The 72,089-nt window shown below is 38.1% G+C and overlaps 3 protein-coding genes across 5 annotated transcripts; 1 reads left to right on the top strand and 2 right to left on the bottom strand.

The window, feature by feature from the left end:
* Positions 1–4,076: 4,076 nt before the first annotated feature.
* Positions 4,077–6,542, bottom strand: LOC104612187 (GPI-anchored adhesin-like protein). Its single transcript, XM_010279526.3, has one exon. It carries the CDS (start codon positions 6,394–6,396, stop codon positions 4,270–4,272), a length of 2,127 nt encoding a protein of 708 aa, XP_010277828.1. The 5' UTR covers positions 6,397–6,542; the 3' UTR covers positions 4,077–4,269.
* Positions 6,543–33,759: 27,217 nt separating this feature from the next.
* On the bottom strand, positions 33,760–40,823 carry LOC104612185 (uncharacterized protein At4g26450-like). Of its 2 annotated transcripts, none has more exons than XM_010279525.3 (4): positions 37,661–40,823; positions 35,543–35,732; positions 35,303–35,381; positions 33,760–34,061 (listed from the first exon to the last, which is right to left on the bottom strand). In XM_010279525.3, exons 1-3 carry the CDS (start codon positions 39,958–39,960, stop codon positions 35,310–35,312), a joined length of 2,562 nt encoding a protein of 853 aa, XP_010277827.1. In that variant the 5' UTR covers positions 39,961–40,823; the 3' UTR covers positions 33,760–34,061; positions 35,303–35,309. The 2 variants fall into 2 exon arrangements, with proteins under 2 accessions (XP_010277827.1, XP_010277826.1); XM_010279524.3 differs by having other exon boundaries at positions 35,327–35,381.
* A 2,604-nt stretch (positions 40,824–43,427) lies between these two features.
* Positions 43,428–71,276, top strand: LOC104612184 (protein GAMETE CELL DEFECTIVE 1, mitochondrial-like). Of its 2 annotated transcripts, none has more exons than XM_010279523.3 (3): positions 43,428–44,441; positions 58,091–58,280; positions 68,958–69,623. In XM_010279523.3, exons 1-3 carry the CDS (start codon positions 43,729–43,731, stop codon positions 69,174–69,176), a joined length of 1,122 nt encoding a protein of 373 aa, XP_010277825.1. In that variant the 5' UTR covers positions 43,428–43,728; the 3' UTR covers positions 69,177–69,623. The 2 variants fall into 2 exon arrangements, with proteins under 2 accessions (XP_010277825.1, XP_088743321.1); XM_088887195.1 differs by lacking the exon at positions 68,958–69,623 and adding an exon at positions 70,375–71,276 and having other exon boundaries at positions 43,490–44,441.
* Positions 71,277–72,089: the final 813 nt, after the last annotated feature.

Here is a 72,089-nt window from a genome sequence, read left to right as displayed (position 1 = left end):
GGCCCATAGTCACAGAAGGGAATGGCGGAACAGGATTTATATGGCCAACCACATATGGATGCAACAAGCTTCAATGATGACAATATGAAAATATAGAAACTCACACAGGGCCCGTTTGGTAGGGCTGAGCTGCATATCCAACTAAGCTGGTTCAATTTGCTTTGTAGTACTCTGGATAAGTTATTTAAAGAGGCTAAAGTGATAGCCCTTCAGATTTGTTCTCTTTTTATTTTTTATTTTTTTATCAAGTATAATTTATGGACTGTTTAAGTGGAGACCACTCTTGGAAAATTTAAGTTCGCTATACTTCTATTCTCCCAATAGTTGTTCATGGGTTAGGATCGGGCTTGACTTTTGCCAACATTTTAATGGGCCCAATTCCAAACGTGAGCCTAAAAAGTGTAAAGTTGTGTTCAAAACCCGGTCCATAAACAGGTCTATCCCTCCCAAAGGGCCAGAATGCTAGAGCGCTATGGAGACCAATTTGCAGAGCTGCAGTATGTGAGAGTAAGAGAGAGAATTGAATTTAATTATAAGTTTCAGTTTGGCTTAAGAAAAGAGAGAGAGAGAGAGAAAGGAAATTATAGCTTTCAGCTCATGTGGAAGAAAAATCAGAAAACATAAACCGTACAATAAGGTGGCTTTTACTTTGAATAGTTGAAGTGTTGAAGAAAAATAAGACATTTGAGCTGGATAGCTTGAGTGGTTTGAATATCGTATTGAAGGACTTATCAGGTTGAACTCTGGGCAATTCAAAACGGTGGCCCATTTCTTTGGTGAGACTGTGGCCTGGCGCCTTCAATGGAACCCTGTAGAGCCCTGTCAACTGAATCAAGAAAAATGAGCGCGTCTCTCGTGGGTGAGTCATCACGCCTCAAGCCTGGTCCGATGTGGCCAAAATGCTGGCCACGTGGCATGTTAGAAGCCTTGGCCTGAAAGATCAAGTCCCAAACATGACACATCACTCCCCTGCCCTCCGTTTTTAGGATAATTCACACACACTGTTAGCCACATGTCCTCCAGCAAATTCTATCTATCAAAACTTCTCTAGAAATGACTAGAAGTTTTGGATGATACGCATGCCTCCAATTGAAACCAAAATTTGCAGTTATCGATATTCAGGCAACATACTTCCATGTAAATGGACCGGTTTTGGATTGAAACCCCGTCCAATCCAAAATCAATTTGGATGGATTGGACGGATCAACAAGACATATTGGATTGGACCAATCTGGTCCAAAATATTTATTAGATTGAATTGGACCTGATCCATCCGTAATAAATTTATATTGGATTGGGTTGGATTAAGTCAATATCTAGTCCATTGATATAAGATAAGAATATATGTATCAATGGATGGGGTTTGGGTTGAAACCAGTCTAAATCAAAATGAATTTGAACAGATTGGACTGTCTAAACATTGAATCAGACCGGTCCAAATTGATCTAAAACATTCATTGGATTGGATTGGACTTGGTCCATTTATTATGGACTCACATTGGACTGAACTGGATTGGACCAAATCCAATCCAATTGACACCCCTACTGCAGGGTGTTTGGTTCTGTCACTTTAGCAGTTCCCCATTCTTGCTTTTTTGTATGCATCGAGAATGGTAAAAGTGGACTTTGGTTCTTGTGCATGTCTACTAGACCTGTTCATGGGCCAGGTGACCCGACGGGCTGGCCTGGCCTGGCCCGACCCCCGGACGGGCTTGAACATGCTTATAGGCCCGCGGTCTTAAAGTCGGGCCAAAAAGCCCGGCCCGCAATAAATTCAAGCCGGGCTCGGGTTTTGTCAAAATAGCCCGGCCCGAGCCCGGCCCGGCCCGACCTAATATTAAACTTAAAATTAGTTATGTGATTATGTCCATTTAAATAAATTTTTTGATTTAAGAATGTAAAATTGTGTTTTAAAATATAAAAGAAAGGGAAAAATAACATCTTGTAGGTCCATTGTTCATTTAAATAGAAAAAAAAAATACTATCTAAATTTTTAATTCTAATTTGAATAGGGAAAATTGTTTTTTTTTCAATTAGGTCGGGCTTCGGGCTTGGGCCCAAGTTATAGGCCCGTTGGTCGGGCCAGGCTCGGGCTCGGGCCTAGTATATTTTCATTAGTGACAAGTGAAAGCCCGGCCCGACCCATGAATAGATCTAACGTCTACCATTTGGGAAAGTTACTTTTTAAAGCTTCTACAAACAATTAGGAGTTTTTTCATTATTACGCGAATGTGGTGCCTAGTTGTCATAAACGGTTGTAATTATTATCTTTCTTGGTTTTACAAGCAAATAAAGTAGAAATGTTGAATGAAAAAACGTAAACGGAACCAAACACATTCCTGATCTATATACATTGGTTTTTTAGCCCATCTAAACACAAAGGTGATTTTTGGCATTAATGATGATTTTTCTTTGCTGATTATTAAGAAATCGGTGGTTTTTGAAAAATCATCAAAATTATTGTTTGGTATCATTTATGTCATCTAAGCAGTTTGTTTAATACTTAATACCTCCAAAATTTGGAGTTACCTAAAAATCGAGGAATGACCAAAAATGGTGATCCCTCAAGATGGGCCAATTTCAGGAATCATTTTTTCTGCCGTTATCCCAAAGATCACAAAATTCAACCAACCAAACAGATTGAAAATCTCCGGTTCTTCTTTATCCTCGTGTGACTCCGATGTGGCACCAATTTTTGGGAAATCAGCATCAATGCCAAACATCATGTATCAATATTTAGAAGTTAGAACCATGCTCTATAATGGTTTCCAATCAGGAAGCCAAATTGAACTCCATCTAGGGCTGCAAACTGATCAGATTCAATACTCGACCCATTAATATTTGAACTCAAAGCAAATCTTTTCCATTCAGATGCGGCTTGGACAGGATTTGGGTATCTTGTAGCATTAGTAAATCAAAAGGGAGGCTAATCAAACCCTCATGTGAATAGGATTATGGGACAGTCCTTTAAATGTATCCATGTCAAAGGTGTTTTGTGCTTTTTGACATGATGTTGGTTCGATACACATGGAAAAATAAAGGTGTTTGTGCTCATTGGTGTGTTAGACACTCAGCACTTTGGGGAAAAAGGAGTGAAGGGAGAAATTATTAATGGTGCATGACACGGAATACCCAACAAAAAAATCATCAATACATGTGTCATTTCAGGATTAGGTAAAAAAGGACAGGTACTAATGATTAAGAAAACATTGTATATTAACAAAATGAACTTAACATTATATATCATGAAGAACATAAAAATAAATTTTGTAGACTAGAATCTGTGACCTACTAAGCATACAATATTCAACTCTACCTTTAGATAATTGCTTTTATGTAGATATAATAAGCATATAAAAAAACCACTTTTGGACTGATCATATCTGATCAGGTTGGGGTGGATCCATAGTTGATCCAATTATAGACGGATGAAATTCAAATTGCCATAATCAGATCGAATTTGAAATCCGTTATAGCCCTACTTGGATCTTTATCTCGATATTTGAAGGAGAGAATCAGAAATGAGCCAACACAAGACAGGAAAAGGGGATGAGTGGATCATAATTTAAAGCTAAACACGGTTATAGAAGCCTTTTCTAATCTACCCATGTCATCCAAGATTATCAACCCAAATTGGTCAGTTTGAAAGAAAACTCAGCAATTCAGCCCGGATCTGGTTCTTATGCACATATGCTACAGAAACTAACCCAAACCTGCCACAGGATTAACATTACCTGTTTTGAGGGTCCAGAAAATGCAGATTTCTTAACAATGGTAAATATCATCAACCAACCCAGTTCCTGACCTACTCGGATCATCAAGTGTACTGTTATTACCATGTTGGTGATGTATCCATGTACAAACGAGGTCCATATAGAATGAGTACCATAATGGGTTAAGATCTGCTAACTGCAGATCCATAGCCATACCAACAAGGCACTGTCACCACAAGGATGAATGTCCCACCACTAAGAAAGGTGAACCTTTTGTTTACAGCTATTGAGCCTAAGAATAGCAAACCATAATTAGAAATTTCTCATAATACATCTTCATCACAGAGAAACTGGGAGTAGGAATGCATTATATAAGAAATGAACAAGAATGCTAGTTATAATATCCTCAACTGCATCAAAGTGCAAATCAGGTTACAATAGTATAGATGGCTAGGGTGGTCCTCAATTGGTGATTCTCAATCATCAATCTGGAAACCCAGCCTTGTGGGTTAGCTGATTACAAAAAGAAATAATCAGAGACTAAAAAAAGAGGTTTCTATGGTTGAAATAACTGGTTTTTGTAGCACAGAGTCCAATCAGAATCCTCTGATGCCACCAGCCCACCTCCTTCTGTGCTTATAGACTCTGCACATGAACTGGGTATCTGAGGATGAAGCGTCAGTCTGCTTTTTCCCTCAATTACTGGTTCTTCACATACAAATTCAGGAGACCCACAAGCATCAGTTGACAACAGATCTTTTCTTTCTTTCTGATCAAGTTCAGGACTGAAATTGAAGTTATAACGACTGTTATCACAACAGTTAACTTCTTCTTCATCTGACCATCTACAGCAATCTAACTCATCCATCTCATAAATCCGACTAACAAGTCCATCTCTCCATGATATCCTCATCTGCGATTGTGATGCATTCGAAAGGCTAGAACTTGAAATCCCCAAAGCCCAATCATTCCAAGGCTTCCAAATTTTCGAATGGTCAATAGAACTGGAAGGGGTAGATGGGTGTGAAAACTGGAAACTTAAACCAGGAAGTGGCAAGACATCAGCTGGATCGCGCATTGTCATGCAGCTTTCAGGAGACAAACTTGTAGCTGCTAAAGCATCCACCATGGAATCAAGTTCGAGCTGGCACTCTTGATAATCCTTTGCCTTCAGCCATGATGAACCAAGCCGTCTATCTGAGCTTGAACCAGACTGTGGGGTGCAAATCATATTTCCACTACCCAGAGAATTCCAAGAGAATGGGGAATTCTCTGCTGCATGATCATACCGGTATCCTCTCCCTTCAGGTGGCATAGCAGCCTTGAAACCACAGGTAGCAGCAATAGTACCAGTACATGGTGAACTAAAACCAACCAAATTATCAGATAAGGGACTAATTTGAGATACTGATGGAATAGGTCCCACAAACCCTTCAAATTCAGGGAGATCACTTTTTGAAGCAAAAGAACCCCTTCTCCACCTACCACTCCTAGTGGCAGTGGTACCATTGCCATAATCATTGTTACAAACATCTGAAGAAAGCCGATGACCAGATGAAGGTGAAGAAGGTGAATATAGTGCTCTAAGGTCGACCAATCTTCTAGATTCAGGTGACCCATTTGGAGATGTGCCCTTATGATCCTCCTCTTCATCATAGGGGGACAAGAGCCAACGCATTGAAGCTTCAGTAGGAGCAGGAATTAAAGAAGCCCTAGAATTGTTGACAAGCTCTAAAGCATTATCATCATCAGTGCCATTGAAATCCCTAACTTTACTAAACCCTAAACCCTCTCCTACAGTGAGAATGCCTCTTGCCCTGCATTTCCTCTTGTCAGTGACTCCAGAAAGAACATGGCCGGCAGCAAAACAAGCAGGAGTTGAGACCATAGACGACCCACATTGGAGCTCTGGAGATATTGAAACCTGAACAGGAGGAGTTGTGGTTGTTGTTGTTGTTGTTGAGTTCTCCTCCAAGGCCTTACCAGGTGTAGAACCCAAACCCAGCCCAGATGCTACCTTATTTACTGGAGTACTATTTTCATTCTCACCTGCTTCAGAACTAAGTAATCTTCGCTCAGAAGGCTCACCTGTATAAGCAAACATCCCTGTAGACCATTGCTCCTGCTGCTGCTGCTGCTGCTGCATTTTCTTCTGACTCTGAACAGGTTCCTCTTCCAAACAAGGCCCAGAAGTCGATTTCTTTGCAGGAGTGCCAGTGCTCCCCAAACCTGGTGGAGGTTTGAGTTGTTGGGTTGCTCTGAAACCGGGCTTTTTACCATTTTGCCACTGATAGAGACATGGAGTTCTCTTAGCATTCTGTGGGTTCTGCGATATAGGTTTTTCTGGGTTTTCTGAGAAGGATTTGCTCGGTTGCTTTTTTGCCGGACGTTTGCATCTGGGCTTCGAGTTCGAGGGTCTTGGATTTGGGGCTGACTTGGGTGTTTTCTGAAGAGTTTTAGGCCTGTTAAGAGGGGTCCTAGAAGAAGAGTTAGAGAGAAGGAATCTTAAGCAACCTCTCGGGGCTTCAATCGACAGAGAAGTACTGCTACTATCGCTGCTGTTGAAGCTATTGAGTTCCTTTAATGGATCCCGAGGACTCAGTTTCTTCTTCGCGTCATTACTCGGGTCGACCGTTTCTGATGCAGAAGAGCCCTTCTTCCTGAACCTTGAAACTCTGTTCATCTCTCTCTCTCTCTCTCCCCGTCTTGTCTCTCTCTGGCCGTCTCTCTATCTCTCTGATCTGATTCGGAAATGATTTTGAATATCAAAGGAGGGGGAAGTCTCTAAACTTTCACCCCCCCTTCAGACTTCAATTTGCTCCAAATGCCATCGTCCCAACGTCTGCTAATGATATAAAAATAAAATAAAGTAGAAAATACCAAAAATAAGTGGGCCCTAGGCGCATTACGCACCCCCACTTTAGCAACCATTATTGAATGATTATATGATTATATCCCTCCCTCGAGTGAACATGATTCAATAATGCAATGAACTACACTAATTTGCTTCAGATACGCACTTTGCAGTTCCGTTTATCCGTTACTCTCGTAGACTCTATACTATACAGTCAGTTTCATTTTTCTTTTTTGTCCTTCCAATCGACGCCATGGGATAAAGGAAGGAGATTATCATCGATGCAGACCCCGATATTGGAAAGATAAACGCTACGAAAAAAACCCTAAGGCCAAAAAAAAAAAAAAAAAAAAAACTCCTAAGCTCGTTCATGTTTCGTTAAATAATTTATTTAGATAAATATACTTATTTGGACAAATAATTTTTTCAGAAAATACTTGTCCAGACCATATTATTTTCCAGTATTTTATTATTCTCCAAATAAAAGTATATAATAATCATTTATCAAAAAAAAGTGATATTATTGAAATGACAATATTATCGCATGTTAGCAATTTTTGGTATACATACAATTTATCTGAGTCCAACTGCCTTAAGGAAAATATTAATTTTATGAATCACTCGTAAATCATTCTTTTCTGCAAGACCCACCAAAACCAGAAAAAGGACTCTAAATTTATTTCTTCTATATAGGACCTACCAACTTAGATCAAATCAGTCCCCCACAATGTCCTACGGCACATTCCCAATTCCCGCCTGTATTGGGAACATCTCTCGATGATAATATCAAAAATAATGATGTCATCATCGGGAGGTGTTCCCAATACACGGCAAGGATGTACTGTAAGACTTTTGTGGGGCGCTGATTTGAACTCTATCAATTTATTCATCCCTATTTTTCAGAAAAGTGACGGGGCCTAAATTTTTTCACTATTTTTAAAGGCTTAAAACATATTTCATTCATTCAAGAAATTGATACAAGTATATAGATTTATAAAAAGGTCAATCTGAACCGAAATACAATTTCTCAAGAAGAACAAAATATAGAAATGGATGTAGGAGAATAAAAGAACTTCTGCAATCAAACAATGGTGAAAAATTCTTGCACTTTGGTTTCATTTCTTTATTTCTCCATGTATAATTTGAATCATGGCTTTTCAGTGATCTTGGGCTCCAAGATCTTTACTTCCATGCAATTTTCTATATGACACCCTAGGATCCTTATATTGATTCCTGACAAGTTCTTTGCATTCTTTGTGATGTTAACAAATGATGCCATGGTGATAAGTTTAGCAATCTAATCCCACAAAATAAATGTGATAGGATTAATAACGACATATAGAAAGTTCATACAAAGTTGGCCACAAGGAATGCATGGGAGTGCAAATGAAAAAAAACTCGGGCAAATTTATTTGCATTGCAACTGAACACAACCTCATACTTAGTTTGAAAATAATACAAATATAAATATATACAATACAAAAACATACAAAATAATACAACAAAGAAGGTTTTGCAATTTACATATTTGACTATTTGTATTTGTACTCCTTGTTTGAGCCTGAGAGTTCAAATTTTTTGCCTTGACTAGTTATAAATTGGAAATGTAAACATTTAATTTGATTGGGTTGGTCGACTTGATTGATGGATGAATTTGGGCTACAGTTATGAATGAAGTTGTACTAATATAAATATAATTAAGGGTAAAAGACTTGTTTCCATATAAGTTGACTTAAATGTATTTTCATAAAGACTTAAAAGATAGCTTAATTGTAGGCTGATTTAGTCGGCTTAAACATATCCTCCATCGATGAAAGTCAAATGTGAATTCATTAAAAAACCTTTACAATCCTATTTTGCCCTTCTTAGATTAAGTTCCAACTGGTAAAGTGGCTATTTAGGTTGAGGCTCTATAAGAGAGCATCACCAATGACAACCTTTAGTGATAAACCTAATCTCATCTTACCAACAAGTTTTCATAAACAAATGAGCTCACCTAGAACGAGAACACTCCTCCGAGGACCTGAAATCAGTAAGTAGTTGTTTGGCACCGATGCGATTTTCTAATGATTCATTTTTGCTGAGGTGGTAGCAATGATATATAAATAAATAGGGGTGTAAATGGATTGAATTCGAATCGGATCAGGCAATATCCAAATTCAATGTCCGACGGATATTGAAAATTAATATTTGAATTCAAATCTGATTAAATATTTGAATATTTGATTTGAATTCGACTAAATAATTATTTAGGTAATTAATAAATATTTTATTTATATAATTTAATTATTATTATATATATATAGATTATATAAAACATTTAAAACTTTTATATATTATATTAAGAATTAAAAAATCAGTCGAATTCGGATATTTATCGAATTGAATCAGGTCATATCCGAATTCGAATCCAATTAGCTATTCGATATGAATAGGATATCTGAATTTGATCAATTAGATATTCGAATTATCCGAATTCTTCGATTATGTCGAATCTCAAATTTGAAATCAGATTTTCGAATACCATTGACACCCCTATCAGCAAATAAACAGAATCGATGTGAAAATCATGTTTGGCACTGCGTTTTTCTGAAAAATGGTCTAAAAACGTTTTTGCATCGGCCCACCAATTCAGAAACGCAATGTGGCAACTTGCCACGTCAGATAATAATTGATTCAGTGCTTCGCATGTGCACCGAAGAGTTGAATACACCCAAAGGAAACAAAAACCCCATTCAATTTCAGCTTAACCCTTCCTCTTCTTGCAGCCGTTGAGGGTTCCTCTCGTCCCCGTCATCAGTTCCAGTAGTGCTACAGTATCTTCTTCACTGTTTTTTGTTTTCTAACCTCTAGTTAGCCTTCAATTAGTCATTGAACAGGAGTTGTTCTTTAGGGTCTTCTTCTATCTTCCATCGACAAGAAAACGGGAGTTATCTTTCAGGGTCTTCTTGTTGTTTTCTTCACCAAGGTAAACACAGTTCTTCGTTGCTTTCTTCTTCTTGTTATTCTCCAGAAATTGTCGGTTCTGATTTGCTTTTTTCTTTTTGATGAAGGAGAATTTGGCCCTCCAATGATAACACACCATGTGGCACTTCTGACCCATTGTTTGACACCTCGGAGCCACATTGGATGCACCTCGAAGGAGACTCTCACACATTGAACAACTCAGAGCTACCTCGGAGATTGAACCCGGTGACCTGATCACGACCGAGCTAGGGACCTTGGCATTAGGGGTGACCTAATCAAAATCGAGCTAGGGACTTCGACATTAGGGGCGACCTCCCCTCAAGACCGGACCGACCTGATTGGGGCCCAATGACCAACCTGCTTGACATGGCAACCGATCTCCTATAAGTGAGATGTCGTCCCCGACTCCTCCGGGATTACATTGCTTGACCATCAGACCCGTCTCTCCAAGCCACCTACTTTGGAGCTAATCAAATAAGCCTTATCCCTCTACATGGATTCCATTTCCGACTGAGGAACTGCCTCTAAGCATGGTGGGCACGTCTTCCCAAGGATCTCAGAGGTGCTATGTGAAGCTCCTAGTTTCTTGTGCCTATATAAAGGCATCCCCTTTACCACAAAAGGTACATGTGATTTAACATTCTCAACTCTCTTGTTTTCTCGCTTTCTAGCTCTCTTAAACTCTTTGCTGACTTAAGCATCAAAGTGCTCGCACCGAGAGAGCATCCCGGACACTCTAATCTCTCTTTCTTTATAGCCCGGCCAGCCAACCTACTCAGCTCACCATCCGAGCTGTCATCCAGCAGGGAGCGACCAGATCATGCAACATCACTTCTTGTCGTTGTATTCCCGATTTGCTCTCTTCTCTCTCCTCCCAGCTAGATGTAGAGAACACAATTCCTCTCTTCTTGTCGTTGTACACCAACTATGCCATTTTTTTCAAGGTATTTTGATATTGTTGAATTAGAATAATTTTGTGCATCATATGCACATGGGTTGCATGGGATCATTTCAGAGACGAGGAAGTGCTACAAAGAAATGCCATGTTCCCAAATGCATCTTTTAGAAAACCGTTTTTCTTGCTGATGTGGCATGAAACAGAACCAAATGAGATTTTCTAAGAAATGGTCATGAAACGTTTTTTGACCGTTAGGTGATTTTCTGAGAACCGAATCACTTGAAAATCACAATGATGCCAAACACCTACTAAGTGATTGGATGCATGACTTCTAGGACCCATTCACTTTTCAAGAAGTTACTTACCAGAGTAAGTGTTTCCTAGGAAATACTAACCTAGGTAAGTGCATTTATCTCTATTCTTTTATTTTTCAAATAAATAAGAAAATGGCCATTTTATCCATAAAAGCTATTATTAAAAGGGGCAATTTTGTCTCATCCAAGTGTTGGTACTTGGCAACTTCTCCACAAGTGGACAACTTTCCCACCTAGGATGGTAAGTGATATCTAGGGAAAATAAATTTTCAGCAAACCCCACATAAATCTGAAAAAGAACATGGGTATCATGGTCAATGAGAACCAAAATCCCATTGACCTTTTCCCCCACTCAAAATCCAAAAAATAGAACAGGCCCCCAATGCCTGAATGCTTTGGAGAAATCTTTCCAATTCAAGGAGATGGTGCTTCAGGTATAATTTTTTACCACAGAATTAAAATTTCTATTCACTAACAAAACAATTTGATTCAGTACAACTATCACCAAAATGGAACTTTACGAAACTCTTGATACCATAAGTTATCCTTTTTTTTTTATTTTGAGTTGGTTCCTTTTTCACCATTTCCTTCCTCTACCATTTGCAAAGCTGGTTAGGGGCAGAGTCAATAATTTTTTATGAGGGGGCCCAAAAACCATATTGACGGGCCATTGGGGAGGAGGGGGGGGGGGCAAACATTTGGGTGGGGAGGGGGAAAATACAATGGATAAGTGGAGATTTCCAATTTTTATTCTTCACTTACATAGTGACAGAATAAAATATGTGGCTTTCTTACCCCTTTGGAGTAGGGACGGTTTAATCTGACCAAAATTTTATAAACAAAGTATGTCTCACGAGACTATGTGTGTAAGAGAATTCAGGATATTTTAGGCCTAGGTTTAATTTTACTTCTAAAAAGTATTTCTTTTAAAAAGTACGTCTTTTAAGAGTTGGGATTACACATTAAGTGGTTATTAAGTGATTTCATGTGTTTGGTAAAAAAATGGGGAATAAGTACTTTTTGTTAAAAGTACTTCTTAAAAAGTGGTCTAAAGTTGGCTTTTCTTCAGCACTTCTTAGAGAAGTACTTCTTCCAGCAGATTGGGACAAACCAGTCCCTGGTATTTTCTTGTAATACCCAAAATACCCCCACATAAGGGTTTTACCTCCCTCTCCTCTCATTTGAAGATAGCGAACCAAGTAGCGGCGCATCCAGTTACAGGTCCACCAATGACGATCGGCGGTGAGGAAAAATGGCTGGCGAACCTGTTGTTTTGCCATTTTCTTACATTTTGTGAAGTTTTTCTCCTCATTAAATCATTTTCTTGTTTTTTTTTAACTTGAAACTCTCCTGTTTGATGTGTTCGCAAATCTGCACTTTGGAAGAGTTTAACGGTGACAATCTCACCTTCCAGCCACCGGTGACAAGGAGGTTAGCTCGCCCAACTCCTCCCCTCCATTTTTGGTGTTTTTTTTTATTTTTTTGTATGATTATTTGTCTGGTTCGAAAATATTTTGGTTTCATATGAGAAATCCGAAATTTTTTTTGTTAAAAATCATGCAAAAGAATTGTTGACATTGGATGAATATTTGGCTGCACTTTGATGTTAAGAATGATGCAAACATATGTTGAAATATTTGGGTTATAGATTTTTTTTCTTGATTTTTGTATTTTTTTTGACATTGTTTTAATTATTTTTTATGCAAACAATAATGTTGAAAATGATGCAAACAATTATTATTATTATTATTATTATTATTGTCATCATCATCATCATTATTATATGGGTCCACATGGCGATTTACATGTGAGTTCACATGGGTTCTCCGTTGTCATGATGTGGCATTTTTTCATTTAAATGTATAGCATAATATGTGAAAAACATTGTATATATGTATGAGTGAAGTGAGGGCTAATTGTTATTTGGGTCAATATAAGCACTTATGGGGGAAATAGCTTACCAAACATCCCCACCCTAATAAGTGCTTAAAAACATAATAAGTGATTTGACAAATAGATCATCAAATAGCCTTAAGTGGTTATTAAAATAAGTACTTCTAAAAAATACTTATACAATAAGTACTTCTAAAAAATACTTATGCAACAAGTACTTCTTTTAATAACTACTTAATCATCAAACAGGGCCTAAGCCTTTTTAAAAAACTCAAGTCACATTTAAATCAATTTATGAAAATTCACGATATGTCTAAATCTTTCACCCTATAATTAATGCTTTGTTTCTATATTAGTTTAAGCTTGCAGGAAGGCTGAATTTTACGTTGGCTGAGGGATCCCATGTAACAATCACTGTATGTATTCTGCATTCATGTAGATTATGATTGTTTACCAATTGATTCCATCCATGATTTTATCTTTTTATCTGATGAGGAACCAAATTTTATTCAAGAGACTACTCAAAAACTTTAAATTACATTTGTCTCCTTTTATAAGGTCCAACTTTCAATGATTTTTCAAATTATAATTAATGATGCAAGCTCTAATGGGATACCCAATTTAATTTAGCATTTAATGAGCTATGCCAATACTCATATTAATTTTTCTTTTTGGGTGCTGATGTTGTTTCCTTCACTTTACCCACATCATTGAGGAGAAAAGAGAAGATGGTTGGGTGATTAATTATTCAATATGGACATATGTCAATACTCAATTGCTCATAGACATAACTTGCCACAGATGCACATCCTTAACAAGACTGAAACTGACTGATCCAAAGCTAATGACCCACTACTGAGTATGGGGCAACTATATGTAAGCCTTTTATTTGGGACCCTCTGTCCATGTGAATTAGGTTTAATCTAATGTAACATCCTGAAACCCATTTTAAAGTGGGCTTTTTATTTGAGTTAGGAAATTGGGTTTGTGATTCAGCTAACTTTTTAATTTGAATTATAGAAAACGACACGATTTTAGAGATAGTGTGGGACCCACACCACTGTATTTTAATTAATAGCCTTTAGTCTGAGTTTGAAGCCTAGCCACGTGTCTGTGGGACTGAGGGTTTTGCTTTAATTAATATTTTCTTGAAGGGTAATAATCAATTTTGTTAGGTATTGTATATCCTTTTCAACTTATTAAAAGGGTCAATATCCAATGATGGTCCAAAGTGATACAGGGTCTTGAAAGAGTAGAATGTATATCGACCTAATCTTTAGTATTTTCTGCACAAAATGACGGTTCTAAGATTCAAACCCATATTCACACATTTGCCAGCCTGAGGTTTAACCGTTGCACCAGGAAATGGCTCACTGTGGACTTAATTAACAAACATGTGTAAAGGTTGGATCTGCCATTCAAAATTGTCCTATTCATAAAATCTCTTTTCTAACTTGTATAGGGGAAGTCCATTGGTACTAATTAAAATTGCATATCACACATGGATCATTGTTGGGAACAAATCAAAAGATAAAAGAGGAAGAAAAAAAAAGCTTTTCTAAGGAACTGTGTGTAATACATCTTCAGACCCACAAGGGGGGGGGGGGGGGGTGTTAGTCCAAAAGGGATAGCGGAATTTGTGGGGTATTTACTGAATCCATTGGTAATGTCTATTCAACTAAGACAAAGGTTCTACTCTTCTTATTGCAGTTAGAATAACCAACTTAGGATTATGGCTTTGTATTTTAATTAATAAAATAATTAATAATAAACTATTCAAGGGTATGGTAATTTATCCAGCTTAAGCTTTTATTCACTAAAAACACAAAGCAAATAAGTATTTCAGTTCAGCCACTTCAGCTATTATCAAAAGGCCCCTTAATTAGTTCAATTTCCTTTCTTTCGATTGTAAGGAATTCTGCCAATGTTATTAGATGGAGAAGTGGAAGAATGACTTCTTGTTCCTTACAATATAACTTGGATCCTTGCATTCATTTCAGCCCAATAAGATGGGATCCAAGAAAAACAAACGACATGTAGGCTATGTTTGGTTTGAAGGCAAAGGTAGGGAAAGGAACAGAAATATAAGGAAACCTATACAAGGTTTGTAAATGCTTTCTTACATTTCCCTACTTTTTCCTTCAAACCAAACACAGCCTTAGTTCAATAAAGAGACTTAAAGGGAATTTTTATATAGGAAAGGCTTAGCACCTGTAGTTTTTTTTTTTTTTTCTGGAAGGTTAATCTGTTTAGTCTTTTCTACACCATTGTACGTGGTGTCATGCATACTCATTTTTCCCAATAATTATAATAAAAAAGTATTATAAGCAATGTTTTAAAAACTGGCCCGGAGGCCAAATTGTTTTTGCCTCCGAGTCATGGGTCACTGATTCAACCGCCTGGGTCGAATGGGCCAGACCGTTCTCTGTCAGTATTTTACTAAAATCAGACGATTTTTTATTTGGTCAATGATTTTTGACAAAATTCTGAATTTTATTAAAACCAGACCCAGAATCATGATCAGGTGACGATTTAAACAGTTTAATCGGTCGGGTCAAGGGTGGGTTGAAAACACTGATTATAAGTGTCAGTATGAACCTAAGACCTACATCAGAACAACAAAAACTACAAAGTACATGATCTGCTACTAAAATAAAGCAGGGTTCCAGAGTACTAGCCTTCTCCACAGTTGTCTTATATAGAATTATGGACCCAAAAAAGTTGCCTCATATTAACTTCGAAATATGCTACATGGTTAAACAAAGAAAAACAGTAAGCAAAATTACACTTAGTAATATCATCTTCTTTCAAACTTAACAGAAAAAAAAAGCCCTAAAGGTGGGATAATTATAACATATGTGATTTAGAAATAAACAAATGTTTTAGGTTTCTGAATGGCCAAGGTATTAGAACAAATGTACATCAATGAGGTTCTGTACAAATTGTTAGACTGTACACAAGAAGTAAATCTATATACTAATGTGATCGAAATCAAAATGGGAGGCATGGAGAATTTCCTTGAGATGTTGCTTAATAACAAATAACCATGATCTAAGAGATACCATAGCTTCCTCAGGAGAAGCTCATCAAAACTGATTTGTTCTCAAATATTCAGCACTTTCGTTCACACCAACCAAACCATCCATGTCACCACAAAGAGAAACATGGACCAGATCTAGTAATTTGCTCCTTATGCTTATTTCCTTCAAATGCCAGCCCAGAAGGATATTCTCCGGTAGCTTACTTCTGATTAGGTTGCTTATAGTAAGACATTCACCTGACATTACTGACCACACCATTAACAGCTGCTTTGGAAGGTATAGCAGGACGTCAGATTTTATTACAAAAAGTTTCAAACCAAACAGGTTTTTAATCTTTAAAGTCAAAATGCTTACACGATGCTGATTGCTGAGGTGACAGAATTAATTATTTCTACTTGAAGCGCCCACTGTACTAAACAGCACCTACATTGTTAACCAGGAATACGTCCATAAGAGAGTGATCTCTAAATAACAGCTCTGACCAAAAGTCCACTGACATTCCCTCTCATATTCCATTTGATTCATCTTATGAAATGTGGGTAGGAATTCTCCTATTCCTTTCTAGATTGAACAGCCATATGATTGATTAGATTCACACAGGCCAGTTCAGTGTTCCTCATCGATCCCATATTTTAATACTTTCATTTGCCTCCAAAGCACAGGCCATCCTTTTTTTGAAACTCACCATTAGCTTTAGGCAATTAAACTATGTCATGAACAGAACTGGTTGCCTTGACGGTTTATAGGCTGAACGGTCTGACCATTCGAGTCAGTGATGATTTGAAAACCATGATGTTTCCACTTTCTAGTCTAGTTTACAAAAAAGATGGGATGTGTCATGTGCTTAAATCAGTCCCCTCTTTCAATTGGTTAAAAGAAATGACTAGGAAGAAGAAGGCCATCTGCATAACAAAACAAACTCTATCTCAAATTCTAACGTATCCATCATTGTTGTTGACTGACTTTCTCTACTCTTCTGATTAAAATAAACCAGGTTTGGCAGAGTCTCACAGTCAGGAAGAAGAAACCAAGAAGGCCATCTTCATAACAAAACAAACTCTTATCTCAAATTTTAACGTGTCCATCATTGTTGTTGACTGCCTTTCTCTACTCTTCTTAAAATAAACCAGGTTTGGCAGAGCCTCACAGTCATGAAATTTTATATTGACTTAGTACTGGATGCTTCATCTCTTTCATCTATTTCCAGTTCAAGTAAATACTCTAATTTGACATACTTTTGTCTTTACTTTTTCTCATTCTCATTCCTTCTCTATAATTTCAGCATATTGAAATTGTCTCCAATGAAGTTGCATAAGACCTACACAGAAAGAATATATGTTGATTATTAATTCAGTTGGCTGGGCTAGAACCCACAACAAACTATGCAGATTTCTAGATGCAACAAAAGGTGTCCGAATTCAAGGATACCAGATTCTGGGGTTCCTAGATAATGGTCTTCCCATCCTTAAAAACAGGTCCATGCTTTTTGTATTATATTATTTAACTTCTTGGGGGAAGAATTTTTGTAATCATGTATTTGTTTTTCTAACTACGCCATGATTCAGTTTGTGAGAAAGTAAAGCTGTTTCTTTCCTGCTTTTTGCTACTTACTGGTTGTGCAGAAAGTGTATTAATGGATGAGAGAAAATTAAAAGGAGTTGGGTTGGGCTAATAAAGTGGATTGGAATCGGCAATTAAATCTATTTTATTTCAACTTTTAAGCTTTAGTTAATTTTTACTGGAAAAAAGCCACTTTAGAATAGGAGAAATTTGAGTCCAGAACGTAAAATGGGTAGATGGAGCCCATTAGCTATTGCTTTTTTCCATAGTTTTCTTGCCAATCAAACACTTTATAAAATAAGCAGTTTTTTTTTTTTTCTTTGGGAGAGAAAAGAACGAAACCACTGCTATCATAGAAATGAAAATATAAGGGTATTTTGGTCTTTCCATATATGTAATCTCCCCTATACTAAAATATAGAGGTATTTTGGTATTTTTATTTTATTTATTACATATTCTTACAAAATTTCCTCTGGGGAAGCTGGAGATTGGATGATGGTGGGCCAATCACAATATAACCACATCAGCCTGCTATATTGATGCCATATTTGCATATTGCCATGCCACACAAATATGAAGTTACCGCGTCGCCCAGTTCTACAAATAAAACCGTAGACAATTTACTCTGCTCTTTTTTACATACTATGCTTTTGAGAATACTCATTTTGGAGAGACTGGATCTGCTCCTCACTCATGGCACCTCATACCGACCTCACAGGCACACCCCACGGTGCATTGAGAGCATCTCCCATACTAATTATTTACGGGAGATGTTCTCAATACACGCTGGAATGTATCTGTGAGGCGCCCTATGTGAGGAGCAGATCCCAATTCCATTTTCAAAATACACCACAGATAAACAATAAATAACCAACAGAGGACTGGCTCAGTGGTGTGTTAGCTGGGTTGTTCCAGCATTGATGTGGAATCAAGTCCCGCAACCAGCAGTTTGGGGAAAAAGAGGTAAAGGGGAAAGTTATGGGTGAAAAATCTTGCTTCATTCTACCACAAAAAAAAAAGATAACTACACATCACCCCTCTGCTAAGAGTATGCCTTCTTAAATTTAATATACAAGTATAAGAGATATACTCCTTTCATTTTAGTTTTTTAAACCTGGTTTAGAGGGATCAGTTTAAGGCCTGTCCCTTAAACCGGGTTAAACCCCGAAACACCCCTCATAGGGGCATATCGAGAAGCCCCCAATACAATATATCGATCGATACGGCCTAATATGTATCGAAATTTCAAACCTTGCATGCTAAACAAAAAAAACAAAAACGCTAAAAAATTGTGTTGGTGCAACGTTTTCAAAAAAATACATTGCTGCAATGATAAATTTGGGATTCGAGAAAAGAGGCATTTCTTGAATAGTCAAAACCAGTGGTTCTTGAATTGCCTTAGTAATCCTGAACCATCAAGAGGGTGTTTGGTTCCGTAGGCATTTATTGAAAATTGCCACATCAGCACCACATAGGCATATTGGTGTTTTATTACATATGAAACCACTGTTTGGTTTCACCATTCATCAAATAAACACTAAAAAACTGAAATGTTTTTATTTATGTGCATGGGCATTTGGGAAAACATCAAATTATCATTTCCCCCAATGCCCCAGTATTTTTTGAAACGAAATGCTTTTATGGAGTGTTAATTTGAGGCGAAAAGTAAAAAATATTTAAAGTAATATAAATAAACGTTTAAGGTAATAAATGATTATTCATCTATAAACGTATGCATAACCAAGTACATTGAAGTTTGAAAAAGGTAACACCTTTTTTGAGATGTCATACAGTTGTCAATAATAAATATATTATAGTAACAACTTAAACCACTTTATTTGACCAACTAACTTACACCTACACCAAATACAATTTTTTGTGTTTTTTTCAAATAAGATACAAGACCAAACACTTATAAATGGGAAACACCTGTGAAATGCTCTCAAACCAAACACCCAAGTAATAAATTGTCTATATGATTTTGTTTTTGATCAATATAAATTCTCTTGGGGATGTTTATACCATTTTGGCTTTCAAGAGATCCGACCTGTTTCAACTTTCATATATATATTTTTTAGGTTGAATTGTTCGAATTTGGATTGATCTCACAAAATTGTCTAACTATGGAGATATTCTCAATATACCACTCAAGATGGTATGAAAGACGGTTTTGCGAGGACTATATGGGACTTCAAGCTATTGGTGGAGTCTTGAGAAATGAAACCATGGGATGAATAATAGAGCTCGGATCTGCTATCCTTCTGCCCACTGACATTATAATTGCACATAGGACTTGTGTAATTCATGGGAATACAATGATGGTAGTGATCTGTGGGTATGGATGTCGAAACAATTTGTGGAAAAGAGAATCCGAGGCTGAACAATGCCAAGGCTTATGGGTTCCGTGACGTTAACGTTGCTATGTTCTGACAGGAGGAGCCAATAAACTGATACAATGGGAAATTGGGAATCCAAGAACCAGAACGCTCTGGCTCTCATCTCATGGATAATTCACAAGACCGAGGGAGTCATGTGACAACCCCTCTTAACTTTTCACTCTTTGATTTAATTCAAAATACAGAGGCTTTCCATTATTCTTTTGTTTGCATTTGCGCGTCTATAGTATTAATTGTAGATATATACCCTCGGATTCTCACTATTTACTTTGTTCCCGTCAAATCATTCGTTCATTACTCGATAAATTTTGGTCAAATCATCCCGCTCTCACTTATTATTCTCCTTTTCATTTATTTAGTTCTTCAATCAACTTGTCTTTTATGAAATCTTGTACCGCTGTACGGGTACAAGTCAGGTTAAAGTAGGGATGGCAATTTTCCCATTTTGGTGGGGTGAGGACAAGGACGGAAATTAATAGAAATTTCTGCAAAATATATTTAAAAAATTATTTATAATTTAAAATTTTTATTTATTTTAAGTAAATTTATTTTTCAAATAAATACTGATATCTAAAAAAATTTCAGAGATTCAAGTCCCGCGAGGAATCCATTCCCATCGGGTATCAAGGATGGAGGACAAACTTTATCCCCGACGAGGATCAGGAATGGAGACAGGGGTTAATTTCATAATTGGGGGTCAGGGTCGGGGAATATGATCCCCGCCTTGTTGCCATTCCTAGGTTGAAGTCAAATCTAATCCAACCTAAACTTTTGAACCCCTAATCCTAACTCCAACCTAGGGGTCAACAAATGGATAGGTTCTACTAGGGGTGTCCATGAAAAACCGAACCGAATCGAGAAATCAAATCGCAAAATGCGGTTAACCGAATCAATCGATTCGGTTTTAGTTTAGATTTTTTGAAAAACCAAAGGACCAGTTCGGTTTTCAGTTAACCTACAAAAAAAACAACGATTAACTGAACCGACCGGTATATATATTTATATGTATATTATATATATATTTTTAATATATGTCACATATTTTCTATATATTATATATAAATATATACTTATATTATATTTATAATAATCTATTTATAAATATATTATATATCATTTATTATTTATAATGTAATATTATACATATATCTATATAATATATATTATAAATATAAAAACTAACAAATCAAACTGGTCAAAAACTGAAATCGACGAATTGGTTAATCAGTGGTACCGGTTCAATTTCGATTTGGAGAAATGGAAAAATTAGTACCACCAGTTCAGTTTCCAAAATATGCCCATCAAACCATGGACACCCCTAGGTTCTACCCAGAATTGAATGGAATCAATCTTGAATTGACCTTGATCAATCCTACTCGATCTATTATAGGGTAGGGTATGGTTACAAATTCTTGGGATCGACATCCACCTAGGCTAGTTCTAGGGCTTAGGGGTTTATCCCACCCGAACTAACCCGATAAATCGACCTTGGTTGGTCTTGGTGGAACCTGCCTTGGAAATGAACTTACCTTGAAATAAACCCCAAAATACTTTGGGGATATGAAGATTTGAACCCAAACACTCATGGTTACAAAGGCCATAGTCTCACTTAACCATCAAATTACTTTAAGTGATTTGATCATTTATTTTCATGTTAATATTTGAATGTGTATAATGAGTAATGTAAAAGGTAATATTTACAAAATTTAAATTTAAATTATAAGTTTTGAACCACATAATGATAGCCTACATATTAACTTACTCAATTTAATCAATAAAGATAATATAAGTTTTAAACTATATATATCATATTTGTTGAATCAAGTTTTTAAAGAACATATTTTTTGTTTCCAAGAGCAGAGTAAACAAAGAAAAAGTTTCATGAGTAGACCTTGGAACCACCAAGGCCAAAACCGACCTTTACAAGGTAGGTTCTAGTTCCAAAAACCTGGAACCAACCCCTATAGGATAGCTTTCAGGCTCTACCATGGAACCAAACCAAATTGACCCATGCTCACCCCTACTCTAACCTATGGGGTTGGGCTCAAGTTGGCCCGACTTCCCTATCTCTTCTTGTTACATGTCATTATTTCCTAGTATCAAAGATGGAGAGGTCAATTCAGTTTTAGCATGATTATATATTACATAAATAAAAGACATGATTATCATGAATTAACAAAATTTTGCTTTGAAATTAAAATTGTAAGTGTGCAAGTGCTTAATGATAGTAATAATGTATCTAAATTTTTTAATAAACTTTATGTATTTTTTATTTTTTATTATTAATTAGATGTTGATTGCAAATCCAAATCTGATTACATAAACATTTCATCCAAATATGTGATAATTGGATCAAGTTGTTGTGAAGTTTCAAGTATCATTAATAGGCCTATTTATTCATATTTTAGTCAAAAGAAAGTTCCACAATCTCATTAATATTTTTAATAGTACTGTACATATAGAATTATAGATGTGTCAAATTTTTTCTATAACATTTTTATATTTTTGTGTAAAAATAATTCTAATATCTTACACTTACTTTTTGTTTAATATGATAAATATATGATATTATACATGTGCCTAAATGTATTTTTGCAAAATTTATGTATTTTTTTTCATTTTTATATTTTATATTTTATTCACTTTTATTATTTATTTATGACATTAAAGATTAACATGTTTGACTCAAAATTTGAACTATTGATCCTTACCAAACAATAAAACAATTTCATTTTTTGTTAGTTTTAAATTATGTATTTCATTTTCATTATCAATAAAAATATTTTTTGTTTATTATAATTATTTTTTTAGTTTGATTAATAAAAATATCATAAGTGTGTCTAATTTTTTGTAAGTTTCTATGTTTATTTCTATTTTAAAAATTTTATTACCTAACTATGACTTTGTAGGTTGATCAATTTGTTTCGAATGGTTGAATTGCTTAGCCACCACTTGGATTAAAAATGGTTTTATTTTTTAATCAGTTTTAAAATATATGGGTTTATATTGTTAAAAATATTGACATAGAGCTAATTTAATAAAAAAAAAATGGAAGTTAACAATTTAAGTATAAGACTTAATGAGAGGGGATTAAATGAGGTGGGAAATAATAATTGAAGTTACATTTTCAACCCTTACCATTAGAGATTGACTAAATACATAATTATAGGCATTTTAGTAGCCATTAAAACTAGCATTAAAATTGTAATAAAATAGCTTTTATACCCTTTCTCAAACAAAGTAGAGGATAATTTTAGTCCAAAAAAAGTTTCACATTGCATTCTTATATATATCCCGTACTTTTGGGGTAGTGACAAATAGTTACTTTGAACTTTCAAATGCAACACCTTAATGCCCTGAAGTCCCAAAAATAAACACGTTGGTTCAATGCTATTAATCCACATTATAATGTATGATAAAATTATCAAAATGCCCATATATTTTTTTAGAATTATTGAAAACAAAAAATTAGAAATGGCTAAAACAACTCCAGTTTAGTTGGGTTCTCTTCGGTCTAAGCAGCACTACTGCTCATTCTGTTCCCTAGAGAGAAGCCAAAGGGGGCTGAGTTTAATGAAAAGCACTTTGCTTGTGAGGATTGAGTTCAACAAAAGGACTTCACTAGCAAAATAAAATCGTCACCGGAAAATGCTACAGTACTGAAATCCCTAGTTGTACTCCATTTTTAATTTATCCAAGAATGCTGGCATAAGTTCTGTCCACTTGAGAACATCATCACCAAGGAAGAGCATCCAACATTGTTGCCACCTAAAAATAAAAATGCAAGGTGAAAATACACAAGGGTAGTTTTGGTATTTTGAAATGTTTAAAATCGCATATTACTTCACATGCTACATACAACTGATAGAGTACTAACAGCTGAACTAGGGTGTCTGTTTCTGGGAGTTCAGGGAACTCAAATGTCACATTTGGAAGTTCAAGGTACCTATCTGTCACTACCCCAAAGTATAAGGTACCTATCTATAATTTACCCTAATATTTATATGAACTTAAGTCAGGCTCAAGTTAGGCTAGGTTGGCCAAGCCCAATCCAAAGTTAAAACTTTTCAAGCCAATTCAGACTAACCTGACCCAAGTTGCAGCCCTACTTGCTAGAAGACCCATTCAATCTGAAACCCAATTTTGAGATCAGATGGGATTGCAATTCAAACAGTCCAAGTGGTTTAGCCCGGTTCAAGTTCCAAAACACTGATTAGTAACATTGCAAAAGGAGCCACTTTTTTAGATAAATCTAAGAAAAGCAACTAAGGCCCCGTTTGCAATTGTTCTTGCCTGTTCCTATTCCTGGAGAAATTCCTCCTCCAGATCAGGAATGGAATTTCTAGTTCTTGGGGAATGACACTAGTGTTTGGCAATTTGTTCCTTAGGAGCAAGTTTCTATTCTAAAGACACAGAAACAGCGTTATGATACGTTGTTAATCTTAAGATTAGTTTTTCAAACCCATTCTTGAACAAGTCCTCAAAAGTAATTAAAAAGGACCATGCATGACAGTTCATTTGAATGGCTAAGACCGGTGGTTCAATCTGAAGGTGGGAGAACCACAAGTTTGAAGGTGGGAGAACCCAGATCAGCCTTTAGAGTTTAGATCATGCATGATAGTTCATTTGAATGGCTAAGACCAGTGGTTCGATCTGATCAAACCACTTAAATAAGCCAGATCAATTCAATGGCATAAATCAATACTTTTTTTTGTTAATCTAATCTAAAGAGGAAGTTCAAACCTAATACATTTTTACAATAAGCAAGCAAATTGCATGTTAAATAAAGATAATGAAAATAAAAAATAAACAAGGATAAAAAGCACTAAGAAATGAACTAATCAAGGAGTGAAGGCTCTTACCTGTGCGGCAGAAAGATGGTGAAGATTAATTTCAAGAAGACCGGCTAAAAAACACAACCGATCGAACGATTGCAACCTGGTTGAAGCTCTGCAAAGGCTTGAGAGTGTGTCAACACTAGGAAGAAGAAGAACCCCATTAAGCTCGACTAGGGCTTTCTTATGGCTACAAAGTTGCAAAGTTACCATTGGAACCCCACTCAACACATGGGGACAAGGTTCGAAGTATCATTACGTATCGGCCCATATCGGCCAATACGTATCATTCCGGGACCCTTCCAATACGCCCCTACAGTGGGTGTATCGGGGGTCTGACCGGTTCAGAGGATGGAGGGGTCCTAGACCAGCTCCCCTGAAGCAGTTTTGAAAAAAAAAATAAAAAAAACAGTAAGAAAACAAGTATCGAAATGCCCAATACGCGTATCGATATGACGTCATGGGAACCGTGTGTTCCCAGTTTATTGCTCCTACGGAGTGACATCATGGTCACTCCAAAAAAAAAAACAAGCTAGGAATGTGTCATTCCACTCCAAATAAAGCACAGAACGATTGAAAATGTCATGCCAAACGTGTTCCTGTTCTATGGGAACGTCAGAAACGCGAAGAACACTCCCACAGAATGATGCCAAATGGGGCCTAAAGTTTCTGTGACCAGAAACCATTAACAATTCCGATCCATAACAACAACGAAAATTCTGGTCTATGACTTAGAAACCACATGAACTATTGGAAACCTTCGCCAAAATTCTCCCTAGATATGGTGTAGGTTCATTATCCAAATACAAGAAATCCTAAGAACAGTGGACTGGAATGTTTGAATAACTAGATGACTACAATAAGAATATGATGCTGATGATGAGCATAATGATGATGATGATGATGGTGTAGGAGCCAGGAGGTGGTGGTGGTATCAATAGTCAATACTCGAATAACTAGATGTAAGAATCTGATGTTGATTATGGGCATAGTGATGATGATGATGGTTGGTAGAAATGTAAATAAAATGCCATACGCCTTCAAATAAATAAAATGTCATACCTTTTAACATTTTTCAAACGTATAATGCTCTGAAAAACTAGCTTTTCAAACGTGCAAGTGCAACCTGCTTGTATTTAGGTCTCTGGTCTCAACACAAACTCTGATAGATAAAATAGGTCTGAAACGGTAAGACATGACCTAGTCACTTGGCGCGATCATACACGTTTCAGAACCTAGCCAGAGTCCTAAATACCCCTATAACTTTTTAAAATGATCTATGTTTACCCATTCTTTTTTTTTTTTTCGCTTCATGTTTACGGTTTACCCCTTGTTTTAAACCTAATTTTTGAGCCCTAATTCAAGTTATTTCCTCTCCAATGATAGAAGAAAACACCATCTTCTACCATTATCGTCCACATCGTGTCTTCTCCACCGAGCATCACAGGCACCAACGGTAATTGTGTTCTACCACGTTTCGAGGTTGAAGAGGAACAGTGCTCTGTTGTATTTTGTCAACTAAGAAAGAGGCCGAGGAAGAGTAATAGGACGGGAGAAAGAAGAAGATCCCAACAACCTATTACCAGGGGCCAAATAGCAAAATAGGCAGTTATTAGATGCTGAAAGAACACCCTAACACAAATGCTCTTATATTTTCACTTCAGAGGCTCTAAAAAAAATATCTACCACTTTTTACACTTCAGACCTGAAATATAGCCTTTTGCCTTTTTAAACATTAGAGTTCTTAATTATCAAACACCACTTAATCTAATTATGCAGGATGAATTGTCAATAGCGCATTAGTGCATACAACATCCTCAATAATTAGAGTTCTTTGTGATCTGCATTTTCACAACTCTTAATCAAACAGATGACAAATTATTTCCCAACAGAAAGATTATCAATTTATGGACTACAATGGAAAGTAAGTGGACAGACATAAAGGAGTTAACATCAAAAAGATACAAAACATCTATTTTGCATCTCAACTTAGAACACAATGGTCGGTGTATTGACCAACCTTAGTTCCAGTAATTTATCCAATTATAAATGGACAAGTATGACAACAAAAAAATATACAGTTGCAATGAAAAGAATAATGTATGCAAACTTGTGGATATATTGAAATTTGAGAAAGAGATGGAAGAACTATCATCTTGTAAAACATCCAACCCAGAGACATTATACCACTCCCTAAAAATCCAGTCAATCAAAAACTCTTTAAAATTGTCGATCACAAAATACAATCGATCACATATTCCAATGAAACCAGTCTTGGAGAAGTCTCAAGTTCTCCCACCATGTACAATATAGCATTGCAAAGAAATTACATAATACATATACACATTGACAGAGTACAAGAGCTCTATTCAAATCCAAAATATCCTCAGAGAAGGATTATTATACAATAGAAGAATCAGGAACTGTCTAGCTAAATAATAGTGGATAAATAAGTAGTTCAATGATTCCCTATTCTCCAAGTACAATGTCTATACATAATAATAAAGACAAGAGAAATAACCACCCATCTCTAGATCCAGTATACCATCATTATCAGTAGGAACACTTAGAACCTCTTTTAAGAACTCACTAAGAGACTTGACCTTATCAATCATACAGTGCCATAGAAGATGATGAGGGGAAAAAATCAGACAAGCTGCTCTTTGAGAGGAGAAGAGGAGAAAGCCCAGGAAACTTACTGGCCAAAGAAGACCTCCCCATCAAATAATTATCCTATCACTAAACCCCTTCTCCCGTGACCACAATGCATAAGCAAGGAACTGAATGAACATACCATTTATGAGCTAGGGGCACAATATAGTACTCAAGTTAGCAGGACAAGAATCATACCCATTAGCACCAAAAACCATGTGTTGTTTACACAAAATGTAATAAATTTTTCCTTTACTTTGAGAATTTTCACATTTAAGGGCCAAATTCCTTTCTCTTAATCTCTTAGGAAGAAGCCTACTCTCATCCTTGGAATTACAAAACATCCCAACTTATGGGATTATCCTTCTCATTGTATCCCAACTTTTGGATCCATTGAATTCTTTTGGGAGCTTTTTTATATTAATTTGAACTATTATTAAAATAAAAGAGAATACAATGCACAAAAATGGGTGAAGAAATTTCACCAAAGAAAACATAAAATGGGATTTCACCAAATATCACATCACAATAAAAGAAACTATTCAGCCTATTAACTAAATATAAAGTCACCCACAAATTAGAACCAAGACATACTCTATCAATATTCAAATTCAAGTTGGTCAAATAACCATTCTAACACCATTGAGCAAAAATCAATAACAGTTCTTCTGTAGAACCAAGCTTTTTCCTTCAAAAATGAATATGTTACTTTCTTTCTAAATATCCCAGAATTCCCAACCACAAAAGGAATGACACTCCAAAGAACCTTGGCCTTCTTACTGCAAAGAAAGGACAAATTCTACCACAATTGAGCAAATATCAGCCACAATTCTTCTTCACAACCAAGACTTTTCCTTCAAAAATGAGCATGTTCCTTGATGTCAATGGGTCAGATCTAGTATGGTTTTTGACTCAACCTGAAGCAACCCAAAAGCATTCCATCCCAAACCTGGCCTGTCTAATTAAAAAGAGATTCCATACCCAACCCATCCCATCCCATAAATAATACATCTATATTCAATCAAGGCTATAGAGTAAGAAGAAACATGGACCCACTAGAGCAATATTCTGAGGGAATGCTCAATTGTCTCAGGCTGAGAGAGCATTGAGAGAGAAAAAAGGGTTTTGCTTCAAATGAAAATGAAGAATGAAATAAAACGATGAGAGAAATAATTGTAGGTGATTGATCAAAAAAAAGAAAATAATTGTATGTTTGGCTGAAGGAACGCTCGATCGTCTCAGGCTGCTTGGAAAGTGTTTGGTTGGATGGTTTGTGAAATCTGATCCAGATGTCGAAGAGGTGAGCTCTTGGGCATCAGCTGAATGGAAGCCAAGTAGGTCCTTTCAGGTGAGGAAACTCAATGCAAGTTTCTTTCTTCTCTTTTGGAAGTGAGACAAAGCATTGGGCGTTCTTAGTCATCAACAAAATCAATCTTGATGCCCAGAACTTAGATTGGGGAGGTGGAATCCATTGGGGGTGGCAAATGTGTGGGTTGGGTTGGGTTGGGTAAGGGTTGAGTATCAACCCACCCATATTAACCCACTAACCCATTTCTACCCATATTTAATGCATATTAGCAGGTCACAACCCACCCTGACCCTGACCCACCCTAACCCACCCATATGACCCGTTTACCCACATTTAAAATGTAAAAATAAAAGAAAATTATAAAAAATGAAGAAATTGCAGATAACATATAAAATGCATAAAACATATAAAAGAAAAATATAACAAAAATATAAAATCATATAAAATTCAAAATATAAAATGCAGAAAATAACAAAATATAAAAATTGCAGAAATATGAAAAAGCAAAATTACAGAAAAAATACAAACAACAGAAAATAAACAAAAAATATAGAAAAACATAAAAATGCAAAAAAAAAAACATAAAATATAGGAAAATACCTAAATTACAAAAAAAATAAACAAAGAAATTATAAAATAGAAAATATAGAAAAACACTAAAATGCAAAAAAAAAAACAAAACAAAACTTATAGAAAAGTACAAAAATGAAGAAAAATATAAAAAAAAAATGCAGAAAGACAGAAAACAAATTGGCCTTGGTGAAGAAAACAGAGGCACAGAATTGCAGTGGCAAGGGAACGTCAGAAACACCCTTAAGTCTTGAAGTACTTGTGGGAAGCGCAAGTCTTGGATGAGATGTAGCAAGTTGTGGCAGCACCACAGCAGTCTGAAGAATATACATATTCAATTTATCATATTGATTCTCCTAATCTCTGAATCTCTTTTCTTTTTCTAATTTCACGTCAAAAGTAAAACATTAAAATTCAACTTACCTGTGGAACCATTTTCAAGAGTTTCAAAGCGAGAAAGAATACCAGAACTGGAACTTTTTGAGAGAAATTTTCAAGGCTTCAACTCCAGATTAGGTTAGAATATTAAATGATTAAAATCTTTGTTGATGATTTGATATCACTTGTAACAAGGCCTTCTGATCTCTGGTGAGTCTCGTTCTTACTATCCCTAAATGAACGCAATCTTCTGTAATATTTACTCCCATATTCTGCAACACAATATAGGAATGAAACTTAAACTTACAGCAGCACCATATGATTATTCTCTGGTGAAGACGGAGGTGAGATGTTGTGGAGAATCAACCTATGAACCATGTCTGGGGGAACTTTCCAACCCTTCAAACCCTAACCTTGGAGTTGTGGCATCTGATTTTCTCAGAAGTGAAAAGTTTCACTTTGCAGAGAATTTCGAACCCTAACCTTAAAACCCCAAACCCCAACTGACCCAATGGGTACCATTGACCCAACCCCACCCTGACCTTTTTCCCTTGACCCTAATGGGTCAAGACTGACCCGCCACTAAAACGGGTGGGTAAGGGTGGATTTCAAGTGGGGTGGATTGGGTGGGTCAAATGGGTCAGGGTTATAATTGCCAACCCTAGAATCCATTAGTTGGGGAATTAAGAAATTTGGGACCCTAAAGTTTGGTGTGGATAAATGTCTTTGGTATTCCCATGCATGTCTGGTGTTTCCAAACACTTTTGGTTGTGGAGGATGCATGTGGGAGATTCAAGTCACCGATCCAAGGACAATTTCGTGGAAGAACCTTGTTGTTCCATGTATCCCAGTTGAGGTAAAGGAAACTCACCTAGTGTCAGCTTCTCTGTTGCTTTAGTTTGGTAGAGAACTTTATAATTTGAGGTTAGTTGTCAAAGGAACATATCCGGCAAGATGGATTGAAAATATGGCAGTATGGAAGGAGGGCAGCGGATTTTTTCAAGCATCTAAAATGAACAGGTCAAAGTTGAAAAGTGTCTCAGTTGGTTGAGGTTGAAAACAAGGGCACTTTTGGTAATAAAAAGAATGTTTTTGCGAGTGGGAACAGTTTGTTGGATATGTTCAATAACCGAGGAAGAAAGAAGGTGAATAGGTGGGAAGATGGAGAGATCAACTCGAAGCTTAATTCAAAGAATTTAATTATTGAACACGTGGATGATCAGGCTGAAAGGTTTCTGGGAAATGAAAAAGGTAGAGGGGTTTTTTTGGTAAAAGAATCTAAAGAGGCATTTTGGGTGCAAAGAAGGGGTCGCAGATTAAGTGGGGACCAATTTTTGAGGTCTAAAGCTATTGGTGTTAAGTCCGGATCTCTCTAATAGGTTAAAAATCTATAAGAGAAAAGGTTTTAACTTTAAGCGACCAAACTTCCTAAAGGGAGTGGAGACTTTGTCTAGTCGCATCATAGGTAAGAGAAGATTTGGAAGAACAACAGAATGGGTATGGGAGATCCATAAATATGAGAGGTCTGGACTTACGAAGTCTGCTGCAAAATCTGGAGAAGCTAAGATCAACGGAAAGAGAGATCAAGGCAATGGCTCTGCAGTTCTTTGACCTGGCCCAGAACGTTGCAGTGTTAATGATTTGGATTTGTCTTTGGTTATTTAGGACCAAAGGGAATCTAATAAAGCACCGACTCAGGTGGGGGCTAAAACTTGGGTATGCCTTCGAATGTTGGCATAAGGAGGGTTGATATGGAGGGGTGGATGGGACAAGGAACATTGTGATTAGATCAGAAGGATTAGTGGATGTTGGTGTGAAAATTTTAATAAATTCTCATGCAACATATTTCACTCAATCAAGTGATTGAGTTTTTATTATTTTGGGTAAGGCCCATTCAAGGAATCATACAGATTGTTCCCCTTAATTACATCCCCACAAGAAAGTAGAGAACACCTTTTGATTCTGACTTGGAAAAATGAACGCATAGAACAAAAGAAAAGAACAATAGGATACTTAAAAAGAACTTTTCATTTGCTTTTCTTTTACATCAGGTGTACAAGAATGAGAAGAAAGAAAAAGAAAATACAATTGAGAAAATATACAGCAATACATTTCTCTTTTCTTTAATACAAAGAAAATTTCCATCTCACTCCTTTCTTCATACTAAGTTGTAGTCAATCAAACGAAATTCTGATTGTAGGCAGACTTACTCCTTGGAATTTTGCATACAAAAAGGGAACTGTAGTCAATCAAATTGAATATTTGATTGTAGACAATTTTCATCCCTCTGCTCTTCATTTTCATTTGAAGGGAACCATAATGAGCCTTTGAGATTTAGACTGTAGATGGTTTACTCCCTAACTTTGTCTTGAAAGAAGGACCATAATCAACCAAGTAGAGGCACCTGGTTGTAGATGGTTTATTCCCCCCTACTCTTCATTTTCATTTGAAGGGAACCACAATCAGTCTTCGAGAATTAGACTGTAGATGGTTTAATCCCTAACTTTGTCTTGAAAGAGGGACCATAATCAACCAAGGCACCTGGTTGTAGATGGTTTATTTCCCTCTTTTTCCTTTCTCAAAAGTAATAACAAAAGGGAGAGAAAGAAGGATACATAGCAGAAGACATAAATAGGAAGTATTCACAAAGAGGACTTTCCTTTTCTCTACCTATATTAGTGAGAAGTTTCCTTCCTTGCCTTCCCTTGAGCACTTCTCTTTTCTTCTCTCCTTATCTTTGCTTTTCTTAAGAATCTCTTGTGAAATTTTTCTCTGAAGAGTCTCTTTGTGTGTATGTGTTTCTAGATTCCCCTTAAGGAGCTTAAATAGGGAGTGGGGTGGTTATGTAACTACCCCCTCCTCCTAGGTGAAGGACACCCGTCCCTCCCACTTAAAGAGAGGGAACTCCCCACTTAAAGAGAGAGAACTCCCCACTTAAGAGGGGGAACTCCCATACGGGATACTTTTTTATAATTTTAATGATTTGGCTAGTAGACTAGCTAGCCCACTTATTACAAATTATTTGAATAAAAAAAATGACTTCAACAGTGGAAAAAGGTGAAATTTCAAGTGAAGTTGCCATTGAAGTGGATGAAAGGGATGTGACAATGAATGTAGAAGTCTGCCAATCTCAGGGTCCTGAATCAGGTTTTAGTCATTTTGAGGTCGAGGAAGTGGTGATCGGCAAGATAGGAGTGGATCTAGGCCGTAGGAGGAGGGAGGTAGAGGAAGAGAGAACAAGTGACTACGGCACTGTTATCACATCAGAGAGATTGTACAGATGACTGCAACCATGGGAACAAATTGTAATTGGGAAAAAAAATGACTTCAACAGTGGAAAAAGATGAAATTTCAAGTGAAGTTGCCATTGAAGTGGATGAAAGGGATGTGACAGTGAATGTAGAAGTCTGCCAATCCCAGGGTCCTGAATCAGGTTTTAGTCATTTTGAGGTCGAGGAAGTGGTGATCGGCAAGATAGGAGTGGATCTAGGCCGTACGAGGAGGGAGGTAGAGGAAGAGAGAACAAGTGACTACGGCACTGTTATCACATCAGAGAGATTGTACAGATGACTGCAACCATGGGAACAAATTGTAATTGGGAACCGAGGTCTGCCAACAGCATGGTAGATGGCCTGGCAACAAGGAAATTATCCTCACGATTATTTTGAATTGATTTTGGAAAAATCAGTGAAATTCTCTTAGTTCTCTGTGAGAATATGGATGGAGAATTTTCTACACCTTAATTGTTTTGATTTCATCTTTGGCAAAACTGGTGAAGCTTTCCTAATATTTTGTTAGAACTTAGAATACTTGTATATGACAAATTGTTGATTTAGCTAGTATACTGAGAGTTTTTTGAATATTGGAGAGAGGTAAAGAAATTTAGCTAGTATATTGAGAGTTTTCTGATTCCAGGATGTTTTCACCTTGCACTTTAAAGAAATGGAAAATTTTCACCATGTTTCAGGGAAAATTGCAAACCATGTATGAGAGGATGGGAACAGACTATAGCATTATGGACAGGCATTCATTCTCATCACAAAAGCTAGTAAAATAAGGACCTGTTGCTATACAATAAAACCTTCCAAATCCCCAATCTAGCAAGACTATCTATGGTTGTGCTTAGGTCCCCAGGTATCTATGTTACCTGAGCATTCAAAATGGCTATGGTTTCCATGATTTCACCAAAGAAGAAGTGGACCAAATGCCAAGGACCACTCTCCATATGATTTAGTCAATTCTGCATCTACCAATACTGAAGGCTTTTCTTAAGGCAAAAAAGACCATTACCCAATGTTGATCCCAGTTATCTTTTCATGAGGCAGTAGCAATAGAAAATTCCGTAAGGCAGTGACAATCTAAATAGACATGGATTATGCTTTTAGAAATACTCTATGTGAGGGGTCAAGTTTAAACAATATCAATTTCTATCCATCAGAAAGAAAATCAAATACTCAAACATGAAGCTGAAACAATGCCAGTAGATAATACTGCAACAACACTGACCTCTATGACTACAATCAAAGATACTACAGCATTTAAGGTTTTCTTGTTCTAGAATTAAGCAATAGATCGGTGAATAACCACAGGACACAAGAAGGATGTTAACGAGCTTGATCAACAGTAGTTCAAAAGGGCTTCCCATAATCCTGTGTAGGCTGTTCCCAGACCCCTATAAAACCTACAAAAAAAACAAAAATCTGACACTTAAGAATAGGCAAATCAAGAATCTACACCAATAATTAAAAGGTCAAATTCTTACAAATGAAGAAACTATTTAGTGGTTTAAATTACAAAAAAAGTAAAGCCTAAACTGCGTATTGCGAAAGCATCAAGAGCCTAATATAAACTAATAAGCAATTATTAAAGAATACAAACAAATGTAAGTAATTATTAAAGAATCCAATGGCTTGAGTTGAAGATCACAGCTAAAAGCCATGATGCATTGACAGTATTGATATGAGTTTGGGAGACGGGCTAAAACTTCACCGAACTAGCCAGTGCCAATAAACACCACTGCCTGTGACTACATAGGCTACTGTCCAAAGGTTCCGTGGTAGCTAGCAATGTAACCTTTGACCAGGCCTTCACTGTATGCATGCTTGGGTACCCTACTTTGAGTTGAGTTCATTCAACACCCAAACAGTATAGAAAGTTCTACCCGGATCATAAAATCTGATGTCCTTTTTCCCTGATATCCTTCCATCTTGTAATTAGCATTTTCCCAAATCCTTTTCTCATAATTGGACAACTCATTTTATACAACATGCCCTTAATGGCATGATCCATATAAGCATTTCCTTAGTGGAAGTCTGAAACTTCTTTTATTGCAGACTTGTTGCCTTTATTTACTTTAGGCAACCAAGGGTATTTTTGGCATTGTACACTTTATTCTTTATTATAAATAGATAAGGAACGGACAGTAGGCAGACTTTTTGCTTCTCATCCATTATTCCTCTCATTCTTTCTTTTCTCTTTTTTTTCTTGCTGAATAATACGTCATTTTTGCTGTTTTTGTAATCCAAGTAGATAAGACCAATTCTCATGCTATGAGTGGTTGACACTTCTGTATCTAACTGTTATTTTAATGAAAGTTGCCGTTTCCAATCAAAAAAAAAAAAAGCAGATATGACCAAAATAGCATTCTTCTCTTTTTCTTGTTCTCTTATGCTTCAATTTACATATGTAACTAGATCATCTTCTTGAAGTAACTGGAGATTTTCATTGATGCCTTGGTTCTGAGGGTTTTTTTTTACATAATAGAAATCTCAGGATTCTGAGGTATATGTGGCTCTCTTTTCAGCATTACATTCATAATTACATAATAGAAATCTCATAATTTCATTAAATGGTGAACTGCTTATAGATTCTACTAGTTAGATCAACCATGAAACTAGTAGATTTAAAAGAAAACAATAATACCATTCAACTAAATATCTGGCATACTTATTGGTATTTCTCCAAGAGATAGATATATTTGATCATCTTCTCCAAGAATCCCCTGAAATACATGATCAATAAGAAACAATGAATAATTTGTAGACTACTAAGATCAAATCAATGATTTTAAAAAATGAAAAACATATCAATGCAATACAATGATTGGATGATCAACATTGAACAATCAAATTACCAACTGTATGTATCAGTTTCAGGTGATACCTCTCCATTATGAAGACCCATTTCAGTATGCAGAGCGGTAATATCTGTTGGTACTGACGAACAATTTGGCATATCATTTCCTAGCAGTTCAGAGATCATGAGACCATAACCATCCTGTACATCAGGAAGATCACCAGTATTCTCTGTGTGGTTTGGAAATCTTTCCAGGCTGGGATATACAGTTGCAGCCCTGTATTATTGAATGATTTAACATTTAGGATAAAACTATAAACTATGAAGCCAAATGAACCATACCAGCATAGTTCTTGCATAGAATAAACCAATTTAAATAGGATTGCCCAGTGATTGCGCCTTGGCGCACAGGCGAGGCGCATTTCAGGGTATGTGCCTCGCCTAGGTCCTAGGCGTAGCCCTTTCGAAAGGCATACGCCTGGCACAAAGCCGGCTCGTAGAATCAGGAATGTAATATGTTTTACTTTACATTAGCTATGTGAAGTACTGCAATTGAGTGAAAAAAGAAATTAGAGGTTTTACATGATTGAAAATGTTTTATATGTTTGATTTTATTTTTAAATTCTCATTTGAATATGCTTTGCATCTTATGTTTATGTATTTTAATTTTAGATAATAGGTTTTTTAAAACATTATTTTAAAATTTTAGTTTATATTTTTTTTTATTTTTTTTTTGAATTTTTTTGGCATTTTTTTGAATTTTCTGACATTTTTCTTTATTTTTTAGCATGTTTTTTATTTTTGTGCCTTGCATCAAAAAGGCGTGCGCCTCGCCTTGCGCCTCAGGCGCAAATTGACCCCTGCGCCATTTTTGCGCCTTGTGCTTTTAAAACACTGGGATTGCCATATTTGCAATAGAATCTAATGCAACTATCATGGTTTAAAATGTTGACATATTTCCACAATATATTTCCATTTGCATAGGTACCAACACAAAATATTACTGGAATGTAGATAGTACTAAGACCCCATTTGGTTTGCAGGAATAGGTGTCTGGAATCGGAATTGGAATGGGCTATTCCGATTCCAACTGTTTGGTTGGGCGGAATCGGAATCCCACTCCCATTCTTACTGGAATGGCATTCCCCCATTTGAGGGAATGGCCATTCCCTACCCCTCCCTTGGGAGTGAAATCCCATTCCTACTTATTTCAATTCTCATTCCCATTCCTGTCTGAACCAAACAGTATGGGAATAGACCATTCCGATTCCGATTCTGATTCCAACTGTGAACCAAACAGACCCTAAAATATGATTAGTTTGCAACAATATTGCAGATACGCAGAGCTACTATCACACATCTGATGATCTAATGAAGATGATGACCACATTGAGCCAACTTAAATTTATTTAGTATGTGATATTGAATCTCAATTTTTCTGTGTAATAGATTACTTGGTTGATCTATTAGAATCATTTGCACATTTTGTAAGTATAAGTTTTATTTGAACTTATTCTATTTATAGTTTTAATTCTTACGCTGTGTTTGGTTTGAAAGAAAAGGTAGGGAAACCTATACAAGGTTTGTATATGTTTCCCTAACTTTTCTTTCAAACCAAAAACAGCCTTAAAGCCTACAGGACTTCACAGCATTTTTTTTTTCTTTTGATAATTTAACAGCATTTTTTTATCAATATTTAACAGCATATTATTTTGTCTATTAACCTTAGTTTCTTTGTTTTGTTTAGGGGTGATAATGGGCTGGGCCAGGCCAGGCTTTGGGCCTATAATTGTATACATTATATTTAATATATAATTATATATATAACATATATGGCATATTATATATATATAACATTATATATATACACATTATATATAACATTTTACATTATATGACATATTATATATATATATGAGTCTGACTATAAAACCGGAAAGATGTGATATCTAAAAAACTGCTAACCAATCAACCGGTATCAAAAAAGTGGTAACCAATCAGCTGGTGGTATCCATCAAAATTCATATCAGGGGGTGTTGATTGGTCAAAGCTCTTCAGTATAATACCCTTCCAACGCAAAGCCTGAACATAAAACCTAGTAGGGCCATGCTAGATATGATCACCCCTAGTTTTTCTTGATGGTTTCGAACAGGATAATAATCTGAAGCAACATGATAATCAATTAATGTAGTTGGAAAAGCTTACTCTCTCTGTGAAGTGTTAAAGGTCTGGTCTTCTTTTGCAACTTCATTTGCTGCATCATCTATCACAACTTCTTTGTCATCAGCCAGACATCGGTCAAAGTCATCAGGTCGGTTACAGTTACTGCTTATTGACAAATCGATATCCACTGATACTTCCCTTTTGCCATCCAAGGTAGAGGGAAAACTAAGAACTGGATCATCGTCATGATTCTCTGCCATATCAGAAGTCTCCATAAGGTTAAGGTCACAAATTTTAAATGAACTTGGAAAAAGCTGCTTCTCCTCTCTAAATTCAATGCCCTTTTCAGCTCCACCTTTTGGCAACAGATCAGTTCTAACCAGCCTCTCTTGACTGACAACTTCTATCACATCATCATCAGGTGAAGGCCTCTCCTCAGGTGTACTTGATTGCTTTGCTCTGAAGTTATGAAGATGGAAGTACTGATGGGCTTGTGTGACAAAAGATTGAGACCATTCTCCAGGTTTTTTGGCTCCCTGCCTCATGTCCTCATGTGGCAGAGCATTCACAAACCTCTGTTGGTTTACCACCTCTACCACATCATCATCAACTGAAGAACTCTCTTCAAGTATATTAGGTTGTTTTGCCCTTAAGTTTTGAAGATTGTAGTACTCATTGGCCTGTGTAACAATGGAAGCAGACAATTCTCTAGGTTTCCTATCTTCATGCCGTACAGCACTAACCAACCCCTCTTGATTGACTACCTCTACCACATCATCATCAGATGAGAGATCCTCATCAGGTGTACTTGATTGCTGGGTTCTAGGGTTATGTTGATGGAAGTACTCGTTGAATTGTTTAACAATTGGTGAATGCCATTCTCTAGGTTTCTTAACTCCTTCTTTAAGGTCATCATGTTGTATAGTTCTTTTCTCACCTCTCTCATTATCCATAGAGCTGCATCTTCCGAACCCTGGTGGGCCCTGGCTTTGTTCTTCTTGATACATAAAAGGTCTCTCAGGGAAAGATTGAGACCTTGTGTATTTACTCCTATCTACAGCAAATGCAGGATTCCGGTCTCGAGCATCCTCCATGGATTGCACAGATGTAGCCTTGGGAATATCAGATTCAGGGCATGCTGAAGCTGAACTATCATTTTGATTTGGTAATGCATCATTCAATGTGCCTTCAACTGAGCCTTCATCCATGAGGATTTGAGGACTTTTTGAAGTTGCAATATCAGACATCACTTGCTCATCAGTTGTGGGAACTGGATCCACCTTCAAGGGCTTACATGCCAAGGATGAGCGGGTCTTGGTGGGCACTTTAGCAAAGTTGCATAGCTTTAGCAAATCATTACCATTCTTGTTCACTGAATCACTGCCATTCTTGTTCACAGAATCGCCTTCTACTAAGCAACCTTGCATGGAGTTTTCATCTGCACTACCTTGTTTCTCCTGTTCATCATTACCAGTGTCATTCTTCACCTCTTCACTCTCAGGACCCAACATTCTAGAATCATTAGATCCCTTGGAATTCTCACCATCTGTCTCAGGAGGTAGATCTTTTCTAGTGCTAGAAGAATTTGGCCTGGAACACGTGTCATCAGGAAACTCATAACTTTCTAGTTCAGATTCTGAATCACCACCAGTATCACCTCTCAATGGCAACTCATTGGAGGCGACCTTTGACATCCCACTACCAACATCTGTGCCAGCTCGCCTCTCTTCATGATATCCAGCATCCTCCCCCTCCTCCATTTCAGAAAAGGATTTAGCTCTCTCCAAAAATGAACCATTCCTCCCATTTTCTCTGCTCCAATCAGAGCCATAACCCCTAAAAGAACCCACCCTCCTCCTTCCTCTCAAATGGCTTCTCGTTCCTGTTGAATGGAAGTCATCCGCAAACCTCCTCCTGCTAGAACCACCGTCAGGAACAACATTCCCTAAGCGGGCAAGTGCTGACATTCGGCCTTCAGGAGGTAGGTTCATGTTTTCTCTATCCTGCTGCCTGAACTCAGCAAAGTCCCCTACCTGGTTCTTCAAACTACCATTCTGCCACTTTCCTGGAAGTACATTAGGAGGTAGTAAGCCCTGAGAAATTAAATATTCCACTGCAAGCCTACCAGCTTCCATGAAAATGTCACCTCGGCGAGGTGGTTGTGGTGGGGGGTAAGACTTAGGAGGGCCACGTCCAAAACCACGGTTGTAGCTCCTGTACTCTGAGCTGTACATTCCATGACCTCTTATTGAACCTTCCGGCGAGATTCGAGATGCAGCCAGCCCCATTCCCATTGAACTAGACCTACCCCCAGTGGCGGGGCTCCTGCGCCTAGCATGCATGTTTATAGATATGGGGGAAAACCCGGCCTATAAGTCTGTAACAAATAAACTAGAGTGCTTTGCTAGTTTGTCCAAGGTAGAAGAACAAGTCAAAGAAAACACCTCACTCTCGAGTTCAGCAGCTTAAAAACGTCGACACAATTCACAGTTCAAAAAACACAACCCTGATCCTCCAACAGAACTCATAAATCTTTGTGTTACTGCATCACCCGTCATACAGTTGACGAACAGTTATTTCTTTTTGAGACCTTAGCACAGAGTTCACATTTTCCAGCTTAAAGAACCTCTAATCGTTCACCTTGCAAACCGTCAACTCGAGTCAGCTGAGAGATCAAACCTAAGACAGGCCATATAAGCCCCAAATTCTTATTTTTCCAGCTCAAAAGAACGTTAAATTCAAAAGGGTTCAACATTTAGATTTTTCTTGCAATTAGGACAACAGTAATCTAACCTCGGTCCGATGCGTGTTTCGTTCTTGATGTCTCTGGATATGTCCAGGGGGAACAAGATCAAAGCTAAATTTTTAGGGTTTCTGTTCCAGTTCGCAAGAATCGTACCTTTACATGTTATAAATGGCGAATCAAGGTCAAATCTCCATTAAGAAAACCACTCTGTGAATTCATCAAGGTAGAATTTCAGTCTCTTGCAGAAAGAAAGAATCTAATTGCTTTTCCTTTTCTCAAATCAAATGAATTTGGAGAGAGAGATAAGATGATTTGTGATGCAAAACTATCAAGCTAGGGTTCTGATTCCGGTCTATCTGACTATCTTCAGAAAATTTTTAGGGTTCCTTTGCGTTCACTGTCTGCTTTAATGCTTTTCCTCTTTTCGATCATCTCTCTCTCCCCCTCCCTCCATTTTCCGATCTCCAAAGTAAACCAGTACGTATATCCTGGTTTTCACACGTCATCCTGAGGTGTGTGGTGCACTGGTGCCCGTGAAGGCAACCCACGAAATCCTTCTCAGCTCAGTAGAACACGTGTAAAAAAATAGTCACTTTTGCTGCGATAATCAGGGCCTTTGATGTATTGCAGTGGCCCACCAAAATGTCAGTTCATCTAATTCAAGGCGGGGCCATTGCAGTACATCAACGCCCATGATTTCGTTGTTTCAGCGCAGCGCGACATAGCGAATGTGGTTTGGTAGGGTTACAAATAAATAAACCGGGTCAGGTCCGATTTGAATCCGAATTCGATCCCGGTAAGAGCCGAATAAGGATATCTCTCTTTATTTTAACAAATTGTAAAATTATAGTCAGAGAGCCGGTTACATTTAAATTTATGTTTAAAGTTGATTTAAAAACCAATAAAATATATTTAAAATTATGAAAACTCTTGTATGTCATTGGAGGTTTATGTGGTTGTTGCAATATGGGACTCTTAATCCATGTTGGACACAGCATGAATTATTTGAAAATAAAAAAAGAGTTTTTATGTTCTCTCCCACTCCCCTTGTCTTCTGATCTCCCTCCCATTTTCTCACTCTCATAGTCGTTTATCCTTACTCAACGACTGTGTGATTTGAGAAAAGGTTTTTACATTTTCTTAATTAATCTTTCTCGTTCTCTCCCTCTTTGTCAATCTACCATTCTCCATCAATCTCTATCATTTTGTTTCTCACTTAATCTCTCATTCTCCTTCATTTTCTCTTTCAATTGATCTCTCATTCTCTCTTTCTCCTTCATTCCTTCTCTTGGTCGATCTCTCATTCTCCCTCAATCTCTATCTTTCTTTCTCATTTTTTTCCCATTCCCTCTCATATTTTTTTATTTTTCTTACACATTTATATGGTATTAAGCAAACCATATTAAAGAACATAAAATTAACTCGGTATGGCTTTAACTCCCTCAACCCAATTTGATACAAATTTACAAGAAATTCTTAGCTATGAAATTTATACCAACTTGATTGAAATTTATAATTTGATTGTACAAGTTGTTGGTAATTTGATTAACTTATAATTTATACGGGTTGATTAATTCCATATAAGCTTCAAAGAAAAATAAAAAAGAACGAGAGATGGAACAAGAAAAAAGATTGAGGGAGAATGATGAAGAATGAAAAATCGAGAGAGAGAGAGAGAGTTTGATTTAGCTGTAGACAAAAACTAAGAGAGTGGGAGAAACAAAGGGAGTGAGAAATCTAGAGATGACTTTGAGAGTGAGAGAGTGGGAGAGAAAGTGAAATTTCTTTTTTTTTTTTTCAAATATTTATACAACAATGGGTTGTTTTGTCTTGGCAATCGATTTACAATCATCCAGCTACACCATAAAGGGCAAATACAATTTTAAGAAGAATGACAAAGTGGCACGACTCAACCATCATTCTCTTTGCAATTTCTTAGATTCATAGTTTTGCAATACTACAATTCTACAAGTTTTCTATTTGAAAAGCAATTATCGATAAATTCCATTATACATTGTCTATTATTATCCAACACACACGTTCTTCACTGCCTGTTTTGCCTATCGTTCAACCACTTTGCTCCCCAAATCAAGAGTTTCCTTTTCAATTGCCAATTTTTCAACCCAAAATCCGTAATATGCTTATGATGACTTTGCAAGAGTGACACCCAATTGCAAAGTAACCTAATGGTTAAGCATCCAAGTTAGAACCATTACAATGGTTACGTCTCATTATAGTCTAGGTACCACGAGCAACATTTCTCATTATAGTCTCCCCTGTTGGTGCTGGCTCGCCATTTTTGGTAGGATATTATCTCAGGAGAGAGTCCCCATTGCTGAAGCTCTTCCTTCGATTGATGAATCGCCAAGCTGCACTCCCCACCCCCGTATCAGTTGCATTACTCGAAACTCATAGTTGCGCGGATTGTTAAGATATTCGAATTGCTCCACCGTCCACTTGAACCATTTTATTAGGAATATTCGCAAAGCCAACCCGTGTGTGATCATCACTAGATTGACCGCATTGCAGTTGTCATGGTGAAGCCTATTTATATTTATGTCTATATCCCTCCAATAGCAACTCCAATAAACCTGTGCGTATATAATTATCAATCACTCTTGAAGCTTAAATTGAATTATTGATTTTGACGAACACAGACATCGAGAAATGGATCTTGGCCCCCTGTTTTCATTACTGTGATCAGAACCATCACATGTACCACTCCTTTTCTAGTCCTCTTCAACCCCATCACCACCGTCGTCAGATCTCATGAAATCCACACGAGAAGAGGAAAGTAGTTATTGAAAATTTTCATCAATTGTGTTTTATTTTAAAAATTTGAGGAATAGTAAAGAATAAATTTAATATTTAAATATGATGTCAATTGTTAAAAAACTTGGAAATACTTTAAGAATATATATTAATATGAACTGAACTGAATGACTTATTGTAGGACTTATAGCTGGATTTCTAGTTTCCACTTTCATTGATGTGGGCCTTATTTTTTAGTCCTGATGATATTAGCTGAACTGAATGACTTATTATTTTATCTTTTAGTAATAGATAAAATAATTAAATAATAAAAGAATTTAAGGGCATGACAATCAATCCAACTTCAACTTCAGCCATTAAGTAACGTGAGGCCCAAGCCCAGCTTGAAATGACTGGGTTGGACCGTTGGACCGAGCTTGGGTTGACGTTGATAACGACTGACGAGTCTAACGAGTCGACTCATTATCTACTCGTCCATCTTCACAGAGCAACGGACTGCAACTTCGGAGTTCGATCTCCCGCCTGATTACAACCACGGCGGATACCCTGGTTTAAGGAGAAAAGGAAGATCGGATTGAACAGGAAGAAAAAGATGCAAAATCTGCATCGCCTCCTCGCTCGACTCTCGATATCAGAGTCGACGATCATCGGAAGGTGGCATAAAGCATCCCTAATCACATTGTTGGGAGGATCAAGTTCAAGAGGTTTCTCTACAAAATCTGGAAGCGGTGGCGGAAATGAGGATGTTTGGGAGAAAGGATGGGAGAGCATTGGGGGATCGTCTTCGTCTTCTGGGAAAGAACCTGGCGGGAACTCCTCTGGTCTCGGTTGGGACACTGTTTCATCGTGGTCTACCGGACTGACCAAGGAACATTTCGATGGTGAGGCAGTGGGTCGTCAGGTATCTCCCGGATCCGGCGACGGGGCACCTTCCTTTACTTCGACAGTTCCGGAATCGGATTTAAGTGATGAAGTGGCGGAGTTGGAGAAGGAGAACAGGAGGAGCAAGGAGTTCGTGGACGGTTGGAGAGAGAGGATGAAGGAGATAAGCGTTTTGCTGAAGCAGGTGAGAGAACCCGGAGCTAGGGGTTCGTATCTGAAGGACTCGGAAAAGGCGGAAATGTATCGCCTACATAAAGAGAATCCCGAAGTGTATACGGTCGAGAAATTGGCCAAGGATTACCGGATTATGCGGCAGAGGGTACATGCCATTCTGTGGTTGAAGGAACTCGAAGAGGAAGAGGAGAAGAAGTTAGGCCACCCATTGGATGATTCTGTTGAGTTACTGCTTGATACTTGTCCAGAGTAAGCTTAAAAAACACTTGCAATTTTTCCTTCATTGACATTATCTCCTGTTAGAATTAATTCCGTGAGAATGGTTGCTTTGGTGGGTGTTTACAACGTTTTTGCTTATTGGTTTGATCTGCATTTCTTGTCAGATGGCTACGTAACTAACTTTAGGACATTTATTTGTATTCACATTGACATATTTATATGTAATTCTCTATATGTTTTTTCTATATTTATTTTGAGGATGCATCCCTGTTATGTTCATAGAAGTTATGCACACGGTGCTGAATAGATTTGGATCAATTATGCATGCTATTTTGTGGACCTGTATGGTGAATTTGTACATATGATTAGAAATATACAAGTCTTGCTAAGATTTATATTGCAATCCCCCCTCTTTCTCTCTCATATGGACATGCCTATTGCAACTATTGGCTACTGTATTTGAACATAAAAGCATTTCTCTACATTGGCAGTAATTTTCATTATTGTCCTACATTTTGCATTTTTGTTCTTTTTACTGTGGCCACATTACTTAACTGCTATTGATTCTTATAGTAAACCTTATGTGCTGATTTCGGCCAAGCTTCTTGTGAAAGGAAGAGTAGAAAGTTGGGGATTTCAGCAAGAGACAAAGGAAAGGGAAGAAAAGAGAAGAAGGTCGACTAGGATAGATTGACTTAACCCTAGCTAGCCAGCCCCTCATTCTATTTATAATTAACTTAAGTATGAGATATTACAAAGATGCCCTAAGTAGGGCGGCAACTCAACCTAAGTAATTACAACTCTTTAAAAAATAAAGACTAATGGGCCCAAGGCCCAACAACATCTTAATTTAAAAGGAAATAAACTAAACACAAGTCGGCCCACTCAACACTCCCCCTCAAGTTGGGAGTAGATGTCATGCATCCCCAACTTGTGTAGATCATGCTCCAGCTTATTCTTTGCAATGCCTTTTGTGAGGACATCAGCAAGCTGCAGATCAAAAGAAATGTATGGAAGACAAACTTCTCCAGAAGTTACCCTTTCTCTGATAAAATGTCTATCTACTTCAATGTGCTTAGTTTGGTCATGCTGGACTGGATTATGAGCAATATTAATTGCTGCCTGGTTATCGCAGTATAGCATCATAGGTTCTTCTGCCTGAACACCGATTTCTTCCAATAGAGAACGGATCCAGAGAAGTTCTGAAACTCCATGTGCCATGGCCCTATATTCGGCTTCTGCACTTGATCTTGCCACAACTGTTTGTTTTTTACTCTTCCATGAGACTAGGTTGCCCCCAACTAGGGTGCACACTCCTGAAGTTGATCTTCTGTCATCGAGGCATCTTGCCCAGTCCGCATCTGTATAGGTCTCTAGCTTGAGCTGTCCATGATCAGTAAACAATATGCCTCTGCCTAGATGTCCCTTCAGATAAGCAAGGATCCTATCAACTGCCTTCCAGTGCTGGTCTCGTGGAGCATGCATGTATTGGCTCACTACACTTACTACATAGGAGATGTCCAGTCTTGTCATGCACAAGTATAGTAGCCGACCCACAAGTCTTTGGTACCTCCCAAGGTCCTTTACTGGTTCACCTTCTGATGCACTGATTCTGTGGTTCTGATCAATGGGGGTGCTAGTTGCCTTTGTTCCAAGTTTCCCTGTTTCTTGGAGAAGGTCCAAGACATACTTCCTTTGAGAGATAAAAATTCCATGTTTCGATCTTGCAACTTCAATGCCTAAGAAGTATCTCAGTTCTCCAAGGTCCTTAATCTCAAATTCCTTATGCAGGTTCCTCTTCAGACTATCAATCTCACTCAGATCATTCCCAGTGACAACAATATCATCCACATAAACAATTAGGATTGACACCAAGGATCTCCTGCGCTTCACAAACAAGGTGTGATCAGATTGAGTTTGAGTGTAGCCAAAAACAATCAAGGCCTTTCTGAATCTGTCGAACCATGCTCTAGGGGATTGTTTCAAGCCATATAGTGACTTCTTCAGCTTGCATACCTTTCCCTCTTTAGCATTATCATAAAAACCAGGTGGAAGATCCATATACACCTCTTCTTGCAAATCCTCATTTAGGAAAGCATTCTTCACATCCAGTTGAAACAAGGGCCAAGAGTAAGAGGCAGCAAGAGAAAGGAGTATCCGAATAGAGGTCATCTTTGCAACTGGTGCAAAAGTCTCTAGATAATCTATGCCATAGGTCTGTGTGTATCCTTTTGCAACAAGTCTTGCCTTGTACCCCTTTATGCTTCCATCTGCCTTATACTTTACTGTGTAAACCCATTTGCATCCAACTGTCTCCTTGCCTTCTGGTAGGTCCACAATCTCCCATGTCTGATTCTTAATCAAAGCCTCCATCTCTTCTTGCATAGCTGCCTTCCACTCAGGTTTGGAGAGAGCCTCACTAACACCCTTGGGTATAGACACGGAATCAAGAGAAGAGAGAAAAGCACGGTAGGAAGGAGAAAGTCCACTGTAGGATAAGTATTGTGATATGCAATGAGCAGTGCACTTCCTCTTCCCTTTTCTAAGAGCAATAGGGAGATCAAGGTTATCTGTAACAGTGTTAGTGGGACCAATGGGAACTGAAATAGTAGAGGGATCAAGAGGAATACCTGGATCTGTATCAGGCGAATCTGGAGTCTCCAAGGGATCGACAGGAAGTGGTGTGAGTTCTGCTGTAGTGGAATCAACCTCCTTATGAAGTCTTTGCCGTGAGTAATACTGTGAGACGGAACGCAAAGGGGGGGGGCAAGGTAGGTGACATCGAATGGTTGTCAAGCACAGTAGTAGGCACAGGAACTGGAACTGGGAGAGGGATAGACTGCTGACTTACTTCCCCAAAACACTCCCCCTGAGAAGGATTCCTTGAGAAGAAGTATATAGATTCCAAAAAAGTGATGTCCATAGTAATAAACCGGTTCCCAGAGACTGGATCATAGCAGCGGTACCCTTTCTGATTCTCTGCATATCCAAGGAAGACACATTTTTTTGCCTTGGGATCAAGCTTCGAACGGTAAGGACCAAGAATATGTGCAAAGCAAACACACCCAAACACCCTTAGAGGAATATGAAACATCTCCCCCTGAGGAAAAAGAAGGCTGAATGGAGTGCTGAATCCAAGTATACGAGAAGGCATCCTGTTAATCAGATATACTGCCGTGAGAACAACATCACCCCAAAAACGAACCGGAACTGTCGCTGTGATCATCATGCTTCTTGCCGTCTCAACAATGTGTCTGTTCTTTCTCTCTGCAACACCATTCTGCTGTGGACTGTAGGAACAACTACTCTGATGGACAACACCATACTCCAACAGATATGAGGCAAGATGTCTCTCAAAATATTCCCTAGCATTGTCAGATCTGAACATCTTGATTCTAGTTCCAAACTGTGTTAATACCATCTGATGGAATTGTCTCACCAAGGATGGTACCTCATCACGTGATTTCATCAAGTAAATCCAGGAATATCGGGAGAAATCATCCACAAATAGGAGAAAATAGCGATAGCCGCCCATAGAGGGAACATGATAAGGGCCCCACACATCTGAATGAATAACATCAAAAAGAGAAGAACATCTTTTATTACTTGTTTTAAAAGAGTGTCTACAATGCTTTCCAAGTTCACAACCTTCACACTTCAACCTTGACAGACTCACAGACTCAAACAGTTTTGGAAACAAAGAACTTAAAGAAGAAAAAGACAAATGGCCCAGACGATTATGCCAAAGTATAATCTGATCCACAAGTTTTGACTCACTGCCCTTGCAAACATGATGACTTTGGTGAATTGGAAGAGTATCCAGGAGGTAGATTCCATTCACTTCACGACCACTCCCAATCGTCCTCTTTGAATCCAGATCCTGCAAAATACAATGTCCAGGAGAAAAAATTACTGAGCAGTTCAGATTCTTAGTCAAACTACTAACAGATAACAAGTTGGTGCTCAATCTAGGAACATGGAGGACAGAGGGTAAACAAATGGAATCATTAATCTTGACAGATCCCTTCCCAGCAATAGGAACATGGGATCCATCAGCTGTAGAGACCCTATCTCTGCCAGAATTGAGCTGGTAAGAGGAGAAAATGGTGGAGCAATGGGTCATGTGCTCTGAGGCTCCAGAGTCTATAATCCAAGGAGATCTCTCCTTACCTGAAGCAGAAACATAGTTTGCAGTGACTTGTGGACTACCTGTGTGGGCAAGGGAGGTAGAGTGAGTTCCACCTATGCTACCTGTACCTTGTTGTCCGGTTGCGGATGAATTGGAACTAGCTGTATCCCTCTGATTCAGAAGTAACCCAAACCTCTCAAGCTCGGCCCTTACTGCAGCAGCTGCAACAGACTCCAAGGTAGCTGTAGTAGGAGGGGCCGGAGTGTCACCAGTAACTGCCATATGTGCATTTCCTTTCTTATTCTTCAATCTGGTTGGCACAAGATGTGGGTGAAGCTTTCAGCAAGTATCTCTTGTATGCTTCGGTTTCTTACAGTAGTCACAGACTAAGTCCCTTTTGTCTTCCTTCTTGTTCTCATTGCCATTCTGTTTAGGTTTCATAGCACTTACCATAGCAGACTGATCAGTCATGAGATTTTTCATCATTACATCCCTCCTGCACTCCTCCCCTGACACAAATGCATATGCTTGGGAGAGAGTGACACTGTCCCTGGAAAGAAGATGTTGTCGTGCAATGTCATACTCAGGGTTAAGGCCAGCAAGGAATTCAAACACCCTATACTTCTCTAAGTGTCTTTGATAGGTAGCTGCATCCTTGGTGGTTTCCCAAGCAAAGGTCTCTAGATGATCAATCTCCTGCCACAGGGTCTTAAGGACTGAAAAATAAGCTGCAACAGATCTATCTCCCTGCCTAGTAGCAATAATCTGATTTCTTAGTTGATAAGCCCTAGCAACATTCTCCTTCTGAGAATAGGTCTCTGCCACCCCATCCCATATCTTCTTAGCAGTGTTTGCCCATAAAAGGTTTTTACTTATATGTGGCAACATAGAATTACACAACCATGTCACTACCATATAATTTTCTTGCACCCACCGGGAGTTGCCAGTTTCGGGTTTTACCTCTTCACCAGTAATATACCCCAATTTTCCACGAGCCCCAATGGCCATCTTTGCAGATTGGGACCATTCCAAGTAATTTGTACCATCCAACCTAACTGTAGTAATGGTTCCGGCTCCGAAGGGGTCTCCAGCACCTCCTCCCACTGGTCCCATTTCATTCTCGGGCTTATATTCAACTCTGTGTCCCTCCATGTGTCTCAAATAGGTACAAAAAACAGCTAAAAAATGCAACAAGAATAAACAAAATACCTTCTGGAACCAACGACACTCCTTTGGTGTCCTGGACTTTCTTCCCATGAAAGATTCCTTTTCGGTGGGATGGGGAGAAGAGAGAGAAGAAGCAACCGCCCTCTCTAGAGGCCTCCAAACCACATGGAACTTGAATCGCCCCTTACAAAAAACCCAAAGGAACCCTAAAAAAATAGGGCGCCACTACCTAGGTCAAAATTGAAGAGTCCAACAAAATCAGGACTCTTCCCCTTTCTCCAGTTTTTCCTGATTCTGATGAGAAATCCTAGACCAGCTATAGGGCATACAGATCCACCAAGAAAATCCAAAAACTGGGCTTACCTGAAAGCTTCGATCAGCCTCTTAAATCTCCATGCAGTCGGCCGATCTAGGGCTGCAGGAACAAATCTCTTCAAGAACCTTCAACCCGCTCTGATACCAAGTAGAAAACCTTATGTGCTGATTTCGGCCAAGCTTCTTGTGAAAGGAAGAGTAGAAAGTTGGGGATTTCAGCAAGAGACAAAGGAAAGGGAAGAAAAGAGAAGAAGGTCGACTAGGATAGATTGACTTAACCCTAGCCGCCAGCCCCTCATTCTATTTATAATTAACTTAAGTATGAGATATTACAAAGATGCCCTAAGTAGGGCGGCAACTCAACCTAAGTAATTACAACTCTTTAAAAAATAAAGACTAATGGGCCCAAGGCCCAACAACATCTTAATTTAAAAGGAAATAAACTAAACACAAGTCGGCCCACTCAACACTTATCATAAATATAAAGGATGTCTGTATTAAGAAATATAACTCACCAGCTCTTTCTTTAGAGACTCAAGGCTTATCATTTCAATGCTAATAGCCTGTAGTTGAGGTTATATATGTGGAAGTTTTATTCCATGTTGTTGTAGTATAAACTACTCAAACCTCCTCTTTGATTCATCAATATTCCGTCTTCAGATATTCAGATTGGGTTCTGATCGAATTGAGATATTGAATACCATTCTAGGATGGATCAAAATATCATATATTATTAACAAAATGAACTAAAAATGACCTTGGTAATGCACATCACAAATGAAATGACCTTAAAATAACTTTTATGAGACTCGAATCTATGACTCTCTGGTAAACACTGACATTAAAACCAACTTTACTAATATGTATGTAGATATAAACATATAGCCATATATTCCTAAATGTCGTATTGCTCAAATTATAAACAAATCAGAATTGGATTGCTTTAATCAAATTGAATTTGAATTCAAATTCATACAAACAGATACCTATAGACGATTTACTGCCTTTTATTTGTTTAATTTTATTAGTTAGCTAGGTTGGGACCACAGCCCATTTGTTTTAGAAGTGTTTTGAGTTGTAGTTAATTATTTTCTCTGTTTTGAAAGCAGCCGCCCTATCAAGGGCATATTAGGCACTGTACATGCTATTTTTCTTAAGTATAAAATTCAATGGGAGAGGGCAGCCAACACAATTCTTTGGCTTCTCTTTTTTCTCATCATTCTCTTCTTCTTCTCTCACAAATCTTTTCTCTTTTCCATACAATTTTTATTTTCTACTTGGTATTAGAGCATATTAGTCATTTCTTGAAGCTGGTTCATGCAGCCATAGGTCAGCCGAATGCATGAAGGAGTAAAGGGCTGATCGGTTGATCAAGGAATTCCCAGTTTTTGGATTTTTTTGATGGGATTCAGTCATTGGGAAGGTGATCTATGATTTGGCATCAAAATCAGGAAGAACTGGAGTGAAAGGAAGAGTTTTAGTCAGAGTGGACTCCTTGTTTGTTTCCATGGAGTTGGGCGATTGGGTTTTTCTAGGCTTCTTTTGGCTTCCTATGGTGGGTGATCCAATTTCTGGCTGGTTGTTGATCTTTTGGTGAGATCGACACCTTGTTCTCTTGTTTCTCTTAGTTCTCGGGAAGGGAGAATTCTCTTCGGGTAAGGTTTTCTATTTCTGGAAGAGTTATTTGTTTATTTTGGGGAGATCGGTCTGATCCAGAAGGTATTTTTTTGCCTTTTACTGTTGTTTTAAGCTGATTGAATTAATGTGGAGGGCTATTGTGTGAACAGAAATTGACTAGTGGCCTAGGTTTGGGTGTGGGAGGTACTAGTGATCCTTTTTTATGTGGGATTATTAATGTGGTTAAATTAGATGGTACTAACTATCTAGAATGGGCACAATCAGCCAAGATGGCTATTGGTGGATGTGGAAAACTAGGATATATTATTGGAGAGGAGAAGAAACTTGATATAAACTCTTCTCGATGGGTGTAGGAAAATTACATGGTGATGTCTTTGGCTGTGTAGTTTTATGTTATCTCATATTAGTAAAAATTTTTTATGGGCTAATAATGTTGAGGAAATTTGGGATGGAGTAACTTAGACACATTCACAAAAACAAAATGTGGCTAGAGCCTACTAGTTGAGGAACTAGGTAATTAATACAAGGCAAGGAGATAAACTACTTGCTATGTACTTCTCTACTTTGAAAACCCTTTGCCAGGAGATAGATCACTTACAATTGTTGTTTGGAGAGTACTAAGGATGCAACCAATTATCAGAAGTTGGTGGAGAAGAATAGGGTTTTTGAGTTCCTTGTTGGACTTAACCTTGAGTTTGATATTGTAAGACAATACATTCTTTCTAGAGAAAGTGTGAGTCTTTCTCAAGCATATGCTTTTGTATTTGGAGAGAAGAGCAAAAGGAATGTAATGATGAGACAATATGGGATTGAGCAATCAACTATGGTGAGCACCATCAAACCTAAATCCACTGAATATAGGAGGATTAATTAGATTAACTAGGAAGATAAGAGGGACTTGGCGTGTGACTATTGCAAGAAACCTAAGCATACCAAAGACACATGCCAGAAACTCTACCCACACCTTGTACCAGCTTGAGTAAGAAACAAGAAGGGAAATGCTAATATGACAGTGATTGGGGACTCACCAAGATCATCCACTGTAGCTTCCTTGGAGTCCATTGTAGCAGCTGCAATCATGGCTGAATTGGAGAAATATGGGCAACTTATAAGTCAAAAGGATTCTGCTAGTTCCAATTTTTCATCAAGTGGACAACAAAATGTAGGAAGTTCAAGGGTTGGCCACACCACTTCCTTTGGTTATAGAGGTAGTTCATATGCCATTACAAATTAGGCATCCATCTCAAGTGAGGAGGACCTCCCTGGATTATAGACTCAGGAGCATTTGAGCATATAACCAATCTGTTCTACAACATGTGGTTTCCATGTTCCCATTGTTGGCAAGGGATTGGTTAGGGTGTTTGTTATCATTACCTTATCTTTTGTTTACATGTTCCCAGACTACATACTAATATTTTATCTGTGAGCAGTTTGACTAAAAATTTGAATTGTTCAATGACTTTCCTTCTTGGTCATTGTGTTTTATAGGATTTGAAGTCGAGGAGGACGGTTGGGAGTGGTCGTGAGGTGAATGGAGTCTACCTTCTTGATACACTTCCAAGTTACCAGAGTCATCATGTCAGTAGTAGGAGTGATGGGTCAGAGTCGGTGAGTTAGATTATGCTTTTGGCATAATTGGTTAGGTCATTTATCCTTTGGTCCATTGTGTTTTTTGTTTCCAAAATTATTTAAATCTATTAAGTCGTCTAGTCTGGAGTGTGAAAGTTGTCAATTTGGAAAGCATTGTCGACATTCTTTCAAGCTCAGTCAAATCATACTCTTTATAAAGAGGAGAGGATCACTTGTATCAATGTTGATTGTATGTGTTGATGATATTGTGGTTATATGGAATGATTTGATTGAGATTGATGCCTTGAAGAAGTCATTACAGGAGGAATTTGAAATCAAGGATTTAGGTGAGTTGAAGTATTTTTTGGGCATTGACGTGGGATATTCATCTCCTAGAGGAAGTATATGTTGGACTTGCTACAAGAAATTGGGAAGCTTGGAGTGAAACCAACTGATACTCCTATTGATGAAAACTATAGGATTAATGCATTAGATAGTAAGTTGGTGAAGGATGTAGGAAGGTTATCAGAGGTTGGTGGGCCGTCTGCAATACTTGTGTATGACCCATCCAGATATCTCCTATGTTGCTAGTGTTGTGAGCCACTATATGCATTCTCCTCGGGTTCAACATTGGGCGACCATTGGTAGAATTCTTGCATATCTGAAGAAACATCCTGGTAGAGGAATATTGTTTGCTGATCATGGGCACTTGAAGTTAGAAGCCTATATAGATACAAGACTGGGTAGGGTGCCTGGATGACAGGAGGTCTACATCTGGAGTTTGCACATTTGTAGGAGGCAACATGGTCTCATGGAAAAGTAAAAAGCAATTAGTTGTGGCTAAGTCAAGTATAGAAGTAGAGCACAGAACTATGGCCCACGGTCCTTGTTGATTGAGATTAGGGTTGTTGTTAACGAGCTTGTGATGTTGTATTGTGATAATCAAGATGCAATCAAAATTGCCCATAATCTGATTTCAGCATGATAGGATAAAGCATATTGAGGTTGATAGACACTTCATAAGAGAGAGGTTAACAGTAGGAGAAGTTTGCCTATCATATGTTTCTTCTATTTCACAGCTGGCTGATGTCTTCACCAAGGGAGTTTCAAAGAACAAGCTTGAACATGACCTAACCAAGTTGGGAATGTGTGATATTTACTCTCAACTTGAGGGGGAGTGTTGAGGATTTAGTTAGCTAGGTTAGGATCACAACCCATTTGTTTTAAAAGTGTTTTGAGTTGTAGTTAGTTATTTTTATTTGTTTTGACAGTAACCGCCCTTGCAAGGGAAATTTTTATTAAGTATAAAATTCATGGGGCGTCCAGCATAATTCTTTGGCTTCTCTTCTCTTTCTCTCATCCTTCTCTTCTTCTTCTTTTCTCTTTTCCATACAATTTTTATTTTCTATTTGCAAGTCTAATCAAATCCCACCCATGCTATCTTTCTGAAAACATCCTCCCTTGTCTGGTTTTTTTCTGGACAAATAAAATGGAAATAAGCTTTTTTACTGAAATGTCCTCAAATCTAGTTACTCAAAATTTCCTTTTAAGTCCAATTTTCTCATATACAAATGTTGCTTGGAATAGAAAGTAACCTTGCTCTTTCCTGTTTCCTTCTCAAGCAAATGAAAACATTCATTTATTCAATTTCCATCTTACCCATCTCTAATCCTAACAAACTACAAGCATGATTTCCAAGTAGGATTTTGGGTAAGAAGCGAAGAGGGAAGGCAGAAAGCTGGGTTTGGGCGATTTCCAAGTACGATTAAAAGGAAAAAAAGAATGGTTTGAATGCTGTTATGGAGAATGTTGAGTTTGAGAGTTCTTGATGTGGCTTAGCTGCAGATTGAACTTCAGATCTCTGCAACCGAGAGGTGGGTGACCTTGCATTGGCCTTAGAAGTGGAGGAAAAGAAAGGGGGATGAAGTTAACTCAAGCCAGGAATGTGATTGTGATTCTAATGAGATGCTTTTAATTTATATAGGTGAGGGCTTTGAAGAAGTGAAGCATGGGCTGAGGAAGGGGGGAAAAGTAGTTGTGGGAGGGATTATTTGATGGTGAAATCAGAATAGTGTTTGAAGAAGGGGAAGAGGGGAGGTTGGTTGATACTGTGGGTTTCAGGGACTTTCACTAGATCAAGAGCTCAGATGAGGATCAACTTCCTTTTGATGATGTGGTGATTGGAACATTAGGGATGGATCTGGGATGAAGGAGGAAGACCGAAGAAAAGGTTTTGGATGCTGCAATGGCAGTGGCTACTAAGAAATCTCGGAGTTTAAGAAATCCCTAAATTGTTCATATCACTAGAATTTTCTGTCATCTTAAGCTTGGGTTGTGGGGGTGGGACCTAGAAAAAATTTCAAGGTGTACAAGAGAAAAGGCATGAAGAAAGTTGCGCTGACTCTTGATAATGAAGGTGGGGTTGAGTCTCAGGTTCATGTCAGATATGAGTCTCAGATGAGGGACTTTCAGCAAGAAATTGAGAAAGATGTAGTAGGGTTCATTCCTATTGAAGATGTGGTGGTTCCAAATTCTGAAAAAAAAGGAAAGAAGGACAGGAACTTTACCTATTGAGAAAATTGGCAAAAGAGATGTAGAGGTTGGCAAGAAGCTTGGTTTATTTTTTGGGGGTGGTGAGGGGTTTGCTAGGAAAGCCTTTGAGGAGTTTGATAGGAAAAAGAGAGAAGAGAGGTTGAAAAAAAGTCGTAATTGGGGGAGGAGGAAAGGTTTGGAATGAAGAAGATGATGGACAGGAGGAAGGTTTCAAGGGGGAGGATTAAGAGAGGGATGTTGCTTGCCTATGTTTGGTTTTGAAGGAGGTGGCTGGACTATTTAAGCTCAGGGGTAAGAGGGTATTTTAGTTGGTCCTTGGTCTAGTTTGTTGGAGCTTTGGCAACTTGAGCTCTAGTATGTTTTTGTTTGATTTCTTTGGGTGTATTTTGTGTTAATTATCTCTTGAAATCACTTATTGATGCTTATAAAAAAATCTATTCCAAGGTTTAAGTTATAAGAACGGACTTGTTAAATACGACTATGATTTGGAATTCAGGTTTACCATGTAGACTGGATTTGTGTTTTCTCATTAAATGCTTAATTCTAATTCCAGATCATTATTCGTGTGCTGCACCAGATCTTAGTGACTATAAATAGTATCATGAGGTATTTCTTTTCCTTTCTAGGCAAACTTCTTGTTTTTTATTTTTTTATTTTTTGGTGGGGTGGGGTGAAGGTGGGGTTCAGTCCCAGGACTGAAGAAGTCTTCCCCTTGTTTCTACATATTAATCTTCCACCCCTCAATTTGATGAGTGTCACACAAAAATTTCAGTGGAAATCAAACTTCAATAGTGACAGGGTTCAGCAGAACTTTTGCTCATTTTATACTCATAAAATAGAAAAACTAAAATAAAAATCAAATTGATGTATAACCAAGGTGTGTTGAAGTTGTAGTTGAACTAGAGGGAACCCTTGCATGCATGGGCATGACTCATGAGCTCATGAGCATCTATCCTTGTTGTTTGGATGTTAGATTAGCCATTACTTTGTTGTCAATAAAGTAGAAAGCTGGTTGATGGTCTGACATAACACCCTTCCTTGGCAATTATAGTTCTGAAACTTGAAATTCATGAACAGAACAAATAACTTTTGTACTTTGAACTCTTCATCCATAATTTTTTGACACATGTCTTACTAACAGAAATGGAAACAAATTGGTCTCCTCTTCTGTCATTCAAAACCATGGTTTATGGAAAGACATGGAACTTAATCATGGTTCATGAAGAGACTTGTCATTATTATCGATCAGATAAGAAGAGACTTGTAATTAGAATGAAATTAGGTGGAAGGAGACTTGTCAGTGTTAATAGGGTGGACAGTATTGCTCTCTGAAGGTCCTTTGTTTTTTGTTTGTTTGTTTTTTATGGATAACAATATGCAAGTTATATTGATATGGATGAAAGAATGGTTATGTAGAAACAGGCCAAAGCATCCCCTTGATAGGCTGGCAATTGCCAAGTATCCCACTCTCTAGGAATCATGGTTCCTTCGCAACAGTCCTCAAAATAGCTGTTTCCTATTTGACTCCTTGTTTTGAATGTTTTAATAGTGCATCTACCAAGGTATTTGCTGACCTATGAGTCCATGAAAATTTAATTTTTCTGATAAATGAATAATTTATTAATATCAAAAGGCTCAAACAGTACAAGAAACCCTTGAAGATGCACAAGATGTGACCTCTCCCATTATAGTAATTAAAACATTGCAGATTACTGATGAAACAGATTACAACCGAGCCCAATACAGTTGATCTCTATTCACCCCTTGCTTATCTAAAGAATCAAGTCTTTTCTTATAATTATCTAAAGAATCAGCCATTTTTTGATAATTATCTAAAGAATTATCCATTGCATTAGCTGATTTCCCCACCCAATGTATTCTCAAATTCATATTCCTTATTAACCACTTGAGGCCTTGGATGTAATCTGTGTTTTCAGTGTTTATTGAATAGAATTTTACCTTACTTTTCTCCAAAAAAAAAAGTGAAATATACCAAATCTGTACTATCCATCAGAAAAATTTATATACCATATCTGTACTTTCCATAACTTAATTGGACAGAACATTGAGGATGGGAAACACATGTCTTTGACTGTCAAAAGGCAGAAAGTAGGATGTTGTTTCAGAAGGTCCAGAGGAGGTTTCATCCATTATCAAAATTCCCAAGGGTGATTTAACTAATTTACCCTTCATTTTGTTTATTCCTTTTATGTATTTTCTGATTCATTTTCCTGTCATTATTATTTGTGTCAGAGGGGGGGGGGAGTTAAATGTGTTTGCCATGGTATCTTACTCTTTTCTCCTGCAGATTTTTCAGTTCTCATGACAGGGAATTCCACGTGGCTTCCCTTCCTTACAAGCCTGATTTCAAGGTCATGCCTGAGGGATGGGATGGCACTGCCAGAGATCCTGATGAGGTTCATTATGAAATATCTATGAAGGAGGATGAGATGTTATACCAAGAATTTGTCCAAAGAATGAATTTCAACAAAAAGAAGGTAAGCTGTCCATACCCATTCTTCCATAGTCATAGCTCAAACTTCAAAGAAGATGAGTATAAAATGCATAGATTAAAGATGCTATAATAAGAATGCATGTTTACTTTTACCATAAATCTCTAAGTACTTCGTCAAATTTAAAATTCTCATATTACTCCATGTTTTCTGAATTTCAACATGGGGAAGGTATTTCTTTTTTGTTTTGGAAAAAGGTAAAGTAATATTTATTCAAAGCAACACATACAAGCTGTGATCAGAGCAACTACATACTCCACCAGGAGTTAGAACGAAATACAACAAATAAATTCAAGTTTCTAAACTCCTCAGAAACTGACACCCAAGAGATTATTTTGCCCACAGCTTTCTGGATTAAGTCTTCTGGACTCTTAGCCTTGTTACAGAAAAACCTGCTGTTCCTCTCACCCCAAATGGACCACAAGACGGCACTAGGAATAGTCTTCCACACTAATTTCCTTTTCTTTCTAAGACCTTTGATATTCCAGCAACAGAGGAGCTCTTTTACCAATCTTGGCATAGTCCAGCTGATGTTCATGGCTCTGAGAAAACAGTCCCACAACTGAGAAGAAAACGGGCAGTGAATGCACAGATGGTCTGTTGATTCAGAATTACTCCCACAAAGGCCGCAAGATAGATCCAAAATTTGAATGCCCCGTCTCACGAGGTTAGCTCTGGAAAGACATTTATCCAGAGCCATGGTCCAAATCAGAAAGTTGGATTTAGATGGGCTAATAGGGTTCCACACCTGAGAACATGGGAAATCAGTGACACCCATTCTGCAAAGCTTAGAAGCCAATGACTTGACAGAGAAAACACCATCCGGATTCCACTTCCAGCACCACTTGTGTTCTGAGAGAATATCAACCTTTTGATTCTAGAGGATAGTCAACATATTCACTCTCTCTTCAAGCTCCCAGTCAAAGAGATTCCTTCTAAAGAAAGGGGTCCAAATGACAGAATCTCCAGTCAAGCTACAACACTCAGGTACAGATGCCTCTTGATTAGAGGCACACTGAAAAAGAAGAGGATCCCTAGATCTCCAGTTGCCCCATTCCACCCCATATTTACCAGCTATGAGGGCTCTCCACCAAGCATCACTTTCAGCTTCAAAGCTCCAGATCCACTTACAAAGAAGGGCAGAATTAAATTTTTTCAACTTCCTTATGCCTAAACCACCTTCAGCCTTAGGGAGACAAACTTGGTCCCAATTGACAAGATGGATTCTTTGCTCCTCATCCCAACCCCTCCAAAGAAAATTCCTTTGAAGCTTTTCAAGCCTTCTAGCTACTTTATTAGGGATAGGGAATGGAGAGAGGAAATAAGTAGGTAAATTGGATAGGGTGCTCTTTATCAAAGTAACCTTACCCCCAAAAGAAAGATATCTTGCCTTACAAGGAAAATTCTTTCAATAACCGGGTCCCAAATTGAAGAAAGCAAACAACTCGCCCCCAGAGGTAGACCCAAATATTTTACTGGAAGGGATTCAATCTGACAAGCCAGTACCTTTGCACATTCAACTAAGTTGGATACTTGACCCACTGGAATGATTTGACTTTTATTCCAATTGACTTTAAGCCCAGAGGTCACCTCAAACCAAGTTAAAGTCCCAAGAACCAAATCCACCTGAGAAGGAGAAGCATCCACAAAACACAATGTATCATCTGCAAATTGGAGAATGTTAACCTTCTCCCCCTCTGGAGCAATTGCAAAACCTTCCCACTCACCAAACTCAGCAGCCTTTTTAGAAAAACAGAGTGAGAATCTCCATGACACAAATAAAGAGTAATGGAGACAGGGGATCTCCCTGTCTAAGTCCCTTGGAGCAATCAAAGAAATCTACAGAGTGCCCATTAAGCAAAATTGAAAATTTGTGAGAGGTAATACACACTTTAGCCCAGTTCCTCCATTTCTGTCCAAAATTCATATGCTGCAACACAAGATCAACACCCCTCCAATTGACATGATCATAAGCCTTCTCAATGTCAAGTTTGCAAATCAAACCTGGGACATCCTCTCTTCTTCTTGAGTGAATTAGCTCATTAGCAATAAGAACTGAATCAAGCATCTGCCTTCCTAGGACAAAAGCACTTTGATTGTTTGAGATAACACTCCCTAAAACCCCTTTCATTCTCTCGGCAAGGACTTTGGCTAGGATTTTATACAAGCTGTGCAGAAGGCTGATTGGCCTGAAATCTTTAATATTCACTGCTCCTTCTATCTTTGGAATAAGGGTAATAAAAGTAGTGTTTAGACTCCTTTGCAACGAAGCATTATCATAAAAACCTTGGAAACATTCAGAATATCTTGCTTCACAAAATCCCAGCATTTAATGTAGAAAAGATTGGTAAGTCCATCTGGCCCAGGAGATTTATCATCAGCCAACATATTAATTGCTGCTTTTATTTCCTCCTCCGTAAAGGGTCTCTCAATGAAGGTGGCCTGATCTTCACTCAGCTGTTTGAAGGGAAGGGACCTAGGAAATGATTTGAAGGTCCAGGATTCTTTATAAAGATTTTTATAAAAGCTGGTTGCCACTGTCTTCATTTCTGCATCAGACTCCCCACAAATTTTTGAATATTTAATCAAGTTGAAGAATGATCAAATGTCAAATCACTTTACTAGGTTCTCAAGTAGCTCATCTAGATTGAATATTCTTTCAGTTAATGGAAAAAGTACTTTCTCCTTCGTTTTTTTTTTTGATGAATAATAATAAGTTTATTGATTTAGAAGCAAATTAGAGTGAGTTCATACATCATCCCAGTGAGAGGCGCGAGCTGCAGCCCCTCCTTGAAACTTACAAGTAAACTAGGAAAGAAAAACAAGAATCAAAACTGAGCCCAAAATAATTCTTCCCTATTTACCCCTTGCTTAGCTAACACATCTGACAAGGTATTTGCTGATCTCCCCACCCACTGTACAGTGACCAACATATTCCTTGTCAACCAACTAAATTTCTTCATTTCATTCTTGTATCGCCACATAGCCTCTTCAGAATTTTTCAACCAACCCACCACCACTTTGGAATCCCCCTCGATTATTAGTTGTTGTACCCCCAGCTGGTTTGCAAATTGGACCCCTTGTACAACAGCTAAAAGTTCTGCCCTAATGGAATTCCCAATTCCCAAAGGACCTGAGTAGAGCAACAAAATCTCTCCCTTCTCATTTCTCAAAGCACCCCCCACTCTGGATAATCCTGGATTACCCATGGTGCTTCCATCAAAGTTCAACTTAATTGAGCCTTCGGGTGGAGGAGACCAGCTTGTAATTGATTTGGCCTTTAAAGATGAACACCTTGCTACTGCTGACCAATTTCTCCAAATGTCATTAAAGGAGAATTGATGAAAGATTTCCAAGTCTTCAGCCAATGTATTGCCCTGTTTAACACACAGTCTTTCAAATCTTGGTTGTTCCTTTCCTTATCTTGAAAAATTCTGAGATTCCTCTCTTCCCAAAGAGTCCAAGTCAAGGCAGCATGAGCACATCTCCACATAATTCTCCCTATTTTTGTAGGCCAATAAAAGGTAGAATGGTTGAAGAACATGTGAACTTCTGTTGGTAGATTCCAACTACCCCCAAACAACGAAAGTAGCCAAGCCCAAAGGTCTGCAGAAAAGGGACAAGATACTAATAGATGGTAACAATCCTCACCGTGAGCTCTACAGAGGATACACCAATTAGGAGAAATACAGAGAAAAGGTCTTCTCTTTTGTAGGTTGTCTAAAGTGTTTACTTTCCCATGGAAAACTTCCCAACAAAAAGCCATAATTTTTGGGGGGACTGGTCTACACCAAATTTCTTTTGACGGAAAGGGTTGGTGAGTAGAAAGTTGAGAGATGGACTTGAAAAAAGAAGCACAAGTGAAGGTTCCATTGGGTCTAGGAGTCCAAACCCTCTTATCTGGCTTGGAGGGATCCAAACAAACCTGATTAAGACACCCAAGCAAAGTTGACCACAGCACATCTTGGCATATGTAGTTTCTTGTTTGTCTACTTGTATGGCATTTGCATGTCACCCCGTGATTGGTAGAATCAATTTTTATAGAATTGTTTTCTCATAGAGAGAGAGAGAGAGAGAGAGAGAGAGAAAGACAACCAATGACTGCACCACTGAAGAGTGACTTGTTCAAGTAGAAGACTTTAAAGGAGCGGGGGGAAGACCAAAAAGAAAAACATGGTCTGAAAATGCAATCATGCAATGATCTAAGGACTTGCGATTTGAGAGAAAACATTGCTCTTGATAGAGACTATGGTAGGAACCAATCCATGGGATTCAATGATCAGTTGTTTTGGGCCTGTTTATAATCTGTATGCTTTGAAGTGGTAGTGTAGTAAATGCTTGTAATGATTTAAATATTCTGAATCATTAATAAAATTTTACAGTTACTCAAAAAAAAAAAAAGACAATGGTAGGACCCAAAATAGTTGTGATTAAGGCTGAATTGAATTGGGTTATTTTTAAAAGAAAGAGTGTTTCCATTTATTGTTTTAGTCCTTCCTTGTATGGAATTGATCCTGCTAATTTCTTTCTTTTCTTCTTTTTCCTTCTTTGGGTTGGTTTTGGGAGTGGAAAAGTAAAAAGACAAAAAGGATCAAAGGATGACCAAACTCTCTTTAGACTAGTTGTTAATGGAATGGCACTGGTGCCTAGTGTCCCCTGACTATTGTGAACTTTAGCAGGTCCGTTGTTTCTGTTTCCTTGTTGTAAATGATTGGTACTTGCCTATCCAATTTTCTTCAAGTTTGGTTGGATATAGTTGCTATGGACTGAGGGAGAAGCTGAGGACTGCAGTGGCCAAAGCAACCTATTCCCTTATGGGGCCCCAATACATATGTACCAGTAAATCATGAATCACATTAAGAAACTACATCTTTTTTTTTATTTAGATAATCTTTTTGTATACTCATAAAGAGATTGTTAGAGTTAGCCGAATAAAGGTAGATTAATCAACTCACCTTGGTTAAGTTATGAGCTTATGTGGCAGTCTTATTAGAGGTTCTCTGTCCCATACTTAAGTAGGGGCAGTTTAGTCCTTGTACATTTAATTAGAGCCTAATCACTATTAAGAGGTCGACTGATAGGGTTTAGCTATCAGGTTCGACAGTTCTTTCTTCTTCTTCTCCTTCTCTTTCTTCTTCTCCTTACTGGTTCGGACTACTGTAGCAACAGTAGAAACATGGTATCAGAGCCAGGTCCGTGACCTGTTTCAGTTCGTGCTTCAGTTCTCTCCTTTTCTTCTCTGGGCTGTCAATGGAGAAAGGTTCGTCCCAGGCCTGAAACATCTCAGCTCTTCTTTTTTTTCTGGTGCGCAGAACCTCCTTTCCTAAGAAAACAACTTCGGCAGTGAATGGTTGGCTGAAGCTCTCAAACGAAGGTTGGTTATCTCTTCTCTTTGTGCTGTTGGTATTTGTGGGTTGAAAATCTTCAAGAACTTGAGAGGACTGATCAGAACCTAGAGAACTAGGTTGGTTGTTGCCCTGGTTCTTGGAAAAATTCCAAGAACAGGCTGTGTTTATAGTGATCAAATGGTGTAAGGGCTGCTGCTGGTGGCCGAATGGTGTAGGGGCTACTGTAGGTGGCTGAATGGTGCAAGGTGTAATGCAATGGTACTAGTTGAGTTCTTGTTGGTCTTGTGGTGCCCTCTTAAAAGCGTTAAAGCAGGTCTGTATTGTGTGTGACAGCTATGGCTGTGTGGTGGTGCTTGTGATGCACAAACTCTGTTGAGTAGTTGTAAGAGAGCTTGCATGTGGTTAGTAAGTGCTGAATTAATGTCGGTGTAGTCTGTGTTTTTTTTTGTGAAATCAGTAGTGGTGTGGATAAGAACAAAGGCGTGTGTATCTATCATTGTGTTTAGGGACTGCTGTAGGTTCTGGAACATCAAACTCTTGACAGCAGTACTTAGTTGGTGATTGAGAAGTCAGATTAGAGGCAGCATTGAAAGAGTATCATGGCAGCAATGGGAGATGGCTGTAGTGATCAGAAACCTAGTGTGGTGGTTTCCTCTGACTATCTAGGTGTACAAATGACCTCAATTAAACTGAATGGTGAGAACTATGTTCCATGGGCCAAGTCGGTGGAAGTTTTTCTCAAGGCAAAGAGAAAAGTGAAGCATGTGAAAGAAGATAAACCACCGACTGACTCAAAAGAAGATAAACCACCGGCTGACTCTCCAGGGTTTGATGATTGGGAACAGGAGGATGCTCAAATCATGACATGGCAAGAAGCTGTATTTAGAACAGTATGGAACCCAAAATAAGTGCCAACTTCATGTTCTTAGATACAACTAAGGACATATGGGAACATGCCAAGAAGCTGTATTCTGGGCAAGATAATACTACAAGGGTATATCAGCTCTATCAGGAGTACTTTGGTCTGCAACAAGGAAATAAAACCCTAGAAGAGTACTATGCCAGTATGAAGAACCTCAGAAATGAACTCAATGTCTATCATCCTCTCACTCCAGATGTTAAGGTTCAGCAACAACAGAGGGAACAACTAGATGTCACAAGGTTCTTAGTGGGGTTGAAATCAGAGTATGAACCAGTTAGGGCCCAAATATTGGGGGGCTCTACCCTTCCTACACTTGAGGAAGTGTTTGCTCGGCTTCGCAGGATTTCTTTGGGACAGGCAGAGAATCCCACACAGTCTGATAGATCAGCTTTTGTGACAGCCAGAGGAGGTGGACGTGGTACGAAAGGGGGAGGACATGCCTCCCGAGGAGGTCGTGGTGGTTCCATATTTGGCCGTGGTTGTGGTCGTGACTCAGGGGGAGGCCGTGGCAAAGAAAAAGGCAGCTCTACAAGGAAGTGTACCCACCGTGGCAGGGTAGGACATTTGGTAAATTTCTGTTATGATCTCCATGGCCGCCCTCCCTCTAAATGGGCCAATCATGCTGTTGCTGGTGGGGTTGGTGTCAGTGATAATCAACAGGCAGACCTAACTCCTTCCACATCTACATCTGTTTCCGGAAGGGAGATGGTGAGTGTACCGTGTGATGGGTATGAGTGGTTCCTTCAGTCCACTTCACAGCACACTACTGCTACTCTTGCCCACTCAGGTATAGCTTGCCTGTCATCTAAAACCTCTCCTTGGATTATTGACTCTGGAGCCTCTGATCACATGACCGGGACTCCAGGTGTGTTATCTTCTCTCTCTGAAACTTCCACATCTCAAACTGTTACCCTTGCCAATGGTTCATCCTCTCCCATATGTGGTGTTGGCAATGTTGACATGGCTTCTCTTTCTTTATCATATGTTCTATATGTCCCTAAGTTTCCATTCAATCTTATGTCTGTTAGTAAATTAACCAAGACTCTTAACTGTTCTGTTACTTTTTTCCCTTCCTCTTGTGTTTTTCAGGATCTTAGGATGGGGAAGAAAATTGGTGGGGGGCATGAAGCTGGTGGATTGTATTATCTTGACGGTGGTGGATCGTCAGTTGCACTTCAGACTTCACTCACTCCTTTACAGTGGCATTGTTGACTGGGACATCCTTCTCTCAAGGCACTCAAGATACTAGTTCCGTCTTTGAGTCATTTGTCTGTGTTACAGTGTGAGTCGTGTTAGTTTGGGAAACATCGTCGTGTTTCCTTCAGTCCTAGAGTTGAAAGTCATATGCTGAGTCCTTTTGCTTTGGTTCATTCAGATGTTTGGGGCCCGATCAAAATAGTCTTATAATGGTTACAAGTATTTTGTCACTTTTATTGATGATTGTTCAAGAATGACATGGATTTATTTAATGAAAGAAAGGAGTGAATTATTTTCCATTTTTCAAAAATTCCATGCTGAAATACGTACACAATTTGGTGTTCCAATCAAAGTTCGTTCAGATAATGGTCATGAATATTTTCTTACTTTCTTTCAACAGTATTTAGAACAACATGGCATCATTCATCAAACTTCATGTGCATCCACTCCTCAACAAAATGGGGTGGCTGAACGGAAGAACCGTCATCTCCTTGAAACGGCTCGGTCTATTCTTCATCATATGAGTGTTCCTAAACGGTTTTGGAGTGATGTTGTACTTACTGCGTGTTTCCTCATTAATCGGATGCCCTCCTTTATTCTTCATGGTCGGTCTCCCTTCTCTATCTTGTTCCCCACCTTGTCTCCCTTTCCATTAACACCTCGTATCTTTGGTTGTGTGTGCTTTGTTCACAATCTGAGTCTTGGAATAGACAAGTTGGATGCACGCTCCATTAAGTGTCTTTCTTGGCTACTCTCGGACTCAAAAAGGGTACAAGTGTTACAATCCCATTACTCGGAAGTGCTATGTCTGTCCTGATGTCACCTTTTTTGAGTTTGTTCCCTTCTTCTCAGGAACTGAAGCATCTTCGTCTCCACCTTTACTTCCTCTTCCTCTTCCTGTCAGTGATCCCGTTCTGGGTGTTCCTGTTGGAGTTGACTCGTCACCTCATCCAGTGCAGATCCCTACTGAACGACCACCAATTCGGCAAGTGTATACACGTCGAACGACACCGGCCCCTCCTCCAGCTTCTACCTTGTCCGCGGATCCTGTCGTTGCTCCTATTGCTGAACCCTCAGGACTTGATCTACCCATTGCCTTACGGAAAGGTAAATGTAGTTCTACTCTCCATCCCATTTCCAATTTTGTTTCAATATCTCGCCTTTCCGCCTCACATCGCCAGTTTGTTTCACTATTGTCATCTATTTCCATACCTAATAATGTCCAAGAGGCTCTTAGTTCACCTGGGTGGAGGCAGGCAATGGAGGAGGAACTCTCTGCTCTTCAGCATACTCACGTGGGAGCTCACTACTCTTCCTCCTGGTAAGCATGTTGTGAGTTGTAAATGGGTGTATACTGTTAAATACTTGCCAGATGGTAGTGTGGAGCGTCTGAAAGCCAGACTTGTTGCTAAAGGTTATTCACAGTTGTATGGAGTGGACTATATATGGAGCAACCACCTGGGTTTGTTGCTCAGAGGGAGGCTGGTAAGGTGTGCAGACTGAAAAAGGCAATTTATGGGTTGAAACAATCGCCTCGTGCTTGGTTCGGGAAGTTTAGTGAAGTGGTGAAGAATTTTGGAATGAAACAATGCCAGGTTGATCACTCAGTATTTAGCTATGACTCAGAAGCTGGAAAGATTTTATTAGTAGTCTATGTGGATGATATTGTCATAACTAGCAGTGACAAATTGGGGATCGACAAACTAAAGGTCTTTCTGCAAAATCATTTTCAAACAAAAGACCTTGGGACATTGAAGTATTTCTTGGGTATAGAAGTTGCTAGATCAAGACAAGGTGTAAACCTGTGCCAAAGAAAATATGTTCTCGATCTATTGGACGAAACAGGACTGTTAGGTGCAAAACCGGCTGAGACTCCTATGGAACCAAATGTTAAGTTGAGCAGTGATACAGGGGAAATATTTGATGATCCTGGAAGGTATAGACGATTAGTGGGGAAGGTGAACTATTTGACTATCACGAGACCAGACATCTCCTTTGCAGTCAGTGTGGTGAGCCAATTTATGCAGAACCCTCGTATATCTCACTGGGATGCAGTTCTTAGAATTGTAAGATATCTGAAGGGAGCTCCAGGCCGTGGGCTATTGTATAAACCAGGAGGAAAACTTGAAGTAGTTGGGTACACAGATGCAGATTGGGCGGGCTCTGTGTCTGATATAAGATCTACTACAGGCTACTGCACATTTCTTGGAGGAAATCTTGTGATGTGGAAGAGTAAAAAGCAGATGGTTGTGGCTAGAAGCAGTGTTGAAGCCGAGTACAGAGCCATGGCACACACTACATGTGAATTAGTGTGGTTGAGGAATCTCCTACAAGAAATCGGGTTCCACATGGATAAACCTATGAAGTTGTATTGTGACAATCAAGTTGCGCTCCATATCTCATCCAACCCTGTTTTTCATGAGAGAACAAAGCACATAGAGATTGATTGCTACTTTGTGAGGAGAAGGTTCTTACTGGAGAGATAAGCACAGAACATGTAGGCTCAGGTGATCAATGGGCAGATTTGTTTACAAAAGCCTTAAGCTCAGGGAGAGTGAACTATATATGTAACAAGCTGGGATTATATGACATATATTCTCCAGCTTGAGGGGGAGTGTTAGAGTTAGCCGAATAAGGGTAGATTAGTCAACTCACCTTGGTTAAGTTATGAGCTTATGTGGCAGTCTTATTAGAGGTTCTCTGTCCCATACTTAAGTAGGGGTAGTTTAGTCCTTGTACATTTAATTAGAGCCTAATCACTATTAAGAGGTCGATTGATAGGGTTTAGCTATCAGGTTCGACAGTTCTTTCTTCTCCTTCTCTTTCTTCTTCTCCTTACTGGTTCGGACTACTGTAGCAACATTAGAAACAGAGATGATATAAGTTGATTGGTATACATGTGCAGTTGTATTTCACCTGTAAAGTGTCTCAATGTACAGGGGCGTCTCTTTGCATCATTTTGGATTTCTGAGTACAATACCATCCTTCATGGTTTCAGAAGAAGAATCAATCACATGTAAAACAAATGTAGTTACCCCTCCTGGTTTATTTATTTCCTGTCGATCTTACTAGAACTTAGAAGTGAACACATGACAATATGTTATATCCTCTACTACTTAAAGTTCAAGACTCCCAAGTTAAAATGCTAGTATGTTCTTGGAAAACCATATTCTGATATGATATGGATTCTTGCAGGTTGCTGGTGAGGTAAAATGCCACAAATATAGTAGGAGGCGCCCCTCAGAAGGCTGGAACTTCAAAGTTGAGAAACTAGGTCCACGTGGAAAGCGAGGAAGTGGAGGTGGCTGGAAATTTGTCAGCTTACCTGATGGTTCCAGCCGCCCATTGAATGAAATGGAGAAGATGTATGTGAAGAGGGAGACAGTCAAACGCCGCCGTAGGATACTTCCTTGATCTGTCCTTGAGTGAATTCTTCAATAATTCAAGGCAGCTGACTCTTTGTCATCCAAGCTCCTCGAACAAGCAAGAAATTCAGTCTGCTTTTGCTTTGAGTTTAACAAAGACTCTCATTCTTCCTGTGGACTATGGGTAGTAGCACAGGACAACTGGTTATCCTGGTCTAAGCAGTTTTATAGTCTTGGGCAGGATTATCTCAAATTTGCCAATAATAGCTTATGGCTTGGGTTGGTCGTTTAGACTTTAGAATTGGATCAGCGTAACTCATGTTTCCTCTGTTACTGAAGAAGGTAATGTGGCAGAATGAGATAGTTTATGTAGAAAGTAAATCTGAAAATGCATTTTTGCATTTTTTTTAGTACTTATTTGGATCTCCACGACTCCCTATATATGAAACTTATTTTTTTGGGTATCAAATAAATCACATCTGGAGACATTTACTTGCACTGGTTTCGGCTCTGTATGTATATACAGTGCAGCTCTTTGGATTTGATCCTTATTTTCGTGCGGACTAACTACTCAAGTTAAAGGGCCATATTTTCATCTTTTTAGTTCCCTATATGTATCTTCTTATACGCTGATAACTAAGTAATGCACTTTATCTTGCTTCTGTGGGAATAGTAAATTGAATTCCACTGCCCACTGGCCATTAGTTCAGCTCCTTCTGAGTATTATTTTTAAGTATAGAAAAATAACTAGTTAAACAAGCATGATGAGCACACTTAACCTAATAATTATGGTTGTTTGAATTTGAACTAATAATACAGGTTCTTCCTATAAAAAATAATAAAAAAAAACCCATATTCTGAAAATGATCAAAAAAGAGCCGAAGTTCTCAAACTGAAGTAGATTTTGGGTTTCATTTTTCCTTATTCTAGCTGGTGTTATGATTAAAAGAATACTTCGACTTCAAGTTACTAAAATTATAAGATATAGATCAGATGTTTATTTAACCACAGAAACAGTCATTAGTAGTTGCAGGCAAGATGCAAAATATTGGTATAGCAAAGCATCAATAAGATAAAGAAAAGGATACATATTGGTATTGTGATCACTTGATATTTGCATTGATATAGTAGAAAGATTTGGATACGCATGATACATCGAGGAAAACCTCAAAAATCCCATAAGCACGTTTAACACTGAACCGTTGAGCTACTTTTAGCTGAAAAGAACAAGTCTGTAATTTTCTTAGTGGACTATGGACGGGAAAATCAGGCACTCGGTTCTCTGTTTTTTGGGTCGTCGATCTGACTCCGACACTAAAGTCCAAGCTGACGCCGCTCTCCTTACTTCCGAACAACAAATCGGTTCAACTCTCCTCCGCTTTGCTGTAGCTAGCGAGTGCACAACTCAGAAGTAGAACGTCCTCCTCTAAAGTTCTTCCAAGTGCATAGCACACATCATCTTCACTCTGCAACGCCAATATCTCAAATCTCAACTTTCAAGGTTTTTGCTTTTTTTCCTTTAATGGCCAAGCATCTTGGGTTTCTCTGGTTTTTTATTTTTTATTTTCTTGTGGAACATGGTTTTGTTCCCAGTTTGACGAGATCTTCTATGGTGGATCTAGCTAGTGGAGTTGGTACCAACATAAATTTGAATGGAGTTGCCCATATTCGGAACGTTGGGATTCTTCAATTAACAAACAAGACGAGTCATTTTGTGGGTCACGCCTTCTACCCATCTCCTCTCCGGTTCAAAAACTCCACTGATGGCACAGCTTTCTCTTTATCTACTTCTTTCGCATTTGCCATCGTCCCCAAGTATCCGAAGCTTGGTGGGTATAGCCTCGCTTTCATGATCTCTCCAATGAAAGAGCTCAAAGGAGAACTTTCGAGTCAGCACCTCAGAACCAAATCCAACGAATGAGCTCAAAGGATCGGAATTCAAATCCAATGAAAGAGTTCAATGCTAGTGATGTCAGGAACTTCTCCAACCATGTTTTCACTATGGAATTTGACACGGTTCAAGACTTCCAGTTTGACATCAACGACAATCATGTTAGGATCAACATCAATGACTTGAAGTCGAATGCATCTATTACCATCGCTTATTATACCAATATAATCTCAAAAGTGGCAAGATGATTCAGGTGTAGGTAGATTATGACTCGGTTAGTTTACGTTCTTTTTTCTTTTACTCTGAAAAAGGACTATAACAAAGCCTAAAAGTGTTGTTGCTTGAGTGTGGCCAATTCCAATATTTTAAGATATTTTTAATGATGCGCTGACGATTAATCAGGGGCAACTTTGTAATTTACAAATTTTCTGTAGGGAGGATTTTGTTGAGTTATTTAAAAGTTTAAGGGAGGTTTTTGTTAAAATGAAATTAAAGGGGAGGTTTTTATGATTGTCAGAAACTTCAAGGGAGGTTTTTGCATTTTACCCTTCTTTTTATTCCATGTCATTTTTGAAACAACCAATGCACTTTTCCAATAACCTAAATAATTTATTCTCCTAAAATTTCTTCTAAACTACCTCCCCCATTTTCTCCAAAATTATCTCTAATTCCTATTTATCTTCTAAATTATCTCTAATTTCTATTTATCTCAAAAATGATATCTAATTTAGTAGAGAGTTTCTCTCCTAAATTATCTCTAATTCCTATTTATCCTCTCCCCTGCTTTTTGTCTATATCTATCTAAAAAAGTTTGGATTAAAAAATTTAAGAATTATTTAAATATTCTAACAAAATTATATAATAACTTTAAAAATATTTATTAAAAACACAAAAAAACTAATTCCATATTTTTACAAAATATATCACGAAATTATGTACTAACAATTTAAATTCTGTTTTTTTGGATTATCAATTTAAATTTTATTCAAATAATAAAAACTTAACATTAAAAATTAAAATGTTATTTAAATATTTTAATAAATAAATATCATAAATAAAAAATATCATAAA

This window comes from Nelumbo nucifera, chromosome 1 (assembly GCF_055504915.1).
Source record: "Nelumbo nucifera cultivar China Antique chromosome 1, China Antique-T2T, whole genome shotgun sequence".
Classification (NCBI taxonomy): domain Eukaryota; kingdom Viridiplantae; phylum Streptophyta; class Magnoliopsida; order Proteales; family Nelumbonaceae; genus Nelumbo; species Nelumbo nucifera.
The sequence above is the reverse complement of the archived record's forward strand: the minus strand, read 5'-3'. Positions and strand labels throughout refer to the sequence as shown.

Coding starts and splice junctions, on each gene's coding strand:
- LOC104612184 (XM_010279523.3), top strand. CDS start 43,729: ATGCAAAATCTGCATCGCCTCCTCGCTCGACTCTCGATATCAGAGTCG. Junction 44,442..58,090: donor CTGCTTGATACTTGTCCAGA/GTAAGCTTAAAA, acceptor TTTCTCCTGCAG/ATTTTTCAGTTCTCATGACA. Junction 58,281..68,957: donor TGAATTTCAACAAAAAGAAG/GTAAGCTGTCCA, acceptor GGATTCTTGCAG/GTTGCTGGTGAGGTAAAATG.
- LOC104612187 (XM_010279526.3), bottom strand. CDS start 6,396: ATGAACAGAGTTTCAAGGTTCAGGAAGAAGGGCTCTTCTGCATCAGAA.
- LOC104612185 (XM_010279524.3), bottom strand. CDS start 39,960: ATGCATGCTAGGCGCAGGAGCCCCGCCACTGGGGGTAGGTCTAGTTCA. Junction 35,733..37,660: donor TTTAACACTTCACAGAGAGA/GTAAGCTTTTCC, acceptor TCAATAATACAG/GGCTGCAACTGTATATCCCA. Junction 34,062..35,326: donor TCTTGGAGAAATACCAATAA/GTATGCCAGATA, acceptor TTTTTTTTGTAG/GTTTTATAGGGGTCTGGGAA.